This window comes from Triticum urartu, chromosome 5A, assembly GCF_056163025.1.
Source record: "Triticum urartu cultivar PI428250 chromosome 5A, HENAU_Tu73, whole genome shotgun sequence".
Taxonomy (NCBI): Eukaryota; Viridiplantae; Streptophyta; class Magnoliopsida; order Poales; family Poaceae; genus Triticum; species Triticum urartu.
In genome coordinates, this window is record NC_141877.1 from 592,691,350 (window position 1) to 592,763,186 (window position 71,837).

General features: G+C 45.6%; 3 protein-coding genes and 1 pseudogene across 5 annotated transcripts; 3 read left to right on the forward strand and 1 right to left on the reverse strand.

Moving 5' to 3' along the window:
- The first annotated feature begins 15,675 nt into the window (after positions 1–15,675).
- On the forward strand, positions 15,676–16,943 carry LOC125506091 (strigolactones hydrolase CXE15 pseudogene; annotated as a pseudogene).
- Positions 16,944–25,370: 8,427 nt separating this feature from the next.
- Positions 25,371–36,615, forward strand: LOC125510894 (putative glutamate carboxypeptidase PLA3). Of its 3 annotated transcripts, none has more exons than XM_048676181.2 (11): positions 25,371–26,474; positions 27,500–27,742; positions 28,787–28,939; positions 29,193–29,261; positions 30,268–30,355; positions 30,835–30,918; positions 31,231–31,319; positions 31,621–31,734; positions 34,491–34,625; positions 34,739–34,907; positions 36,252–36,615. In XM_048676181.2, exons 1-11 carry the CDS (start codon positions 25,536–25,538, stop codon positions 36,431–36,433), a joined length of 2,265 nt encoding a protein of 754 aa, XP_048532138.1. In that variant the 5' UTR covers positions 25,371–25,535; the 3' UTR covers positions 36,434–36,615. The 3 variants fall into 3 exon arrangements, with proteins under 3 accessions (XP_048532138.1, XP_048532140.1, XP_048532139.1); XM_048676183.2 differs by lacking the exon at positions 36,252–36,615 and adding an exon at positions 35,005–35,164 and having other exon boundaries at positions 25,382–26,474; XM_048676182.2 differs by lacking the exon at positions 36,252–36,615 and having other exon boundaries at positions 25,384–26,474; positions 34,739–35,164.
- On the forward strand, positions 31,741–34,484 carry LOC147973150 (uncharacterized). Its single transcript, XM_087521933.1, has one exon. It carries the CDS (start codon positions 32,037–32,039, stop codon positions 32,745–32,747), a length of 711 nt encoding a protein of 236 aa, XP_087378059.1. The 5' UTR covers positions 31,741–32,036; the 3' UTR covers positions 32,748–34,484.
- A 352-nt stretch (positions 36,616–36,967) lies between the features above and the next one.
- LOC125510893 (indole-3-acetaldehyde oxidase) lies at positions 36,968–43,953 on the reverse strand. The gene is made up of 7 exons (XM_048676180.2): positions 43,555–43,953; positions 40,140–41,780; positions 39,457–39,719; positions 39,133–39,342; positions 38,829–39,047; positions 37,578–38,738; positions 36,968–37,487 (listed from the first exon to the last, which is right to left on the reverse strand). Exons 1-7 carry the CDS (start codon positions 43,718–43,720, stop codon positions 37,074–37,076), a joined length of 4,074 nt encoding a protein of 1,357 aa, XP_048532137.1. The 5' UTR covers positions 43,721–43,953; the 3' UTR covers positions 36,968–37,073.
- Between the last annotated feature and the right edge of the window lie 27,884 nt (positions 43,954–71,837).

A 71,837-nucleotide genomic window follows, 5' to 3' on the forward strand; every position in this document is an offset into this window, starting at 1 on the left:
TTATGTGATTTGGGTGCTAGTGTTTCCACGATTCCAAAAACTTTGTGTGATGTGTTAGGTTTCCGTGAATTTGATGATTGTTCTTTAAATTTGCATCTTGCGGATTCCACTATTAAGAAACCTATGGGAAGGATTAATGATGTTCTTATTGTTGCAAATAGGAATTATGTGCCCGTAGATTTCATTGTTCTCGATATAGATTGCAATCCTATATGTCCTATTATTCTTGGTAGACCTTTCCTTAGAACGATTGGTGCAATTATTGATATGAAAGAAGGAAATATTAGATTCCAATTTCCGTTATGGAAAGGCATGGAACACTTTCCTAGGAAGAAAATTAAATTAACTTATGAATCTATTACGAGAGCCACTTATGGATTGCATACCAAAGATGACAATACCTAGATCTATTCTTGTTTCTATGCCTAGCTAGGGGCGTTAAACGATAGCGCTTGTTTGGAGGCAACCCAATTTTATTTTTGTTTCTTGTTTTTTGTACCTGTTTAGTAATAAATAAATCATATAGCTTCTGTTTAGATGTGGTCTTATGTTTTTAATTAGTGTTTGTGCCAAGTAGAACCTTTGGGAAGACTTGGGGGAAGTCTTTGCGATCTTGCTGTAAAAAACAGAAACTTTAGCGCTCACGAGATTTGCTGAAATTATTTACTCGAGAGTGTGATTAGGTTGATTATTTTTGCAGATTATTAATAGACAAATTCCTCACGTCCACCAATTTATTTCATAATTTTTGGGGTTACATAATTATTCTAAACCTACAGATTACTACAGACTGTTCAGTTTTTGACAGATTCTGTTTTTCGTGTGTTGTTTGCTTATTTTGATGAATCTATGGCTAGTATCGGGGGGTATGAACCATAGAGAAGTTGGAATACAGTAGGTTTAACACCAATATAAATAAATAATGGGTCAATTACAGTACCTTGAAGTGTGGTTTGTTTTCTTATACTAACGGAGCTCATGAGATTTTCTGTTGAGTTTTGTGTTGAGAAGTTTTCAAGTTTTGGGTAAAGATTTGATGGATTTTGGAATAAGGAGTGGCAAGAGCCTAAGATTGGGGATTCCGTGGCACCCCAAGGTAAAATTCGAGGACAACCAAAAGCCTAAGCTTGGGTATGCCTCGAAAGGCATCCCCTCTTTCGTCTTCGTCCATCGGTAACTTTACTTGAGGCTATATTTTTATTCACCACATGATATGTGTTTTGCTTGGAGCGTCTTGTATGATTTGAGTCTTTGCTTTTTAGTTTACCACAATCATCCTTGATTTACACACCTTTTGGAGAGACACACATAAATCGGAATTTAATAGAATACTCTATGTGCTTCACTTATATCTTTTGAGCTAGATAATTTTGCTCTAGTGCTTCACTTATACCTTTTTAAGAGCACAGTGGTGGTTTTATTTTATATAAATTACTGATCTCTCATGTTTCACTTATATTATTTTGAGAGTCTTTTAGAACAGCATGGTAATTTGCTTTGGCTATAAAATTAGTCCTAATATGATAGGCATCCAAGATGGGTATAATAAAAACTTTCATAAAAAGTGCATTGAATACTATGAGAAGTTTGATACTTGATGATTGTTTTGAGATGTGAATATGGTGATATTAGAGTCATGCTAGTTGAGTAGTTGTGAATTTGAGAAATACTTGTTCTAAAGTTTGTGATTCCCGTAGCATGCACGTATGGTGAACCGTTATGTGATGAAGTCGGAGCATGATTTATTTGTTGATTGTCTTCCTTATGAGTGGCGGTCAGGGACGAGTGATGGTCTTTTACTACCAATCTATCCCCCTAGGAGCATGCGCGTAGTACTTTGTTTCTATAACTAATAGATTTTTGCAATAAGTATGTGAGTTCTTTATGACTAATGATGAGTCCATGGATTATACGCACTCTCACCCTTCCACCATTGCTAGCCTCTCTAGTACCGCGCAACTTTCGCCGGTGCCATACACCACCATATACATTCCTCAAAACAGACACCATACCTACCTATTATGGCATTTCCATAGACATTCCGAGATATATTGACATGCAACTTACCACCGTTTCGTTTGTTATGACACGTTACATCATTGTCATATTGCTTTGCATGATCATGTAGTTGACATCGTATTTGTGGCAAAGCCACCTTTATAATTCTTTCATACATGTCACTCTTGATTCATTGCACATCCCGGTACACCACCGGAGGCATTCACATAGAGTCATATTTTGTTCTAGTATCGAGTTGTAATTTTTGAGTTGTAAGTAAATAAAAGTGTGATGATCATCATTATTAGAGCATTGTCCCAAGTGAGGAAAGGATGATGGAGACTGTGATTCCCCCACAAGTCGGGATGAGACTCCGGATGAGAAAAAAAGAGGCCATAAAAAGAGAGAAAAGGGCCCAAATAAAAAAAGAGAGAAAAAGAGAGAAGAGACAATGTTACTATCCTTTTACCACACTTGTGCTTCAAAGTAGCACCATGATCTTCATGATAGAGAGTCTCCTATGTTGTCACTTTCATATACTAGTGGGAATCTTTCATTATAGAACTTGGCTTGTATATTCCAATGATGGGCTTCCTCGAAATGCCCTAGGTCTTGAGCAAGCGAGTTGGATGCACACCCACTTAGTTTCTTTTGTTGAGCTTTCATACACTTATAGCTCTACTGCATCTGTTGCATGGAAATCCCTACTCACTCACATTGATATCTATTGATGGGCATCTCTATAGCCCGTTGATACGCCTAGTTGATGTGAGACTATCTTCTCCTTTTGTCTTCTCCACAACCACCATTCTATTCCACATATAGTGCTATATCCATGGCTCACGCTCATGTATTGCGTGAAGATTGAAAAGGTTTGAGAACGTCAAAAGTATGAAACAATTGCTTGGATTGTCATCGGGGTTGTGCATGATTAAATACTTTGTGTGATGAAGATAGAGCATAGCCAGACTATATGATTTTGTAGGGATAACTTTCTTTGGCAATGTTATTTTGAGAAGACATGATTGCTTTGTTAGTATGCTTGAAGTATTATTATTTTTATGTCAATATTAAACTTTTGTCTTGAATCTTTCGGATCTGAACATTCATGCCACACTAAAGGAAATTACATTGAATTATGCTAGTTAGCATTCCACATCAAAAATTCTGTTTTTATCATTTACCTACTCGAGGACGAGCAGGAATTAAGCTTGGGGATGCTTGATACGTCTCCAACGTATCAATAATTTTTTATTGTTACATGTTATTACATTATTTGTTTTGGATGTTTAATGGGACTAACCTATTAACCAAAGGCCCAGTGCAAATTGTTGTTTTTTTGCGTATTTCAGTGTTTTGCAGAAAAGGAATATCAAACGGAATCCAAACGGAATGAAACCTTCGGGAGAGTTATTTTTGTAACAAACATGATCCAGGAGACTTGGAGTGGACGTCAAGAAAGAAGCGAGGAGGCCACGAGGAAGGAGGGCGCGCCCCCCACCCTCGTGAGCCCCTCGCAGCTCCACCGACCTACTTCTTCCTCCTATATATACCCATATACCTTGAAAATATCCAGGAGCACCACGAAACCCTATTTCCACCGCCGCAACCTTCTGTACCCGTGAGATCCCATCTTGGGGCCTTCTTCGGCGGAGGGGAATTGATCATGAAGGGCTTCTACATCAACACCATAGCCTCTCCGATGATGTGTGAGTAGTTTACCACAGACCTTCGGGTCCATAGTTATTAGCTAGATGGATTCTTCTCTCTCTTTGGATCTCAATACAAAGTTCTCCTCGATTCTCTTGGAGATCTATTCGATGTAATTCTTTTTGCGGTGTGTTTGTCGAGATCCGATGAATTGTGGGTTTATGATCAAGATTATCTATGAACAATATTTGATTCTTCTCTGAATTATTTTATGTGTGATTTAATATCTTTGCAAGTCTCTTCAAATTATTAGTTTGGTTTGGCCTACTAGATTGATCTTTATTTCAATGGGAGAAGTGCTTAGCTTTGGGTCCAATCTTGCGGTGTCCTTTCCTAGTGATAGCAGGGGCAGCAAGGCACGTATTGTATTGTTGCCATCGAGGATAAGAAGATGGGGTTTATATCATATTGCTTGAGTTTATCCCTCTACATCATGTCATCTTGCCTAATGCATTACTCTGTTCTTATGAACTTAATACTCTAGATGCATGCTGGATAGCGGTCGATGTGTGGACTAATAGTAGTAGATGCAGAATCATTTCGGTCTACTTGTCGCGGATGTGATGCCTATATACATGATCATGCCTAGATATTCTCATAACTATGCGTGTTTCTATCAATTGCTCGACAATAATTTGTTCACCCACCGTAGAATTTGCTATCTTGAGAGAAGCCACTACTGAAACCTATGGCCCCCGGGTCTATTTTCCATCATATTATTTTCCTATCTACTTGCTATTTCTATCATTGTTTATTTTTCAATCTTTATTTTCCAATTTATACAATAAAAATACCAAAAATATTTATCTTATTATCTCTATCATATCTCACTTCCATAAGTGATCGTGAAGGGATTGACAACCCCTTTATCGCGTTGGTTGTGAGGTTCTTGTTTGTTTGTGCAGGTACTAGGGACTTGCATGTTACCTCCTACTGGATTGATACCTTGGTTCTCAAAAACTGAGGGAAATACTTATGTTACTTTGCTGCATCACCCTTTCCTCTTCAAGGGAAAACCAACGCATTCTCAAGAGGTAGCATCAGCATACGAAATAACTATACGGGTAATGGTCAAAGGTGTACTCAGCCCTATGCAATCCCACTCGTCAGAGTTAACGGTCAAAGGCATTGACCCGACGGCAACGTCCGTTGTAACCTGTTCTGAGGGTTTCGGGCAAGGGAGTGGGGAAAAGTGAGCAAAATTTAACAGAGTGGGGATGAATGAGTAGAGCTAAGGAACTAGGGGCACAAAAATAAAAAAACCTTTATTATTTGACAACATAAAGTAAATTCATTTTTTCATTTCGGGACTGGGCATCCCTAATACCTTTGCCTTATTCTCGTGCAATGACAAGTGAATAAACACTCGTCGTGAGAATAACACATCTAGCATGGAAAATATTAGCCACCCCTCACCGCTCCGCGAGCGGAGCGAACACACAAAAGAGAAGTTTATTTTGAAAATTAGAGATGGCGCATACAAATTTTCTTAGAACGACAAAAGAATACTGCATATAGGTAGATATAGTGGACTCATGTGGCAAAACTGGTTTAAAGGTTTTTGGATGCACAAGTAGAGATCATACTTAGTGCAAAATGGAGGCTAGCAAAAGATTTTGAAGCGACCAACCAAGAAACGGATAATCTCATAAGCGAGCATTAAGCATAATTAACACCGAATAATACACCACAAGTAGGATATAATTTCATTACATAATAATTGACTTTCGTGCTTGCATAGGGAATCACAAACCTTAACACGAATATTCTTACTAAAGCATAATTACTCATTAACATAACTCACATATCACATCATTGTATCTCAAAACTATTACTAAGAATCAAGTTTATTTTGTCCAATGATCTTCATGAAAGTTTTTATTATATCCTTCTTGGATATCTATCACTTTGGCACTAATTTTCATATGTTGCTTTTGATAAGCTCAAACAAATATAAGTAAAGATCATGAGCATAATTTTTCTTTCTCTCAAAATAATTTAAGTGAAGTAAGAGAGAATTTCTTGAAAATTTTATTGACTCTCAAATAAATCTAGGTGAATCAAGAGAGCATTTCTTCAAAAATACTAAAGCAAACCGTGCTCAAAAAGACATAAGTGAAGCACTAGCGCAAGTCTGTAGCTCATAAAAAAATTTAAGTGAAGCATAGAGAGCAATTATAACAAGTCATGACATAATTTTGGCTCTCTCAAATAGGTGTGTCTAGCAAGGAAACAATACTTAAAACACAAAATAAAACAAGCAAAGACTCATATCATACAAGACGCTCCAAGCAAAACACATAGTATGTGACGAATAAAAATAAAGCTTCGAGTAAAATACCGATGGTTGTTAGAAGAAAGAGGGGATGCCACTTGGGGGCATCCCCAAGCTTAGTTGCTTTCTCTCTTTTGGATAATAGCGGGGGATGCCGGGGCATCCCCAAGCTTAGGCTTTTCTTACTCCTTATTCCTTCATCCATCGTAAGATAACCCAAAACTTGAAAACTTCAATCACACAAAACTCAACAAAACCTTCGTGAGATCCGTTAGTATAAGAAAAATAAATCACTACTATAAGTATTGTATAAAACCAATTCATATTTTTTTTTGCATTATATCTACTATATTCCAAGTTTTCTGTGGCAAAAACTCATCAAATAAAACCATAGAGCCTTCAAAACAAGCACACAACGCAAAGAAAACAGAATCTGTCAAAACAGAACAGTATGTAGCAATCTGACTATTTCGAATACTTCTGCAACTCCAAAAATTCTGAAAAATTAGGACGACCTGAAAAATTTGTATATTGATCTACTGCAAAAGGAATGGGTATTTTATCGATCTCTGGTTAAAAATGAAAATTATTTCCGCGAGCACAAAAGTTTCTGTTTTTTTAGCAAGATCAAACAACTATCACCCAAGAAGACCCTAAAGGCTTTACTTGGAAGGAACACTAATTAAAACATAAAAAACACAATCATAACAGTAGCATAATTGTGCTAACACTCAAAAACAGGAAGCAAAAAGCAAACATAAATTTTATTCATTGGGTTGCCTCCCAACAAGCGCTATAGTTTTACGCCCTTAGCTAGGCATAAAGCAAGGATCTAAGTTTTGTCATCCTTGTCCTTTTGAAAGCAAAGGGAAAATTTCCTATCAATGGCATTTAATTTTCTATTTTGTGAAAGCACATGGCCATTGGTAGCAGAAGAAAGATTAAGCACGTTAATTTTGTATCTAAACCGGCCTTCATCTCTTTAATTGTTTCATTTTGATAAAAGCACATAAGGGTAGTTGATTCAACATTTTATCCCTTGGGGTGCCCAAATATGGCTTTCATCTTTTCATAAGTATCAACGGCATCCCCTTCAAGAAAACCATTTTCAAATATAGAATCCAAAACTTGCTTGAAGGAAGAAGGTAGACCAACATAAAAACATTTCAAGTATATCTCTATATGATATTGAGGCACATAGCTAGCTAGAGTTCTCAACAGTCTATCCCAAGCATCTTTCAAAGATTCATCAAGCACATAACGAAAAATCCCAGGATCATCTTCATAAAATTGTTAGAGTTTTCCTTAGCAACCTCGATAAGTCTTTCCATAGCATCATTATTTATGAGCTTAGAGAGGACGGAGGGGTTATCCAAAGCATTGAAACTCGGGAGGAAACCCTTAGTTTCTCTATGGTCAGTCATGGCGACAGAGAAGAAAGTTTAAGAGATCAGAAGAAAAATAGCGAACGAAAAAGAGGGTGAATAAAACAACAAATTTGTGTGAAGTGGGGGAGAGGAAAACAAGAGGCAAATGACAAATAATGTAAATTGCGAGGAGATGAGATTTGTGATTAGGAACCTGGTATATGTTGAAGATCCTCCCCGGCAACGGCGCCAGAAATTCCTTTTGATGCCGGCTAGGACTACGTCGTTATTTCCACAAAGAGGAAGTGATGATGCAGCACAGCGACGGTAGGTATTTCCCTCAGTGAAGAAACCAAGGTTATCGAACCAGTAGGAGAACCAAGCAACACAACGTAAACAGCCCCTGCACACAAATAACAACCACTCGCACCCCGACGTGTTAAAGGGTTGTCAATCCCTTTCGGGTAACGGCGCCAGAAATTGGTGCGCGGATGGGATAAAGTTGTAATAGGTTGAATAAATAGATCGCAAATAGAATAAAGTGCAGCAAAGTATTTTTGTGTTTTTGGATTCTAAAAATAAATGCAAATAAAAGTAGATCGCAAAGGCAAATATATGATAAAGAGGCCCGGGGGCCGTAGGTTTCACTAGTGGCTTCTCTTGAGAAAAATAGCAAATGGTGGGTAAATGAATTACTATTGGGCAATTGATAGAACTTCAAATAATCATGACGATATCCATAAAATGATCATTACATAGGCATCACGTATAGTAGACCGACTCCTGCCTACATCTACTACTATTACTCCACACGTCGACCGCTATCCAGCATGCATCTAGTGTATTAAAGTTCATGGAGAAATGAAGTAATGCAATAATAATGATGAAATGATGTAGACAAGATCTATCTATGTAGAGATAGACCCCATTGTTTTATCCTTAGTAGCAACGATACGTACGTGTCGGTTCCCCTTTTTTCACTGGGATCAAGCACCGTAAGATCGAACCCACTACGAAGCACCTCTTCCCATTGCAAGATAAATAGATCAAGTTGGCCAAACAAAACCCAAATATCGGAGAAGAAATACAAGGCTATAAGAGATCATGCATAAAAGAGATCAAAGAAACTCAAATACTTTCATGGATATAAAAAAAGATAGATCTGATCATAAACTCGAAGTTCATCCGATCCCAAGAAACACACCGCAAAAAGAGTTACATCATATGGATCTCCAAGAGACTATTGTATTGAGAATCAAGAGAGAGAGAGAGAGAGGAAGCCATCTAGCTACTAACGACGGACCCGAAGGTCTACAAAGAACTACTCACACATTATCGGAGAGGCGCCAATGGAGGTGGTGAACCCCATCCGAGATGGTGTCTAGATTGGATCTGGTGGTTCTGGACTCTGCGGCGGCTGGATCAATATTTCGTCGACTCCCCTAGGGTTTTGGGAATATTGGGGTATTTATAGAGCAAAGAGGTGGTCCGAAGGGCACCCGAGGTGGGCACAACCCACCAGGGCGCACCTGGGCCTCCTGGCACGCCCTGGTGGGTTGTGCTCTCTTCGGAGCACCCCAAGGCACAACCAGGGCCCATTAGGTGTCTTATGGTCCATAAAAAATCTTCGTAAAGTTTCATGGCATTTGGACTCCGTTTGGTATTGATTTTCTATGATGTAAAAAACATGGAAAAACAGCAACTGGCACTTGGCACTATGTCAATAGGTTAGTACCAAAAAATGATATAAAATGATTATAAAACATCCCAGATTGATAATATAACAACATGGAACAATAAAAAATTATAGATACCTTGGAGACGTATCAATAGCTGCTTCGAAAGTAGCAAATGAAGGAGTCTGGATGAAGGAGTTCATATCTGACCTAGGTGTAATACCTAGTGCATCGGGTCCAATGAAAATCTTTTGTGACAATACTAGAGCAATAGCCTTGCCGAAGGAATCCAGATTTCACAAGAGAACCAAACACATCAAGAGATGCTTCAATTCTATCTGCGATCAAGTCAAGGAAGGAGACACAGAGATTTGCAAGATACATACGGATCTGAATGTTGCAGAACCGTTGACTAAGCCTCTTCCACGAGCAAAACATGATCAGCACCAAGACTCCATGGGTGTTAGAATCATTACTATGTAATCCAGATTATTGACTCTAGTGCAAGTGGGAGACTGAAGGAAATATGCCCTAGAGGCAATAATAAAGTTGTTATTTATATTTCTTTATATCATGATAAATGTTTATTATTCATGCTAGAATTGTATTAACCGGAAACTTAGTACATGTGTGAATACATAGACAAAACTGAGTGTCCCTAGTATGCCTCTACTTGACTAGCTCGTTAATCAAAGATGGTTAAGTTTCCTAACCATAGACATGTGTTGTCATTTGATGAACAGGATCACATCATTAGAGAATGATGTGATGGACAAGACCCATCTGTTAGCTTAGCATTATGATCGTTTAGTTTTATTGCTATTGCTTTCTTCATGACTTATACATATTCCTCTGACTATGAGATTATGCAACTCCCGAATACCGGAGGAACACTTTGTGTGCTATCAAACGTCACAACGTAACTGGTTGATTATAAAGATGCTCTACAGGTGTCTATGAAGGTGTTTGTTGAGTTGGCATAGATCAAGATTAGGATTTGTCACTCTGTGTATCGGAGAGGTATCTCTGGGCCCTCTCGGTAATGCACATCACTATAAGCCTTGCAGGCAATGTGAATAATGAGTTAGTTGCGGGAGGATGCATTACGGAACAAGTAAAGAGACTTGCCGGTAACGAGATTGAACTAGGTATGATGATACCGATGATCGAATCTCAGGCAAGTAACATACCGATGACAAAGGGAATGACGTCTGCTGTTATGCGGTTTGACCGATAAAGATCTTCGTAGAATATGTAGGAGCCAATATGAGCATCCAGGTTCCGCTATTGGTTATTGACCGGAGATGTGTCTCGGTCATGTCTACATAGTTCTCAAACCTGTAGGGTCCGCACGCTTAACATTCGATGATGATTTGTATTATGAGTTATGTGTTTTGGTGACCGAAGTTTGTTCGGAGTCCCAGATGAGATCACGGACACAACGAGGAGTCTCGAAATGGTCGAGAGGTAAAGATTTATGTATTGGAAGGTATTATTCGGACATCGGAATGGTTCTGAGTGATTCGGGTATTTTTTCGGAGTACCGAGGGGTTACCGGAACCCCTCGAGGAAGTATTAGGCCAACATGGGCCTAAGGGAGATAGAGGGAAGCCCGCAGGGGATGGCCACGCGCCCCCCTCCTTGGGAGTCCGAATAGGACAAGGAGGAGGGGGCGGCGCCCCCTTCCCTTTCCCTCTCCTTCTCCATCCTATTCCCTCCGGTGGAAGAAAGGAAAAAGGGGGGCCGAATCCTACTTGGACTACTAGGAGTCCAAGTAGGACTCCGCCCATGGAGCGCCCCTCCTGGCCGCCGGCCTCTCTCGCCCCCTCCTTTATATACGTGGCCAGGGGGCACCCCAAAGACACAACAGTTGTTTCTTAGCCGTGTGCGGTGCCCCCCTCCACAGTTTACTCCTCCAGTCATAGCATCGTAGTGCTTAGGCGAAGCCCTGCGCAGATCACATCACCAACACCGTTGCCACGCCGTCATGCTGACGAAACTCTCCCATGTCCCTCTACTGGATCAAGAGCTCGAGGGACGCCATCGAGTTGAATGTGTGCTGAACACGAAGGTGCCGTACATTCGGTACTTGGATCGATTGGATCGTGAAGACATTCGACTACATCAACCGCGTTAACACAACGCTTCCGCTTTCGGTCTACGAGGGTACGTGTACACACTCTCCCCCTCTCGTTGATATGCATCTCCTAGATAGATGTTGTGTGATCGTAGGATTTTTTTTTGAAATTGCATGCTACGGTCCCCAACAGCGACCGCCGACGACCATCATGGGAGAAGGAGGAGGAGGAGGAGCAGGGGCATCAATGTGTTGTCGGCATTTCCCATGCAGGAGGCGAGTGCCGGGAGAGCGGGCGAAAGCAGGACTCTTGGTGGAGCGGGAGCAGACGCTTGCCGGTTGCTACGGGTAAGTTATATATGGGAACTTTAGTCCCACATCACAGATTTAGTCGGATTTCCACTGAGTTATAATTGTTTCCTTAAGCAAGGGTATCCCCAAGCAACCATAAAAAGGAGATAGTAACATATACGGTCTAGTATAGGGTACCGTACGGTAGTTGGTATAGTAAGATACAGTCTTAAGGTTGTTGGCAGGGGCTCAGGTATAGGGGAGCTATGAACTATAGCTTTATTTGCCAATATATTAGAGTGGCCTATTTATAAAGGAAAATGGTGATATTATATCCCTAGTATATCTTTACTAGACGTATAGGAACGTGGCCACTCTCTAGTTATGTTATATATCCCTGGCATATCTTTGCTACATTCTGAAACCAAAGCTTTACAGCAGGTACAATAGCCAGCCCTATAGTGTTGTTCTTGTAGTTCCAGTTTCAATTTTGCAAAGAAGAAATTTAAGTAGATGACAATTAATCTTTGTGACGCTTATTTGATGAAGCTACCAAGATAAATTTACTAAACTATGTGTGTTATTATTTATGTTTGGCTGCATCCGTCATGAGGACTAGCTGATCGAATATTTTGTTTCTAGAGTTTAGAGAATAATTATTTCTGTTAGTGGGCCTCCAATATGTTCCCTGTGTGAAGCTTAAAATGATGGAATAGGGAATCTGTGTTGTTGGTATGAACTCTAAACATGAAAGTGTCTTATGTATTGTTAACTTCGATGGTCCATAGAGAAATGCTATCTACTTGGGCTACTTGGTTGATTGGCTTGCCAAAAAATTGATGCATTGGTTGAGTAGGCAAGCTTACAATATGTTTCTTGTTAGGTGCTTGAGATTTGCAAGGACAAAAACCTATTCACATTTTTCCTTGCTGAAGTAATTTTCTTGAAATGTAGCTTTGCATCGTTCTATCATACATGTATTCTAGAAAAATACAAGACATCTGAGTGGCCCAATGGTTGTTAACCCTTATTAGGCTCCTACATGGACGAATCTAATCATGCAATTCATTAGATAGGTTCATAAAATTTTGTAGCTGCGCATCCAATGAAGCACTATGTTGGGTGTTGCTTTCTAGATTTTCTTACCTTCCAGAATTAACAGTCCCACATGTCCATTTTAATTTTACCCTCCTACCGATTTGCATTGTTCATAACATGGATCATATTATTTTGATATATTGTGTTGTTGTTTCCATGTGAAAACATTAATGTTTTTCATAAATGATGAAGCTTCTACAGTTCATTTTTTGTATTATTAAATGTTGAAGTTGTGTTTCCTGTTAAGTCGCCAATCCTATTGTTGCGTCAACAAAAACATAGGATAAGGTAAGTCATGGACTCTGATCCTTAGAATTCAGACACTTGAGGACTGTTGCTCCAAAATGCACACCCCACGGGGTCACATACATTGTCTGTGCTTGAAGAATGTGTAGAACAGGATCCCCGACACCATGAAGAGGCTCAAGGATGCAAGTCAGATTTGCCAAACTACGATGTGGAATGCATATACCAAAAATACTGGTAAATACTTATGTGCAACATACAAGAACGCCATTAGAGTAACATGTATGTATGTACCTCTCCAGTCGGCATGGACGTACACGTTAGTGGTGGCGAGGTTTTCTGTTTGGAGGATGTACATAAAGAGAGTGATATTTTTGGCGTCTCTACGTCTCAAGGTAAGTTGGCATGCTCAAAAGCATCCTTTTTTCCTCTGCATCCTCTTTCTGGCACATTTGTTCACAATGCTTGCACGCACATAACAAATGAAAAGACAAATGTCCTAAAAATACATCACAAATTTTCTTCATAAGTGTTTTGCAAGTTCCAACGTGCTTCCTTGGAGAAGATGAAGAACATCAATTTTTCTAAACACATGACATGCCTGCATAGGATGATCAATGACGCAATGTAAGTCTAGCCCAAAAACCATAAGGAAATAAATGAAGGACAATTCTCGGTTTTTAGTTTTTAGTCCTTAGTACCCCTAAGAATGATTTTGAGTTATTCTAAAGATCAGTGCACAACTATCAGTTGTTAGTCTCCATTCATTTGAGTAGTTTCTTGTTTTAGTATACTTGTCATTCTTGAGATATCATTCATACTAGTTTGCATGTACCAAGATATCATTCATACTAGTTTTTGTTTCAGTGCACAACTATCAGTTGTTAGTCTCCATTCATTTTGAGTAGTTCTTGTTTTCATATACTTGTCATTCTTGAGATATCATTCATACTAGTTTGCATGTACCAAGACAGTGTGCGAGATATGCATGTCGAACCACACTAACAAGAACTCATTGGGTTTACCATTTGGGCCCTATAGGGTGGGCTGAGGGTTGGAAAGCCCGGCAGGGTAATGGGTGGTGTGGAGCTGAACATTGAGACCAAGTGGGATCCGACATGAAAGCCAAGTGAAATCAGATGAATTTTCTTACAAACGGAGGAATGAACTCAACTCAAAGCAACAGATACACGTGTAAATTTGCCATTGGTCAAAAGATGACCTGGAGCAAAATGAAAAACACATGTCTGATGGTTATATTACACACACCCATCCTAATATTCCAATTGTCCACATATGTCTTGTTCTTCACCCACCTCTAAGAGCGTCTCCAGCAGCATGTGTATATTTTGTTTTGCATATATCCATATAAGCAATGGTCAAAAAAGATTTCCTTTTTCTCTCCTTTATTTCAACACATCTTGTAACTATCAATTCAACAATTATGATTCAAATGGTTTGTAGTTGCAAAGGTTATAATGCTAACAACTACTTTTCAAACAACTATATTTTTAGTGGCTAGTTTTTCGACGGCTATCTTCCAACGGCAAGTTTTCAACGGCCATATTACATGCCTATACATACCACCCCTCCCACCTATCTCTCAGCACTCCTGAATCCACCTGTCTTGTCTCCCACAACACAATGAGTGGATGTGGATTCGTTTTGGATATGCTCATGGGTTCATCGACGTCTTCATCCAACGATGACAAACTCATCCTTGCAGCATTCGCAAAGGAGGGGGGATGCTCAACGCCAAAGCGGTTCCGAGCCGAGATATCAAACTCTAGATTGCGGAAGATATGCCAGATTTCTCACAGTGCGAGGACTACCTCAAACAAAACCCTCGATATCCCATAAATTATTTTCGACGAAGGATGGTTATCACTTTGTTCTTTATTTTCCTATTTTTACCCCCTTCCCGGTTAAGTTTTAACAAGTCAGCCGGACCAAGCCTTTGAATCAAAACAAGAGGTTTGTTCACATGAAGAGATATTTTTTAAGTCGGAACTTGAACCAATTCAAAGCTTGCTTTGAATCGCTTTTCTGCAACACTACTACTACACATGTAATAATTTTAGTACCGCTATTGGTTAGGTGCCTGATTTTCTTTGGCGTCAATCGAATTTTGGAACCTGCCGACATTATATCATTCTTTTTCTTCCTCCCTGCTTCACCGACAACGTCAGCCTAATCGCCAGCTCCCGCCTCCCACGACCTATGACGCTCGCGCTTGCCACCTCTCCCCGCCCTTCCCTTAACCGCTGTTCACTACCATGTTGTCGCTGCTCCAGCCATCCTTCTAACACCCCCGCCCTCGGTTTCTCGAGCTCGACGATAACCCTTCACTCCCGACCCAAACAGTCAACCCTCGGAGACACTCCCACCATCGACGCCACGGCGAGCACTGGCCCTCGCTCACTCGCGGCTCACACTCATTGTGGAGTCCATGACCGGCCCTCCTCATGTGCGGGGCAAAGCCAAAATCGACAGAATTCTCAGCCGCATGATGATTAGCAGAAGATTAATATTTTTTCGCACAAAATAATTGTGACGAACCAAATCAGCCTTTATTATAACTTTAACAATTGAAAGTATGCGCTCTCCCTTTTTCAGGAAAAGAACAGCATGTGCTTACTCATGCTCTTTTCACCTCACTCGGTTGAATCAAAACATCAGTTCTTAGACACGAAATCGCCGTTTTCTAAAAGGCACGTGAGTAATTTCGGCAGCGGAAACAGAGACGAAATCAGCAGGAAGCCAACAGAGACCGGCTCCAGTCAACTTCGCCGTGCTCGTCAAGTTTCTAGAAAAATATGTCGTGCTCAATTAGCTCACTCCGTTGGTATATAAAAATGGCGACGCAGCAAAGATGTCTCCCATTCCAAGCTGCCTACCGCACACACTAGCCGCGAGCAGTACCATCACTACTGGCCAAAACGTGACCCCCTCCAGTCAACTTCCTCGTCGCCACCACACGACCGCACCTCTCCCATGGCGTCCTCCTCGCCGCCGCACGTCGTGGAGGACGTGCCCCCGTTCCTGCAGCTCCTCAGCGACGGCACGGTGATCCGCTTCACTGACGCCTACCCGCTCCCCGTCCCGTCGCCGCCGCCCGGCCAGCCCGTCGTCGACTGGAAGGACGTTCTGTACGACGCCAGCCACGGCCTCAAGCTCCGCATCTACAGGCCGGCGGCGGCCTCCTCCTCCGGGAACAAGCTCCCGGTGATCGTCTACTTCCACGGCGGCGGGTACAGCATCGGTAGCTTCGACATGCCCAACTTCCATGCGTGCTGCGTCCGCCTCACCGGCGAGCTCCCGGCTTTGGTGCTCTCTGCAGACTACCGCCTCGCCCCCGAGCACCGCTTCCCCGCGGGTCTCGACGACGCGGCGAACGTCGTGTCCTGGGTGCGCGCCCAGGCAGCGGCTGTTGGGGACAACGCCGACCCATGGCTCTCGGAGACGGCGAACTTCGGCCGGGTGTTCGTCGCCGGGGACTCGGCCGGCGGGGGCGTCGTCCACCACACGGCCGTCCGCCTCGCGTCGGGCCGGCTAGGCCCCCTCGACCCCGTTCGCGTCGCCGGGTGCGCGATGCTCTGCCCGATGTTCGGCGGGGAGGAGAGGACGGCGTCGGAGGCGGAGTTCCCGCCGGGCCCGTTCCTGTCGCTGCCGGCGGTCGACCAGGCGTGGCGCCTGGTGCTGCCGCCTGGGTCCACGAGGGACCACCCGCTGGCCAACCCGTTCGGCCCGGACAGCCCGGCCCTTGACGGCGTCGCGCTGCCTCCGATGCTCGTTGTGGCCGCCGCGCGCGACCTGCTGCGCGACCGCGCCGCGGACTATGCCGCGAGGCTCAAGGCCATGGGGAAGCCGGTGGAGCTCGTGGAGTTCGAGGGGCAGCACCACGGGTTCTTCGCGGTCGAGCCGTACGGCGACGCCGGCAGCGAGGTGGTCCGGCTCGTCAAACGGTTTGTCTACGGCAACGGCGGCGCCTCCGACTAAATTGGAGATCGAGCAAAGCTGTTGAGGGCTCCTTTGATTCAAAGGATATCTTATCTTTAGAATTTTTGGAGGATTGAAATCCTTAGGAATTTTTTTTATAACGGCCCTTTAATTCATAGAATTGGATCTTATAAAAATTTATCCTATGAAATCTTTTGTACTACATTTCATAGAAAATCTAACATCCACTCCAACCTCTTTTTACATTTTCTTTGTTTTTTATGTGGCATCAAACACTCTTTGTTAATCCTATAGGATTCAAATTGACATGCCACTGCAATCCTATACTTTTCATATTCCTACATTTTCAAAATCCTGTGAATCAAAGAGGTGTACGCTGCCTTGTGGAGTTCGAGTGGAGTCACATTTTGTTTTGGACACTCGTATGTCATACACCTCAAAATACAAAGATGCCATAAGCTTAGACATATTTTTTTTCTCTGCATTTGATTTGAATGTATTGCCAATTTATTAAGGATTTAGTTACAAATCAAATGTCAAATTTTTTTAGCATGAATAATCATACGTCCAAGATGACAAATTATGTTGCCGCGAGCAGTTTTCTTTAACAAACATGGCAAATATGTTTTTTTTTGTTGCCAGGATTTGTCATGCTTATCTATACTATCAATAAACAAGCAAACATATTCATTGCTAAGTGCACACGGCCTTATGTACACACAACAACACGAATCAATTATAGCCTCACGATCAGCGACACTTAATTTAATCTAACCGTTAAAATTATATTAACCCACGTCAAAAGTGTGTTTAGCCATTTATCTAGGCAGACGAAAACTCTGCCGAGAAAGTTCCCCGCCCCGCATCCGTTCGTGTATCTATATCTATACTATTATTAAACAAGCAAACATATTCATCGCTAAGTGCACACAGCCTTACGTACACACAACAATACGAATCAATTACAGCCTCACGATCAGCGACACTTAATTTAATCTAACCGTTAAAATTATATTAACCCACGTCAAAAGTGTGTTTAACCATTTGTCTAGGTGGACGAAAACTCTGCCAAAAAAGTTCCCCGCCCCACATCCCGCTCATGTATCCTATAAACTAGGAAACAAACACCATGAGAATAAATAAGACGTTTGAAAAAGAGAAAGAAAATAACTACCATGCATGCGGAGGAGCAATCAGTGGAAACTTACAACGCGGGAGAACAGGGTCGCATGCACCAGGTAATTATTGTGCTCCCACTAATCAAGGTAGAAAACAAAGAATCTATATCTATACTACTATTAAACAAGCAAACATATTCATCGCTAAGTGCATACAGCCTTACGTACACACAACAACACGAATCAATTACAGCCTCACGATCAGCAACACTTAATTTAATCTAACCATTAAAATTATATTAACCCACGTCAAAAGTGCGTTTAACCATTTGTCTAGGCGACGAAAACTCTGCCGAGAAAGTTCCCCGCCCCACATCCCGTTCATGTATCCTATAAACTAGGAAACAAACACCGCGAGAATAAATAAGACGTTTGAAAAAGAGAAAGAAAATAACTATCATGCATGCGGAGGAGCAATCAGTGGAAACTTACCACGCGGGAGAACAGGGTCGCATGCACCAGGTATGTATTGTGCTCCCGCTAATCAAGGTAGAAAACAAAGAAAATTAAAGCAAAACCATCTTGGATATTCGTCCTGCAAATACGACGCCTTAATACGAACAAAGGCGTGGCCCAGCGGCTCTTCACGTCGCTCACCGGCGCAGCGAACATGTTTGCTGCCGACGTCCGCGCTGCCATGGGCAGGAGCCCGGACCGTTTGCGCTACTGGCACGCCTTCTCGACATGGTATTCCACGGCCGACGCGGTAAAAAATGATCTCTTCATTCAATTGGGCAAGAACCTTTCCGCCGCCGTTGAGGAAGTCTTCAAGCTTCTCGGTCATGCGTGTGATGCCTTCTCCTCCGGCCCCTATGACGCCGCAGCCGTCTCCCATCATGCAGGATTAGTTCCGATCGTGCCACTCGGTGATGCCGCTCGCGCCCGAGGCGCCGTCGTCTGTCCGGCGAAAAGAAGAGTAGGTCTCGGCCAGCGTGCATGCAGAGAAACCTGGATGGTCAGACGAACTCAGACCGCCGCCGTAATCACTATAGACGTACGTCAGTACGTGTACGGCTCCTTCCATGGCACACGGAATCTTTCCTCGAGGGCAGGAGGCTCGCCAGGTCGGCCATGCGGCATGCGCGCATCGTCGATGTCGTCAGGACGGATACAACACCTTCAAGCTATACTCCCCCTCTTCGTCTTCTCCATCTTCATTACAGTGGAATCTACTCCCTCTGTACCGAAATAGTTGTCGCTGGAGTAGCTGAAGTTCAGCTACTCCAGCGACAACTATTTCGGTACAGAGGGAGTAGCTAGCTGCACTAACGTGTCCCCAGCAGCCCCGCCTCCATGTCTGGTGAGAAGAAACCCTACAATATGCATGCATCTTGTCAACCCCCTCTTATATTCTCAGCCATATAGCAACGTTTGAGGCAGGAACTACAATTACTTTAGCTAGTGGGATCTATTATGCGAGTGAACGGACATGCCATAGGGCACACGTGAGTCCCCTGGGTGCTCTTTGTATTACTATTCTTATTTTTCTGTTGGTTCTAATCTTCTTGATCCTTTTCGCAGGATAGTACTGTACATGTTTGTGATACTTCTATCTACTAATCTTCTTGATCCATTTCTTGTTGTGGGCAAAATGAGTTGAATTTCTTTAGTTCAAGGTTTGTTTATTGCTACCTCCTAATAGCTGTCCAATTCCTGGTAGAGGTAACTCTTTTTGTTGTATCCAGGCACGCCTTGCGAAGACTAGCACATTGTGAAATACTACCTTCGTCAAGAGATACATCCGTTTCGGTGACAACTAATATGGGACAGAGGGAGCATAACCCATCTGTGTGTGTAACCTTTTGAGAAAGGGAGATAGAAGTTTATAGTGACACAATTGAAAACTACAAGAACGTATTGCCAAGAAGAGCATGTTGTGCAATATAACAAAGAGTACACAGTTATGTGTTTGGAGTTCTTAGGGGTGGGGGGGGGGGGTGGCAAGCAAGGGGGGATATTGAGCTGGATGGACATTTGTCAGCAGTGACAAACTTAGATTGGGGATGTGACGAGGTGCATATGCAGGATACATTGCAATGCATGGGCAGCTAACTTGATCTGCTATAAGTGTGAGTAATCTCATTTGAATACATTACCATCCATTCAATAGATTTGTACTCACTTTATTGTTCGGCATAGTTGAATTGTCTGTGTCAAAAATGCATATGATTTTATTTTGTATGCTCACCCTAGATGCCACCACACAATTACAACTTATAATAACCGGTTCTTTTAGAATTAAATGGAAGTACATACTGATTTCAGCTTCTATGTAAATGTTTGATAGATTCCCCTTCAATCTGAATCACAAGAAATGGAGAGTTCACCTAGAGTCCGTGGAAGAAATCTACATGCCATCATGAGGAAAGAGGGAACAACCTGGTATGCGATACCGAAGAGTGTAGATTGTATTCTATTATCTTTTTTAAACAGGTCTTTTTTTGGGACCAATTTATGTTGCATACTGAAACTGTGTTCTATAGTATAATCATGTTGTTCTAAGAAGTATCAAACTGGAATTAAGTTGTCGACTGACTTGATATGTGTAACAGTGGGGGTTTGGAGGATTAATTAGTATATTTAAGCCCAATGATTCAATGTGTTCAACAATGGGGTTTTGGAGGATTAATTAGTAGATTTAATGTTCATCGTTTACTACCTATAGATACTGAATGGATGAAACAATATATTATTATTTTATGAGGCAATGTGACCACCATGGTGTGCAATTTACCTAAGAATACATCCTAAGTGATATTTTTCTCGGACGTGCGGTGCACGTGCCAGCTTACTAGTTAAACAAATTTACTATCCTCACGGCAACATAATTCGACATAAAAACATTAAATTTGGTGAAATGCAGCTGGTGGTTCCTGATCCGTCACTATTCTAGATCAAACATTTTTCTTAGTGTTTTGGTGAGTTGTTCTCCATAGATCCAACAATATGTGTTTATTTCTTAATTGACTTATTTCTCAGACCACAATAACAAGCCTCTCAATTCGAGCTCGCTTTTTGGATTGTCTCTGGATCAAGCCTTGTATCTAACTGTAAGTTCTCTTCTGCTCACAAGCTCAATAGTAAAATCTGAAAAGTTTGAAAATGATTCAAGAAAAATTCTGAATTCTTTTTGGAAAACTTTGATAAACGTTTAGTGCTTGCAAAGTCTCATCATAGAATGACAAATCATGGACGTCAGTGACAAAAATATCAGCACTGAAAAATGCTTTTGAAAATTGCATTTTTGGAGCATCAATTTTTTTTCACGACTTCTACAAATGTCATTCCATGATGAGACTTTGCAAGCACTCGAAACATTTCCAATGCTTACCATAAAGTTTTTTTTTTAATTTGTTTTCAGAATTTTCAGATCTTATTGTCGGCCTGAGCTCATTTGAGCTGGAGCTAAGAAACATCATGTCCCAAAGAGCATACTCTTCCTATCCAACGTCAAAACTAACTCCGGCAATGCCTCCTTCATTGTCGCCGTTCACGGTGCAATAGTCACGTCGACGGTAACTCTACTTTATTACCCAAACTCTCGCACGAGATTTCTTTCTTGTACCCGTTGTCGACAACTTTGCCTCATCATCCACCCCACCTATTGTACATAGTAAAATACTACATCAAACTGCAAAAACGTGATGCCATGAACACAAATACTAGGATGGAAGCATCCCCGCTAAAAAAATACCCAATTGATAAGTGTCACACGTGTAGCACTTAGCAACTTGGGCCGAACGCATCTATCACCGTCCATCGCGAGTCACGATTTTTAAAGCAGTGAGACAGTGCCAGGTCACTTTTGCTAGTGTTAGGGCCGAATGGTCTCGCGACCGAACCAGTTATTTGGTCCCACATCTCGATGCCTCCTCTCCTCCCCCACTTACAGGAAGTCAGCAACCACCGTCCTCAAATCCAGCCGACCAGAATCACCGACGAGGGGTGTGTGTGGCGGCCTGCCTGTGGACCTCGGCGGCACGGCGTTAGCTCAAGATAGTGGCGGCGCTCGAGGATGTGGGGCTAGGAAGGGGAAGGAGCGGAGGCGTCGCCGACAAGGCATTGGCGAGGAGGCGGGGCATGGAGGTGGAGAGCAGCAGTAGTCGCCAACGAGGGTCTTGAGGCGGCCTACGCACGGATCTCGGCGTCCCGTCTGTGTCGACGCCGAGCCGGTGGCGGTAGGGAGGATCTCCACCGGACCCAACATCGGGTGTTGCACGGATCCCCGGTGATTTTCTGACGGGGGCCAATGGATCCTCAGTGATTCCCTCAAACCCATGAGATGTGTGATGAATATTGGCGTCCTAAATTAAACCTTAGTGTAGCTACACCGAGCAAAAGGGCACACATTATCCACCTCATGTGCAGGATCCATACAACACGACACATAGTGGCGATTCTATCATACAGATTGTGGACATTTTTTTAATACGTCGGTGAGGAGGGGGAATCCCCACTTGTATATTGATCTCCATTCAAAAGGAAATTGAACCAATTTATGTGGGAAACTGAGTCGAAAACCATTGTTTAGTTTACGTGGAAACCGCATCAAAAACCTTAACCGCCCAAAAGACAACACATCGTACCAAGGCAAGATACATGAAAAACAGTTTCTCAAAAAATAAAAGATACATGAAAAACACAAAAAACACCAATACCCAGTTATAACGTAGTGCAATGACATGTAGGAGTACATAGTAAGAGCATCTATAGCTGGACCTCTCATACCCGTCTCAAACGCCTGGACAATCTATCTGTTCACTGACCGATAAAAAAAATCAATCCAACCGGACCTCTCAAACCACGGGCAAACGCCCGAGCTTACTGATATCCCTCATATCGAGCCCAAATATAGTGCCGATATGGGGCGGCTGATACATCTCCGTCGTATCTACTTTTACAAACACTTTTGCTCTTATTTTAGACTCTAAATTTGAATGGAACTATCCAAACTGACGATGTTTTCAGTAGAACTATCATGGTGTTGTTTTTGTGTAGAAAAAATATTCTCGGAATTGGACGAAATCTTATGGAGATTTTTTATGAAACATAAAAAAAACATTGGAGTGAAGATCCACTGGAGGGGGGCCACCAGTTGCCCACAAGGCAACAGGACGTGCCCCCCGGGCACGCCCTGTTACCTTGTGGGCCCCACGTGGCTCCGCTGACTCTAATCGCAAGCCTATAAATTTCATTTCCCCGAGAAAAAAATAAAAGAAGAAGTTTCATCACATTTTACGATACGGAGCCGCCGTCACCTCATGTTTTTCATCGGGAGGGCTGATTTGGAATCCGCTCGGGGCTCCGGAGAGGGGGATTCGTTGCCATCATCATCACCAATTTCATTCGCCGCCGGATGGAAGCGCATCTCGATGAGGAGGCGCGCCTCCTCACATGGGTCTACCGCCGGTCCCCCATGATGGCGGAGACAGACGCTCGCCGCCTCCGAAGAAGAACACCAAGACGCTCCGACTTGATATTGAGCCATCGGAGCACGAGGCGAAGGAGGCAGTGGTGGAGGCGGCTCGGGTCGCCAAATTGAAGTGGGAGCAGGACAGGGCACGCCGTCAGATGAAGGGGCTCATCGTCCTCTCCGACTCCAACGACGGCGACAACTGCATCTCCTCCTCGGACAACCAAGACCCTCCACCTACCGCGGACGCCTATAGTTGCGCCGACGACCGGAAGTTCAAAGGCCCGACGAGGGAGTGGTGATTCGCCCTCCCCCTCCTCTATGTTTATATCGTTTTTTAAAACCCCATCATGTATTATTTACCTTAAAATGTTCGTACAACCATTCATACCAAACTTTGCCACGCATGGCGGAACGGAATGTTTATATTGTTTTTAGTTATAAAAGTTTAAGAACTTGTACTATGATGGACTAAGATGATTTTTTGGATGTGGCAAAGTTTGTTAGGTTCGTTTGCAGTCGATCTTGTGCTCGCTTGCAGCCGATTTTTGTTGTCCGTCGTTTGATCACATAGAGTAGATTAATGTTGCATGTGCAGTATGAATATAAGACGCCGAATATAAGATAGGCGGATACACAGTGGCAAATATAAAAGCGTGTCTGGTCCATGCTCTAACACAAGCAAAGATAAGAGGGGTGAATCCAGATGGCAACGGGGACGAAACCCATCGGGTTTTGCCTTCTCAAACCCATCCCCACGAGAAAATTGCAAACCCGTCCCCATCCCATCACCGTGTGCGGGGCTAGTTTTCCGCCCGTCCACTAAACCCATCGGGTTTCGGGGAACCCACGGAGAACCCATGAGAAAATAAAAATATTTAAACAAACATAGTGGCGATAAAGAGTAACATTTGAATAGCAAAACAAGCACATTTCAGCAGCATAACTAGAGCAAATTTCAACAAAAAGTAATAGTAGATGGTTCAATAGCTATATAGAGTGTATTTTAGCAGATTTAAACAACATACATAGTATATTTCGGAGGCAACAAACATAAGATAAATAGTAGCAACAATGATATCATTTCAGCAGCAACATAGTATATTTCAGTAGCAAAACAACTGCAAATTTCAGCACAATACTCAGGAATAACATCAGCTAAAAAAAGCCTATTTCAGCACAACGATAGCCCATTTCAACAACGAAGATAAGCATATTTCAGCAACAAACAGGAGCATATTTCAGTAAAAAAATATATTTTGCCGGGTTTGTCGGGTTTCGGGTTCGGAGACTACCGAAACAGGTGCAAACCCATGAAACGTGTCGGGTTGTATAATGTGCACAACAACAGCCCCACGAGATGAGAAGACGCTTATCCCCGTTTCTTAATAGGATAAAGACCCGCGGGGACGCGGGGTTCGGAGCCCCGGTGCCATCTTGAGGGGTGAACGACATGGGACACCGGACTGCGGATTGAACAGAACAGTAAACCACAACTATTCACTTCACAGACTCTGCTAGCCAGAGTCTCATCCGAAGTGACATAAAGCACATGCCCATGGATAACGACGAGCTCGCACACACAGACACACCTTTGTTCACCACGAGACGACAAACCAGCACGTCCCATTCTTCTTCCACGTACCCCTATCGGTCTACAGGGCAGGCACCGAGAGGCGAGAGCGAGAGAGCACCCGAAAGCCCAGAACGCGCTGACCTGTCTGCCACAGCCCACAGGTGCGCCGGTCGCTGTCCTCTGTTTGTGCCCGTTTCCCTCTCGGCGGTCGGCACGTCGCAAAGGGAGCTCGCTCGCGGGCGGCGCGGCGACAGCGTCGCCGGGGGCCCGGCACGCCCCCGCCCCGACACACAGCGCTAGTGGGCCGTGGTGCGCCGCGCACCGCCCCCGGCGCCCAATCTGCGCAACGCAGCCGGCCCCGCCGCCGGCACTTGCTCCGAGTGGAAGCTCCCCGGGACCCCGCTCGTCGTAAAGCCTAGTACTCGTACGTTACGCACGTACTTATCGGAAGAAACGGCAATGGCGAGAGCATGCATCTTCCCATCCACAACGTGCTACGTATAGGACCACCAGTATACTGTAGTAGTAGTGTACAGTATACTACGATGGCGAGCAGCACTAAAGTTGGTAACGGCCGCCTTTCCATGGCCGTAAAAGCCGCGCACGGGTGGTGGGCGCGCTCCCGAGGCCCGCTGGTGTTCCGAGCCCCCACACGCTCGGCCGCCGCGAAATGCCGCACCCCTCCTCGCCGACTTCCCCGCCGCGGCCGCTCCGCCTCGCGCGCCTCCTCCTGCCCTTCGGCCTGCTGCTCCTCGTCTCGCTGCTCGTGCTCCACGGCCGCCCGCCGGGGACCCGCCCCGGCCAATCCGGCACTGACCCCGCCAAGCTGTTCCTTTCCCTCTCCCCGGGGGCCAACGCCAGCATCGCCGCCGACCTGCGCGCGCTCACGTCGGGGCCGCACCTCGCGGGGACGGCCGGGGCGGCGGGCGTGTCCGCGCACGTGCTCTCGCGGTTCCGCGCCGCGGGGCTCCGGACGCTGACACGAGAGTACGCGCCGCTGCTCTCGTACCGGGCGCACGCCTCCCTCGCGCTGCTGGCCGCCGACTGGTCCCTCCTTGCGCACCTGTCGACGGACGAGCCGGCAGACCCGGGCCGCCGCGTCGTGCGGCCCTACCATGCGTACGCTCCCTCCGGTGCGGCCGTGGCGGAGGCAGTGTTCGTCAACCTGGGCCGCGAGGAGGACCTGGTCGCGCTCGACCGGCTCGGGGTGTCCCTCCGTGGCCGCGTCGCCGTGGCGGTCCGCGGGGGCGGATACCGCGGCGGGGTGGTGGCGCGCGCCGCGGGGAGGGGCGCCGTCGCAGTGCTCATAGCCGGCCGCGCGGACGGCGGGGTCGAGAGGGGCACGGCCCTCCTCGGGGGGCCCGGCGACCCGCTGACGCCCGGCTGGGCGGCGACGGACGGGGCAGAGCGGCTAGGGTTCGACCACGAGGCGGTCCGGCGGCGGTTCCCGACGATCCCGTCCATGCCGGTGTCGGCCGACACGGCCTCTGTCATCGTACGGAGCCTGGGCGGGCCGGCCTTGCCGCCGGAGTGGCGCGCGGAGCTAGGGCTCGAGGGCCATGCCGGCGGCATCGGACCAGGCCCCACGCTGGTCAACTTCACCTACCAGGTATTCAGGTGTACATATGCATTGGTTTGGTAGTATTTTGCTGTCGCCATGTACAGGCAGAGGCGGACAAGAAGGACGCGAAAGCTGGAAATTCCACCTGAATTTTGGGGTTTCCATAGACAGGCTGCTAATTTGACCCATGTAGTAGCCAAATTTAGGTTGACGCTTGGTTAATCCGGTAGAGTGTGGTCTCTGGCCTGCATCTGTATTGTACTACTGCAACTACCAAAGTTAAGCAGGGAATTACAGTGACTCATGTCGTTGTCGACCTCACTATTTGGGATATGGTTCCAGCGGTCCTTGCATCTTTTTGATCTTTTTCCATGGTAAAGCAAAGACTGTGTCAAATAGCGGCTCTGTTTGGTGTTTAGTGCGCCCCCAGGTAGTTTTTGCTGCTTGCACATGTTGGTTGGCTTTCTGAAGATTATTGTTGCGGATACGGATACACGGTGAAGGGAGCTTTGGATGCCTCCTTCTTTTGCTGTATACTTCCTCACTTTATTCATGAAAGGCAGATAATCGTTTCCTTGTCTGCCCACATTTATCGCATCTTTGCTCTCCTCCATTTGTAAGTCACTGACTGTTTCCATTGTATATATGTAGGGATAGTATGGCAATTCTTGCTCCCCTTTCTCATGTTTCATAACCTTCTTAATCCAATTGCACTCTCAAAATATGGATGATAATTTGTGAAGGCAGAATTTTTTGGTGATATAGCGAAGTAATTTGAGTACGAAATAACAGAACATTTGGGTGCTGTAAATTTTGCAAGTGCTAAATGCACCTTTGGGTGACTTTGTTCTATTGATGATGTAATGCCATTTTGTCATTTTTGGGTGGGCCAGGTAGTGCTGGACAAACAAAAGGCCATATAATTGCCATACATTCATAAGTATTTTCTTTTCTTTAGAGTTTTGTGTTGTTGCATCTCCTTTCAAATACTACTTGTGTACCTCATCGACAATATTCAAGCTCATGGTGGCTTTAAGTTCTGAAAAAACGGTCTTCTCATCTCTGTTTTTAAGGAGGACAGGAAGATGGCTACGATAAAGGATATTTTTGCTGTCATAAAAGGGCGCGAAGAACCTGATCGTTACGTGATCCTTGGGAACCACCGAGATGCATGGACGTATGGAGCAGTTGATCCTAATAGTGGGACAGCTGCGCTTCTTAATGTTGCTCGCCGTCTTGGAATAATGCTGCAGTCAGGTTGGACACCACGGAGGACTATCATTCTTTGTAGCTGGGATGCTGAAGAGTTTGGAATGGTAAGTCTGTATCAACAGAAGATGAGAAGATGCTCGGTATGAATAACATGATCTATGTAACCATAGGATATGTGTATACTAATGTGTGGGGACATATGCCCCCCTCCCCCCGGCCCTCCCCAAATTTGAAACTGTACATGCACTTTAGAGTTAAGGCATGCTGGTCATTTGTAGCAAAGTTCATAAGGGCATCTACAACGTGGGCGCTTAGCCCAGGCGCCAGGTTCTGTTTCCCGGCCGATTGGCTCGATTCCTGGTCGATCCCAGGAATTCGCTTGGCGTCGATGCCGCTCCTGTCATCGGGCGCTTGAGCCTTTTTTTCCTGCATGCATCTGTTTTGACGAGAGTCAGGTCCTAGAACGTGTGCTAAAAATATTATCTAAGCGCTCAACCTGGCGCTCCTGCGTTGGAAAGGGAGACTCCTCCACCGATGCTTCTTGATTAATCTTTTTCTTAAATGATGCAAGCGCCCAAATAAGCGTCTATGCATTGAAAATGCCCTAAGGTGGTAGCTGCATCGACCTTAAGTGTCAATATATGTGTGTCTATGTTGCAAGAATAATCATGTAATCATGTGGCGGTCCGTGCTGGCATGTTTGTGGTAGTGACAATTCAAATTATCAGAATAAGGTGGCAAGCAGTTGAGGTTGACTAATTTTTGACCTACATAATCAGCAAGTGTTTTTTTTTGGTTGCAAAATAAATAAATAATAGTGTGATTGTGTGGCCGTTGATAGCGCATGATTTGCAATACTCACAATTCAAAAGATGAGAACAAATCAGATGTTGGTTATAGAGAAAAAGAACAAGGCAGATGTTAAGTTTTAAAGATTTCTGATATTGGATCATTTGCAAATCATTTTCTTGATTTTATTAATAGCAAAATCATGACCACATGAAGTTTTTATGTGCTATCTACTGTTCAAAATTCTGAGTAAAAGATTATTTTACTTGATTTACTTTGTTAATTTATTACAATTCCCAAGACTCATTTACTTTTTGCTACACTTGCTTTTTCTATATTTTGAAGGTTCTTTTTTCCAGATTGGGTCAACTGAATGGGTCGAAGAGAACCTTGGAGATCTGCAATCCAAAGCTGTAGCTTACTTGAATGTTGATTGTGCTGTGCAAGGCATGGGGCTTTTCGCTGGTTCTACTCCCCAGTTGGACAAGCTCTTGATCGATGTTACAAGACAGGTAAAAGGAAATTATTTTACTCTTGCATTCTTCTCTGGCACAAGTTCACTTTTAGCTAGCAGTAGCCATTTCTTACACATGGTTCTGTTATAAAACCTTTGTTAGTACCTGCATGTCTCCTGCGTATGGTTGAAACTAGTTAGCTTAACCATCGCTATGTAGCAAATATCATTACGACATCAGCGTCACTGTGGTATGGAAGAATTGGAATGAGTAGATGAGATTTATTCTATTTCAAACCTGTTATTTCCAGGTAAAGGATCCAGATGTTGAAGGAAAGACAGTTCATGATACATGGAGTACAATGAATGGCGGCATCAATGTAAGAATTATGATTGTTTAATTTTTCCCCTGCACATAGTATTGTGGTTGGACTACAATTCGATGTTGTCTCTTGTCTCTAGTTGCTCTAAAATGGTTAAAAGTCAAATGAGAGTTTTACAACAGCGCCACATAGAGGTCACGGTTTGTCCTCTGCATGCAAGTTAACTGTGACCATGTTGACATCACTCTCATTTTTGGTCTCATAAGTTTCTTACTGATCTGGTTGACTATTGTGCATTATGATGCTAGTAGGGAGTAGGGACAGACATAGTGTGCTACCATTGGGAGCAGTTGTCCCCAATGCGTATGAGGTCTTTATAGATCATAGTGGGTGAACACGCGCCTCTCCCTAAATTTGGCTACTACAATATACATTGTCGAGGTCGACTTTTTATTCAAATCGGCAGTCACGATGACAGCCAGACCAAAGGAACATGAATGCAGCCACTTCCCATTTTAAATTATGTGTATTTCTAATTTGAGCAATTCTTTGTTCTTTACTAAAATAGGTGGTATAAAAAAACGCAATATAGTTATCTAATACATTGTTTAACTGAAACACGGTAGCAATTCAAAGACCAAACCAAGAAAATAGTACGTTCATAGTTTGTAGTCCACAGATTATCTCGACAGCAGTGTACTACATAGTCTATAGCTTGGAGCCAAGATTAGCCTCTAAGTATTTGCAATTAGTACGCAGAAACCAGGTTTAGATATGAACAAATGGCTGCTAGTTGGAATTTTGGCTGATTTATCTTTTGAAACTGGTCTAATCTCCGTTGACTGTGGTACATATGATCAATTAATAAACCATTTTGGTCTTACCGATCATGCTTGCGTAATTCAGAAAGGTTTCCTCCTCATTTTACCTCAAGAGCGCCTCTTTGCCAATGTAATCACGGACCATACCCATACAGAATAATTGTATCGAGATGATTCCAGTTAGTACCTTGCTTGTATTCTAGGTGTTTGGATTTATTTCTGAAGATGATCTCAATATGCAGATAGAGAGACTTGCCAGAACTGATTCTGATTTCGCCCCATTTCTCCATCATGCTGGAATTCCTTGTGTGGACTTGTACTATGGAAAAGGTATTTGAGTACATTTAATTCAATGGTTGCTCCAAGATTCTTGTTGATATTTGATACGAAATCATACCTTGTGATCTTCCACTGTCTTACTCTTATACTTCAGCATATATGTAGTTTGAGGGGGAGAAACTGTCCTTTTTCCAAATAGAAAGTACCATATTTTCATCTCGTTCAGAAGTCAGATCTTGTATAATTTTGAGTTGCAGATAGCCCAATATGGATTCCTTTCGAATAAATGCCAATTTTAGTATAGTTACTGTTTACTCAATTTTTTTTATGTATTTTGTTTCTGTTATAAAATCCAATTTTCTAAAGTTACGTATGCGAATAATTTCTTTTGTTTCCATATTTTTCCTGGTCGTCCTTAATAAGCAGATACAATTTACTTCCTCGCTCTATCTTTTCATACCACGTGTCTTATTGATTCTGTTAATATATTATGTAAATCATCATCACTAACCAGGGTAATGCTGATACAGAATTTCCTGGCTATCATACCGCACTTGACTCTTATATCTGGATGGAAAATCATGGTGATCCATTGTTTCTTCGTCATTTGGCTAGTAAGTAGCAGCATGATCTATCAAAATGATATGAGTGCCTTACAATTACAATTTTGTTGGTCAAGAGTAAGAGTGCACATGGACTGTGGCCTACAGAACTGCACATATGGTTGTGGTAGATTTTGACTGGTGCTTGAAAAATGATTTGTGCAAGCATGTACTCCCTCCGTTCGGAAATACTTATCCTAGAAATGGTTGTATCTAGACTTGTTTTAGTTCTAGATACAACCATTTCTAAGACAAGTATTTCCGAACGGAGGGAGTATTAAAGTAGTCATCAGACCCACTTATTTGACTTTTCCACTTCATCAGTTACCGAAATTTGGGGACTACTAGCGCTTCGCTTGGCAAATGATCTTGTGTTGCCTTTTGATTACCACACATATGCCTCACAGTTGCAGGTACAGTAATTATTTTTCAGAATTATGGTAAGCATATTCATTATTGTTGGGCATTACTTTCTCTGTCTTCATAAGGAGCTCCACACATTAGTGCTTCTTCCTTGGGAGGATTGACCTCCAGATCAGGGATTAACTCTCGTCTAACACATCATATCTACAAATTATAAATAGGGCTATGCCCAATTTGGCAAATCTGATCTGTCAAACACACAAAAAGCCATTCGTGTATTACTACTATGGCAACAGTGTCCTGATGTAGCGCATTTGTTTTAATGTAAACTTGGAATTCGTAACATCACAGGAGCATACAAATGTGCTTGCTGACAGGATGAACAATAGCCAATCAGTCAGTGTCATACATGGATTCATCAATGATCTTTCTAGTGCAGCCACAGAAGTTCAGAAGGAGGCAAAGGTGTGTTCAGGCTATACATTATTGTATTTTCCCTTTGTATTGCTCCGTTGTAATTATATGTTCGTGTACTTGTGTTTCCTATTTTCGTTTGGACATTGTAGGGCTCCAAGAATATGCATTTCTGTCCTCAAATGCTTAGGGCATCTCCAGCCGTTCGGCCCCCCAGGGCGCCTAAATAGAGCGGCCTGCGGGCGTGCCGGCGCTAGCTCGGCCCTTGGAGGCGACCTAGCTCCCAGTCATGCCCCCAAGCGCCGGCCCCAGGATGCGGAAAATTTAAACTTGGTCGTTCCCGTTCTCAAAAGATGCCACAAATCCGGCGGTCGGACGTAGTCTGGCGTTACAAAAAACAGAGCGCCGCACGCCGCAAGTTCGCGTGCGCAATGATTCACTCGGCGGGGTCGGCTCCAGGCGTTGGCGGAGTCGGCGTGCGTGGGCTCGGCGGTGTCGGAGCTGCTTCGGTGCTGGGCTGTGTCGGCGCGGCTTCGGCACTGCTGGGCGGCGATGTAGAGGCGTCGTTCGGGCTTGGCATCCGTGTGGTCGTGGGCGTGGGAGCTTGCGTCGTCGGCGTCGTCGGCGTTGCCGTCTGCATCTGGTTCAGGATGAGGCCGCGCTCCGCCATGTATTACGCCCTGAGCTGCTCGTTGTTGCTCTGGAGCATGTTCGCCCCGCCCATCAGAAAAGCCATGTCGGTGTTCCTCTTCTTTGCGGCGACGTTCGTCCGGAGCAGGTCGAGCTTGATGGCGCTGTTCTTCATCAGCGACGACCATCGTGCCTCGGTCTTCTCTTCACGTAGGACGGCCCGGGCCTGGGCGTCGGCGAGGCAATGCTCGATGGACTCCTGCACTCGCGTGGTTGCCGCGTCGGCGTTTTTCCCCTTCTTTGCCAATTTGTTGCCGTCCGGCCGCCCCTCTGACGCGCCCGGAGTCGTCGCGTCCGGCCTGTATGTCTCCTTGGCCTTGTCGAGGGTACGCTGGACTTCCGCCCACTTCTCGCACTTGTCAATGCGCTTGTAGACGTGGAGGTGCTTGAAGTCAGACGCTGCGCCGATACATGGTGAACATACGCAGCAGCTACGCGGAGGAACAAACAGTTGGCGGGCGGCGGGTGTTGACGACGAAGAGATGCGGGCGAACGGCGTGCGTACCTGATCCTCAACGCTGGCGCTGCTCTCTGGGCGAGCCGCGACCTCCTCGACGATTCTATGCTATTTGTTGCACGCCAACTGGGTACGCCCCCAATGGTTCGCCATCGCCTTAGAGCCGCGCTGCATTTAGACGCCTTTGAAGTACGGGTCGACGAGCTTCCGCTCGTCGAACTCGGCTTTGATGCGGTCCCAGTACGTCTCCAAGCTCTGGTTCGCGCCGGTGGTCGGGTCGAGGCAGACGACTTTCCATGCTTCGGCGAGGCATTCCTCCTCCTTGGACGTCCACTTGATGCGCGGTTCACCTGACCTAGCCGCCCGCTTCTTCTTCTTCTGGCGCCCCTTCGTCGGAACAGGAGCCGGCTCCTCCTCCTCGTCCTCCTCGTCCTTGGGTTCCTGCGCTTCGTGCGCGTCCTCGCCGTAGACGTAGCCGAGCTCGGCCTCCATGTCGCCGCTGAGATCCACTACCTCGTCCTGGGTGGCGAACCCGGGAGACGCGGCGGCCGCGGTCGATCCTGTCGCGATGATGTCGTCCATGTCGGCTCCTGTGTCGTCCGTGTCGCCGAGGGGCGAGAAGGGCAGCGGTCCAAGGCGGAGATGGGGCGTCGGTGTGGACGCGTAGGCGGCGGGCGGCGAGTAGTTGTATGGAGGGTACTGCACGCCGACGAAGGCGGGCGAGGGTGTGCGCGTCGCGGGGTGGTCATGGGGGAAGGTCACGTTTGGGTTGAACCCCCCGTGCGCGTCGCCGTCGGCGTAGCCAGGCGACGACGATCCCCATGGAGATCCGACCCCTTGCTGTCCCCAGGGCGCGTACTGGGCGTGGCTGACGACGGGTGGATTCATCATCCCCGCGTGGCCGACCGATGAGGAAGACGCCGCCGCACGCGTCGCGTTGTCGCGGGCCTTCTTGGCAATGGCCCTGTTCCGCCGGTCGGTGGTGACTGCGTCGCGTCGCTGAACTTCCACCCTCCACTCGGCGTTCGACATGCCCGGTGGCTTCGATGGCGGCGTCCTCGGCTTCCTCTGTTTCGGCTGGGCCACGGTGCCAGTCGTGGTTGCCGCCGCGCGCGGCATGGCGTACTTCTTCGGCGGCATGGCGGCGACTGGAAGGCGAGCTGGAGGGGGTTTGGCAGGAGAAAGGGAGGGAATGGCGGGAGGAAGGCGAGCGAGCGGAAGAGATGCGAGGGAAAAACGTCAAGAAGCGGCGGAAAAAGGCCCTCGGGTCGCCGCCAGGGCGGGCCCACGCCCCTTTTTCGCTTGTGTCGGCTCCCCAAGCGCCCCCCAGGGCGCCGGGTTCGGCCTGGGTCCGCCGGCACCAGTTTTGGCCCGAGCCGGCGAAAAACGGGCTTTTGGGGACGCGACTGGACTGTTTTTTTGGCGCCGGTGCGGCAAAATTATCTGGGGAGGGCCTGTTGGGGGCGCGGCTGAAGATGTCCTTAAGCAAATTCGCGTGTTTGTCTCAGTTATGGTCAATGACCACTGAGTTACTGTTGATGCTTTGCCAGAGTAGTCCAGCATAATATTTCCTTTTTAATACTATCAGGCCATGGTCAATGAAATGGTTTGGGTGTGAAATTTTGTGGTTCACGCTGTTGAGTTTTGGTGTCAAATCCAGGAATTAAAGCTGCTGGATATACACGATGGACACGGTCTTATAAGGAGGCGGCTGCTGAACGACCGCCTTCTACTAGCCGAAAGAAGCTTCCTGCATGCGGAAGGACTCCAAGGAAGAACATGGTACAAGCATCTGGTGAGCAAACCCTGCGCCAACTGATGCAACAATGGTGCCATGAAAAACTTGATCATATTTCTAGCGACAATGAGCACGCCTTTCCAACAACAGTTTTATGTGTTCATTCGTAGATGTACTCGCCACCGGAGGACTACGAGAGCGAGCTCGAGTTCTTCCCCGGTATCGTGGACGCCATCTCTCGGCGGGGGAACCAGAGCACGAGACAACGGCAGGCGGCGGTGCGGCAGGAGCTGTGGAGGGTCGCCATGGCTATCCAGAGGGCCGCAAATGTGCTCAGAGGTGAATTTGGCGCACACAACAAACCAATAAATTTCAGTGTCTCCATGGCTCCGTGAAATCAGAGTATAAATAAATAAAATCGTTCTGTTTCTCGTAGAAATGAGAGCATGCCCATGAGAAAGGGGCTTTGACCAGTTGGCTGGGCAGCTGGGGTAGCTGCCAGCCCACCTGAGTTCGAGCCTCGGCTTTGATGCGGGTGTTCACCGAGTTTCTTTTATAAATAAAGTCAATGAAAGTTAGCCCTTGGGTTGGTCTCATTTTTTTTAATTTTTTGAAAAATGGGTGCATATGCATGATTCAGCGTAGTTTCCCCCTGTCATGGCCATGGTATTCAACACGAGCCATCCGGCAGTCAGGCATTCCAACGCCCGTACGCCCGTCCATCAAAACGCCGTTAAACTTTCAAACAGAGTGGTCCGGACATTTCGTGTCATTCAACACCGTGCATCAAATGTCTGTGTAGGTTTGCTGTATTCCTGTAAACCGCAAGCAAACTGGGGGGGCGGGGGGGGGGGGGGGGGGGGGGTCGGTATCCGACGCCCCTTCGCCATGTAGACATCCGATGCCCTGGACCCAACAAAAAACACCACAAAGTCCTATTTTTGTCCCTCCGCCCTTGCTCTGTATCTGCATAGTCTGAGACCGACACCATCGTTGTACCACCCACTCCGCTGCACAGGCCTTGCCAGACCTCCATCGCTCCATCTGGGAGACTGTCCCTTGGCTCGTGGGTCTGACACAAGGTTAGAATCCGAGCTCTTCCAGAGTGGCTCATTGATGCCCAACCCCCCTCGAAAGGGGGACAAGCTTCGACTTGCCTACGCGTCCCTTCCAACCTTGGTCCTGCCGCAACACGGGTACCCTCCGGCCCTGGACATTGTGGTCCATAACAGACACCATGTTTGGCAAGTGTCAGTCAAATGTCATACGAGTAGCTATTGATTTTATTGTTGTTTACTTTGAAGCAAACACGATAAATTTGGCTATGTAGTACTTCGATGTGCGTTCATGGATCCGGCCTCCTTAGATGAGGATGAAATGGTGATGATACATGTGATTATTGAAGACGCCCAACGTGCATAGGAGCATGTTCTCAATTTTAAGGGATCAATCAAGGGGCATCGAGTGATGAATCGACAAAGGGCATGGGGCATATGATGCTGATGGACGACTATTTTGTCCCTATCGTGTTATTTGATTCCTTTTTCTGACGTCGATTCCGGATGAGCCAAAGTGTATTTGATCGCCTCTTTAATGGTTTCCGGGCCTATGAGTACTACTTCATCTTAAAGAAGAGTAGTCGGACGATGCTTCGATGACGAGCTGACGTCCCCGCCCGCGCAGACGCACTTCAACACCGCCATGGCAGAAGAGCAGCCGAACGCGAACATGGGACACTTTCGGCGACGGCCACGCGACAGACTCCGGTGATGAAGAGTACCATGTCTGGTGTCGCATGTGGGCCGTATTCCACATTCTATTCTTCCTCTCCCGCCGCTGCACTTCCTGGGGCTCATAGTTGTTGAGCTTGTCGGATATGGGGAAGACTGGGCGTGAAACACAGATGCCTCCACAGCTGATGAAGATTTAGACAATTAAAAAAATGTCGCTTGTTTTTGTTTAGTTGAAAGATATATGTCAAAAATGTAATGAATTTGGTCCGATTTAAATGAAAATCATCCGGTTTGTTCAAATTTGATATGCAATGTATACGAATGTTTGAGGTACACAATATGACCGGCTTTCATATCACTTTTGGTGGACGGATACAGTGTTCATTTTAGGAGTCCGTGTTGGAGATGCCCGGGTCATTATTGTTCAAATTTTAACCAGGAGGGAGGGGATATTAGCATAATAGCACAGCCGGATGTACGTCCGTAGGATGGGTCTGTAGGTCTAACATTTTCCATAGTATGTGGTTAGATCTGAGTCGACTGAGACTTAACCAAGTCTCAGTCAAGTGACATAGAATTAAGAAGTGACATAGAATTAAGAAGAAAAAAGGATAAAACTGAAAAGAAAAAAATATACGGATCTTCATGCAAGATCAAAGGAATATATGATCTGAGACATAACGAAATCTTAATCGACTGAAACTTAGCAAAACTGTTTTGCATAACACACGCCAAATTACATGCCAACTTTTTACACACAACGTACTCAGCGTCATGCCACGGGAGTCGGGACCTCGGCGGCTGAGGAGAGGCTCTGGAGGTGCCTCTCCACGACGTCAAGGCCGCAGAGCTCCTTGACGTCGGCCATGGTGGCCGGCACGTCCATCTGGAACGTCAGCGGTGAGTTGACCGAGAAGTCCGTTCTGGCCGCCCTGATGGCCTCCCGCATGGCACAGTGCACCGACGCTGCCAGGAGCAGCGGCGGCTCGCCGGACGCCTTGGAGGAGAGCACCCGCTTGTTTTCGCGCGCGCTGCTTATGAGCTCCACGTTGAACTGCTTGGGGATGGTATCCACCGTCGGGATCTTATATGTCCAGGTGCCATCGTGCACCACCAGCCCATCGGCGTTCGTCGCGTAGTCCTCGTTCGTGAAGAACCCCACCCCTTGCACGAATGCGCCCTCCACCTGATCCATGAACAAAAATGGAGTCAGATTACAACGATCTGCAGAAGCAGCTAGCGATCAGGTGGCTGCGCGGGTCGGCGGTGAGCTTACCTGGCCGAGGTCGACCGCCGGGTTCAGGCTCTGCCCGCAGTCGTACACCAGATCGCTCCTCATGATCGTCGTCGCTCCGGTCAGCACGTCGATTTCCACCTCGCTGACGGCGGCTCCGTAGTTGATGTATTTTACGAAGGCTGGGTCGGGCTTCCAGTAGGCGTGGGCCGACAGGTTCACGCTCGCCATCTTCGCCTGGGCAATCAAGGCGCTCCATGGCGCCGCAGCGCCTGACTTTGCCTCGAGGCCCTCTTTGATGGGCTGGAGCCGCTCCACGAGCACGGCGCACGACTGACGGACCGCCTCGCAGCTGCTCTCGGACGTGGTGCTCCCACCGGTGAAGCTGCCCTGGATCAAGCTCAGCGTGTCGGCCTGAATGACGCGCACCTTGTCGAGCAGCCCGTCGGCGTCGGGACAGAGCTCCCGCAGCCCGAACGCCGTCATCTGCTTCACCTTGGTATACAGCCCTTGCCCGAGCTCCACGCCGCCGACCTCCACAGCGATCGAGCCGTCGTTCAGGATGGACACGTTGCCCGGCGTCGGCCGGAGGGCCACCTCGTAGGTGATCGGCACGCACGAAATGCCGCGCTTCTTCCACCTGCTCCCGCCATTGAACCGCTCAACTGCCTTCGCCCTGCTCTGGTACTCCGGCGACGAGGCCAGCTTGTCGAAGATGTCGATGAGGCTGTATGTCGGGGCGTCCCCCGCGGCGTCGCCGTAGAACTTCGTGAGGCTCTCGACGCTGTGGAGGTTCTTTCTCCGGACGGCGTTGGTGTCGGCCCCGAGCGCGGACGCGACGTGCTCGATGATGGCCTCGGCGATGAAGGAGCCCTGCACGTCGCCGGGCGCCCGCACGGCCGACTTGGACGATACGTTCGTCTTGCACAACTTGATGTCGAAGGCGAGGGCGCCCCAGTTGTACTTCTTCAGAGAAGCGATGGTGGCAGCCGGGATCATCGGGCTCAAGTCCGGCGATATCCCGGCGTTGATCCCAAGATCGACGTGCAGAGCCGTGAGCGTGCCGTCCGACTTGAACCCGACGGAGTACTTCGCCTTCATCGGGTGCCGCCCTCCGGCCATGATCATGTCCGTCTTCCGGTCGAGGTACATCCGAACAGGACGCCGCAGCTTGAACGCTGCAACTGCACACGCACATGCTACCTGAAAACCCAAACAATTGTAACATGATCAGAAGATTGTACCAACTGAAAAACAGAACATATTGTTGGTGTGTAGTCTGAATGAACTTACATGGGTTGATTTCATTCCCTTTCCACCAAAGCCGCCTCCGACTCTCCTTGTGATGACGCGAACATTGTGGTAGGGAATGCCGAGGCAGTCCGCGACGACATTCTGAATGATCTCGGGTAGCTGCGTAGAGGAGTAGACGATGATGCAGTTATCCTCGTCGGGGATGGCCAATGCGGTCTGAGTCTCCATGTAGAAGTAGTACTGTGATTCAAGTTTCACCTGTCGGAAGTTAACAAAAGACGCTATTCAGTTATCTTTGTCATCTGAAACTAACAATGCAGCATCCTAGATATCAAATGTGCACCTCTCCTGATAGGATCTTGTGATCAGCTTGAGACATCCCTTGCTCGAAGTCCCCAACTGGCCGAGGAGCAAAATATGGGGAAGTTTGGAAGTAGCTGTTATGCCGGATGGCATCTTCTATTGTCAGAATCGGCGGCTGAAGATTCTCGGTGCTATACTCGATGACCGCTTGCTTCGCCGCCATATAGGCGTACTTCTGTGTTTCAGCGATCTGAGTGATGGCAAAGGATACGGTAAGTTCAGCGATCTCTTAAAATTCAGTATAAGAATAAACTAGTACTGGTTTATGTCCTGAAATTGAGTTCAGGTGGCCAGAAGTAGGTACCACAATGCCAATATTTTGACCAGCAAATTCAGAAACCGGATCGCCGAAAAGAGCTTCGGTTCCTAGCATATTGATGCCAGCTCCAACATTTTTGCCACCGGCTGGAATATCCTTTGCGGTGATAACCCCGATGACCTTTTCTGAAGCCAAAGATGGCCTGAAGTTGACACCTTTGATATGGGCATGAGGGTGTGTGCTGTAGATAAAAGCTCCATAGAGGCAATCCTGGGGAGCAGGGATGTCATCAACATACACAGCCTCCCCTGGAAAACAAGCAAGAATATTGTCAAGTCCATGTTTCTCGATAGAAGTTAGATGTGCCAACAAATTTTTATTTTTGAAGAAATATATTCAGGGATGCAGCATATCATATGGTTCGGCACTGATAGAACCATTGTGCTAAAGATGAATAAAAAAAAATCCCAAATGATCTTGAAGTATGTAGAAGAAAATATTACTTCCTCCAATCCAAATTAAGTGATGCAACTTTAGTACAACTTTACTATAAACAATGCTGAGAAGTTCAAGCTACAGAAATCTAAGAAGTGCAGTGCCAGGGCATAAGTTATAAGGTAGACCAGCATTGTCAAGTAGTACTATCACTTGTAATTGAAGAGTACATACTAATTGAAGTAAACACTTGTAATCTAAATAAAACATTGAATAAGAATGTAGGAGTATACCAGAAGCTTGCAGCTCGGCCCCGGATTTCGTGATCGGCTTGCCGACAGGTTTGTATTCGTCATTGAAAACCAGTTCTTGCCTTGAGCGAATCTGCAAGTCTTCGCTCGCAACCTGACCATTCATGCTTCCATTTGCACATGACCCATTGGGAGCAATAGCCTTTGCTGGTTCAGTCAGGTTGTTTCCAAGTGAAGAAAGGAAACTGAACAAGAAACTGACAGCCAAGCTGACTCTGTATTCAGGATGTGTGGTGCCTTCTGACGGCATGATAATATCCTTCAGCAATCGAACAGCTTCAAGTATCACAGGCGCACTCACGGATTTCCCCTTCAAGAACTCTTCAACCTTCCGAGCCTGGGTGGTATGATCGACACCGTATGCGCCGAATGCAAGGCAGATATCCTCAATTATGAGCTTCCCTGATGCTCCATCGCCTGAAGTCCTTGCCAGGAATGCAGAATTGACATAGGAGACGGCATTGCCAAATGGTCTGGGAGCTACACGAGAGGTCTCGAAGATGACATTGTCTGAACCCCAATCCGGGACAAATATGCTGAGCAGTATGGTCTTGGCATCACAGGGAGGCTGCTCCAAGAACTCATCGAGCGTCAGGCACAGCATCTTGGAAGCCGTCTGGATGGTGACGGTGGAGCCGGCGGCGAGAAGAACGGTGGCTATGTCCGACGGGAACTGCAGTCGTTGTGCCATGATCACGTTCCCGCCGACGGTCGCTGTGTTTCGGACGAACGGCGAGGCCACCTTGCTCAGGTGACTGGCGATCTTTCTGAATACCGGAGTGCCATCGGAGAAGACCTCGATGGCTTTGGAGATGGACACGGCTGCCCCGATCTCCAACCCCTTGCTGTTCCTGTCGATGACAGAAAGCTCTGCGATGCCTTTGATGTCGATGTACTTATCGTACAGGTCTTGATCCTTGTACACTCCGGCGCCGGTGTTTGACGCCACGATCTTGACTGAATTTTCGTCGAACCAGCTGGAATCGAAGAGGCTATGGAGCTCCTGGATGCTCCTGGGATGGTACCAGCCGTCTTCGCCGGCGATCGCCGCTGGGACTGAGTTTTCGTTCATTTGGCCCTTGATCTCGGACTTGAGGAACTCAGGGAAGGTGCAGACAGAGCCGCTGGAGTATTCCGGCAGCTTGCTGATGTCGGCGCTGTCGGTGCCTTTCTTCCAGAACGAGTTGAGGCCGAGGTCCTCGAGGTCGACGTCGGCGGCGAAGCTCTTGCAGGCGTCGAGGATAGGCCGGTAGCCGGTGCAGCGGCACAGATTGCCGGAAACGGCGTGCTCGGCCTTAGAGCAGGTAAGCTTGGAGAACCCCGGCGGCGGGGCGTGATCACCGGCGGTGGTGGTGCCGGGCTTGTCGGCTTTGACGAGCGAGGAGAAGATGGACATGCACATGCCGGGGGTGCAGAAGCCGCACTGGGAGGCATGGAAGCCAGCGAGGCGCTGCTGGACGGGGTGGTAGCCATCGCGGGTGTTGCCAATGCCCTCGCTGGTGGTGACCGAGCAGTGGTTAAGGCTGCCGACGAGCGTCAGGCAGGAGCTCGCCGAGAACTCGGTCACCTCGTCGGTGGCCGGGTCGTACTTGGAGATGAGCACCACGCATGCGCCGCATCCACCTGCATGCATGCACGCAGCAACGTTAACACACGTTAGATTTGCAAACCAACATGTGGTTGAGATGGTTAGGTGGATAGTGGTATCCCCAATCCACCAGGGTTCAAATCCTGGTGCTCGCATTATTCCTGAATTTATTTTAGGATTTCCGGCGATGCGCTTTCAGTGCGCGTGTATATGAGCGCTTGTGTCTGTACTGATGCTCAAAAAAAAAATACACACGTTAGATTTTTTTTTGCTGTTAGTTAATTTCACTTTTTTTGCGGGGATATATATGTTAATTTCAGCTAGAATCGGCCAAAAACGAAGATAAAAAGTCTCACATAGTTCACGCTAAAAGGCAACGGCTATTGCGAAGCACATGGTCCCACACTCCCACTAATTACCTCCTTTGCCGGGCTAGTTCTGTAAAGTGTAAAGTCATGCGAATCTATATAAATATCAATATAAAGCATGTGCCAAGTTGATATGGGCAAAAATCTGGTGGTACTGATTACAGAATTTCGCTACTGTATGTGGCAAAGTGGAACACGCGCCAAAGTTTCTAATATCGGCAGTTGAACATGGATGGGAGCTGGCCACCAAACAGGAAACAGCAAGGCAGCCTTTTGTCACCATCATGCCTGAGCTGAGCGACCGTAAAGAACTACGTAGTAATCCTCTAGTTTACTGTTTTCTTAGCTACTATTACTCCTCGTAGCAAAATAAGACATTTTAGTAGACTAGTTTAGTCTATAAAAACGTTTTATATTTTGGTTCCAAGGTAGCACTATTTTTTAGATAAAAGTCAAGAAAACATATTCTATTATATCTCGGTCACATCGCTAGGCCGAGTGTAGTGACAATGGCGTGTCGGGCAAGGTTATTTCCGCTAACTGTTGTACTACAAAGTCGTCGGTTGTCGACTGGTCGTTTGATAGTAGGTAAAGTAAAAGTAAAAATCGTTCTTGAAAAAAGAAATTCGAAGTAAACTTACAGCGAAAAGAATACTGCCACTAAACTGCAAAGTTGAATTATATGCTCCTACATGAAGTTATACGCGTGCACTTGCCTGAATGAAAGTAAAAAAGCAGCGGTCGTCTGTGCTGTCGGGGTGCTGAGAGCAGGTTGGAAAGTCGGATTATCTTCATGTATCATGTAAAATATAAGAAGACAAAAGAGACTTGGCTTCAAGATGGAGATTGACCATGTGCACCTCCTTATCATTCAATTATTCTATTTCGAGAAATCCGGATTACGATCTCCAGAGGGTCCCTTTGGTAAACTACCTGCCTACCCTCTTATGGAGAGCTAGATTCCGTGGTGGAGTTGACTTATAGCTAAATTAACAACGTGGCGTGTGCATGGGATCAAGCAGAATCAGAATCCAAGGAGATCGCGGCATGCAAGAGGATTGATTTTCCCAGGAGAAAACAAACAGTAAAACTATATTTGCGGTCCGCGTTTGATGAACGAGCCATCGATCCAACAATTGCGATGGAGGCTGGAATCTGTATGTGCCCGTCACGATTTATGAACGATAGCGCTAGCTAGCTAACCCAAGCAAAAAAGAAGAAGATTATAGAAGAACCAGAGACGAGGAACATGAAGAATCGGTGTGCATTGTGGTGTGATGTCCTACGTGCACATGTACACAAATAAAGAACTGGTACCGGTTTGATCGAAATCTGGAGCAACTCACATGGACAGATGGGCTCGATCCATCCGCTTGTGCGAACGAGCGAAAGAAGAATTAAACAAGGCGATATGAAATGAATCGAGCGGTGCTGCCCTCACCTTCGCCGCAGCCGAGCTTGGGCCCCCTGACGGGCGTGCGCGTGCGGAGGAACTCCAGCAGCGTCGTCGACGGGTCCACTCCGGCCGCCTCGTGCCGCGCGCCGTTCACCGCCAGCACCACCCGCTCCCCCGCCGCAGCCGCCGCGTCCTTCCCCAGAGACCCCATCGCTCTCCACAACCCACCCTTATCCTCCTGCTGCACTAGTACTACTCACCAAGTGCGCGCAGGGAAGACAAGGATCGAAATTGTACAGCGCGATTTCGATCGCTACCTAGAGGTCAAGGGGCGCGAGATTGGTGTTCGGTGGTCGCGCGTGTACACTCCCCCGGTCCAGACAGACGCCCGGCGGAACAGACGGAGGCGGTACGCTAGCTTCTCATGGACTTTTCTGCTGTCATAGGAGCATCAGCCAATCGGTAGTACTGCGTACTATACGACAGATCAAAAGAACGGGAAAGGTCGTAACTGATCTGAAGATGACACACTGCCAGCCCAGGTTTGTTTGCTTTTGTTCTTGTTTACCGTATCTTGACAAATAGGCAACTTTACTACTAGCTTTAAATGAAACGTAGGGAGGATTCAAATACAACGAGCACATTTTTAACCTTTGCATAGTTATTAGGATACATAGAGCCAAAATCAACGCGTGCACACAAAGACACACCGACAACTAGCAAAGGCAAATAAGACCCCGGAGTCCCAAGCTATGTTTTGGTGGAGTATAAAAAGAAAAAGGAAAAGAAAAACTTTGAAGGGGTCAACAGAATGATCACTAAGAGCAACTCCAACCGGACGATCCATTTGGCACGTTCACGTTTGTTTGGGTTGCTGCAGACAAAAACGCCGGTCCAACGCGCCAACCCAAATCCAAATTGCGTCCGCTTCGTGTCCACGCCAATACATTTCAGACACGAAGTGGATGCGCCGCGCGTTTCCTCAGTGTTCGTCACGGCCCCACAAGTCAGCCGGCCAATCACCACATGCGGTCGTATTAAACACAGCCACCTACCTCGGGCCTGCCTGGTAGTGTGTGGAAGGATCGCGTGCCCGTCCTTTCTAATGGACGCGTGCGGTGGGGTCGGCTCATCCACTTCTCGTCCACATCTGTCCACCTTTACTCCCTCGCCGGTGACCACAAAACCTTAGCCAGCTAGCCAGCCCGAAACTCTAGCAAAGCCATGGGCATCTTCATCGGGAAGGGAGGGAGGAAGGGGAGGTTCAATGACGGCGGCTAGACGCGGCAAGCCACCGCGGAGCAACAACGGTTGTACATCCCAGTCCACCAGGCACAGTGGCACTGGGAGTACCACCAACCCCTGCAGTAGACGGACGTGAACTTGCTGCACGGCTGGCATCTAGACCCGCAACGCATCCCCATCCCGGAGGCGCTGCGGTCCGCGCGGGCGCACGTGGAGGAGGTTTGCCGACGTCGCGAGCTGCTTATGCGGAAGCCGCGCCATGCGTGCTTGCGCACCAGACTCCCCAACTGGGAGCGTTGGTTTTGAAGGAAATATGCCCTAGAGGCAATAATAAAGTTATTATTTATTTCCTTATATCATGATAAATGTTTATTATTCATGCTAGAATTGTACTAACAGGAAACATAATACATGTGTGAATACATAGACAAACATAGTGTCACTAGTATGCCTCTACTTTACTAACTCGTTGATCAAAGATGGTTAAGTTTCCTAACCATTGACATGGGTTGTCATTTGATTAACGGGATCACACCATTAGGATAATGATGTGATTGACTTGACCCATTCCGTTAGCTTAGCACCCGATCGTTTAGTATGTTGCTATTGCTTTCTTCATGACTTATACATGTTCCTATGACTATGATATTATGCAACTCCCGTTTACCGGAGGAACACTTTGTGTGCTACCAAACGTCACAACGTAACTGGGTGATTATAAAGGTGCTCTACAGGTGTCTCCGAAGGTACTTGTTCGGTTGGCGTATTTCGAGATTAGGATTTGTCACTCCGATTGTCGGAGAGGTATCTCTGGGCCCTCTCGATAATGCACATCACCTAAGCCTTGCAAGCATTGCAACTAATGAGTTAGTTGCGGGATGATGTATTACAGAACGAGTAAAGAGACTTGCCGGTAACGAGATTGAACTACGTATTGAGATACCGACGATCGAATCTCGGGCAAGTAACATACCGATGACAAAGGGAACAACGTATGTTATTATGCGGTCTGACCGATAAAGATCTTCGTAGAATATGTGGGAGCCAATATGAACATCCAGGTTCCGCTATTGGTTATTGACTGGAGACATGTCTCGGTCATGTCTACATAGTTCTCGAACCCGTAGGGTTCGCACGCTTAACGTTTCGACGACAGTTATATTATGAGTTTATATGTTTTGATGTACCGAAGGTTGTTCGGAGTCCCGGATGTGATCACGGACATAACGAGGAGTCTCGAAATGGTCGAGACATGAAGATTGATATATTGGAAGCCTATGTTTGGATATCGGAAGTGTTCCGGGTGAAATTGGAATTTTACCGGAGTACCGGGAGGTTACCGGAACCCCCCGGGGACTTAATGGGCCTTAGTGGGTGTAGGATCGAAAGTATGTCTAGAGGGGGGGGGGTGATTAGACTACTTGACCAAATAAAAATCTAGCCTTTTCCCAATTTTAGTTCTTGGCAGATTTTAGCTATCTTAGCACAAGTCAAGCAATCTCCACACAATTCAAGCAAGCATGCAAAAGAGTATATGAGCAGCGGAAAGTAAAGCATGCAACTTGCAAGAATGTAAAGGGAAGGGTTTGGAGGATTCAAACGCAATTGGAGACACGGATGTTTTTGTCGTGGTTCCGATAGGTGGTGCTATCGTACATCCACGTTGATGGAGACTTCAACCCACGTAGGGTAATGGTTGCGCGAGTCCACGGAGGGCTCCACCCACGAAGGGTCCATGAAGAAGCAACCTTGTCTATTCCATCACGGCCGTCGCCCACGAAGGACTTGCCTCACTAGCGGTAGATCTTCACGAAGTAGGCGATCTCCTTGCCCTTACAAACTCCTTGGTTCAACTCCACAATCTTGTCGGAGACTCCCAAGTGACACCTAGCCAATCTAGGAGACACCACTCTCCAAGAAGTAACAAATGGTGTGTTGATGATGAACTCCTTGCTCTTGTGTTTCAAATGATAGTCTCCCCAACACTCAACTCTCTCTCACAGGATTTGGATTTGGTGTAAAGAAGATTTGAGTGGAAAGCAACTTGGGGAAGGCTAGAGATCAAGATTCATATGGTTGGAATGGAATATCTTGACCTCAACACAAGTGTAGGTGGTTCTCTATCAGAAAATGTGTATTGGAAGTGTAGGTATGTTCTGATGGCTCTATCCACAAATGAAGAGTGGGTGGAAGGATATATATAGCCTCCACACAAAATCTAACTGTTACACATAATTTGCCAAACTCGGTGCGACCGAATGGTTAAACTCGGTCGGACCGATTCAACAAACTTAGTGACCGTTAGGACTTTCGGTGGGACTGAGATGCAACTCGTTAGGACCGATATGGTTAGGGTTAGGGCATAACGTAATCTCGGTGTGACTGATTACACAAACTCGATGGGACCGATTTTGATAATAAGCTAACCAGAGAGTTGGTCATGTAAACTCGGTGGGACCGATTCGCTCATCTCGATGAGACCGAAGTGTTACAAAAGGGAAAGAGAGAGTTTACATTGCAATCTCGGCGGGACCGATCGCTCATCTCGGTAAGACTGAAACGTTACGAAGGGAAACAGAGAGATTACAATCCCATCTCGGTGAGACCGAGATCCCTATCGGTGAGACCGATTTGCCTAGGGTTTGTGGCAGTGGCTATGACATTTGAAACTCGGTGGCACCGGATAGAAAGAATCGGTGGGGCCGAGTTTGACTTTTGGTTTAGGTCATATGTGGATGTGGGAAGGTAGTTGAGGATTTTGGAGCATATCACTAAGCATTTTGAGCAAGCAAGCCATTAAGCAACACCTCATCCCTCCTTGATAGTATTGGATTTTTCTATAGACTCAGTGTGATCTTGGATCACTAAAATATAAAATGTAGAGTCTTAAGCTTCAAGCTTGAGCCAAACTTTTTGTCCTTAGAATTTTGAGGGATCCACTTTCCTCATCCATGCCATGCCATTCATTGAGCTTTTCCTGAAATATTAATCTTGGAATAATGTTAGCTCAATGAGCTATATGTTGTTAGGAATTACCAAAACCACCCAGGGATAGTTGCACTTTTAATCTTCCCCTTTTTGGTAATTGATGACAACATAGAGATCAAAGCTTCGACAAATGATAATAAGAGTGAAAGATATTGTCGCTTTGAGAAGTATGTGAAAAGCAAGAGCTCCCCCTAAATTTGTGCATATCTTAAGATTTGCTTTGGACTGCAAATGCACAATGAGTTAGAATCATGGGTTACTCTTCCATGTCACATACATCTTGGTGGAGCGCTCAAAATAATAAAGATTGAATACATGCACTCATCACCAAGCAAAGTGAATGATCATATAAGGATAAGTAAGATAATATCATCTAACAAGCATAAGTGTAGCTTATGATCAACCACATGATCATCAATGTCTCACAGATAATAGCATAGTATCTCAAGCAATCAAAAGACAAACAAAGTTCAACCACCAAAGCAAGAGAGAATAAAAAGCAACGCTCTCTCTCGAAGCCTATGATCTATACATGTTTCTCCCCCTTTGGCAACAAGTTACCAAAAAGTTCATAGAAAATGTATAGCACTAAAACGTCTCTCAAGCTTGGTCTTCAGGTGGTGGTGTCCGGATAACTCCAAGAACGAAGGCTTCAGTCGAAGTAGCTGGAGCTGATGGAGTAGGTGCTGGAGCTGGTGGCACTGAAGCTGTAGCTGGTGCAGATGACGTGGCTCTGGTGTCTGGAACAGGCACTGCAGCAGACCTCTGAGCTCTAGGCACTCTGGCAAATGCATCAGTGGTTGTCTTTCCCTTCCTCTCCTGCATATCATCTTGAAGTTGCTCCACAACAGACTGAATTTCAGTTACCTTCACATCCAAGTCATAGAATTTTTGCTCCACGATTCTTTCCAAGCTCTCCTGGTTTTGAGTCAGGGTGGCCAGTCCCTTCTCAATCCTCAGAGTGGATGCAATCAGGTAGCCAAGCTGATCTTGCTTGCTTTTCAGGAGATACTGAGATGCTTCTTCAGTAGTTGGCATCCTTGCAGCCTTTTCAGCTTTTACCTTCTCCTTCTTGGCTTGTGCTTGTACTGAGGATGGTTCATCTTCATCCATAACCACTTGGTTGTCCTCAAAGTCAGGATAGAGAACAAAGTGTTCCTTATCCAACAGATATTTTCCTGTGCCCATCTTTGAGTTAATCAACTCCTGAATTTGTGGGGCATATCCACAACTTCTCTTTTGGTCTGTTGCTGTCCTCTTGATAGTCTCAACCATGAGACTCATGACCTTGAATTTCTATGGCACATCAAATATGTGTAGCAAATTAATTGCATGCCCTCTGATCATGTTGTGGTCACCTGACTTGGGCAAAAGAGTGTGCCTTAGGATCCAGTTGATCGTTGGCAGTCCTGACAGAAGAAAATGGACTGACCCAAACTTGAAAGTCTCAAGAGCTTTGTCTGGGATCTCCTTGTGCATCTGTGACATAGAATTGTGATCCATCTTTTTCTTGGCATAAACATCCAAGTCATCTTCACTTTCCTTTGGGGCATTGATCAGATTGGCCCATTCCTCAATAGTTGATTGGTATCTCGTTCCTTCAAACATCCAAACTATTCTGCCATCTAGATAGAAATGTGCTGTGGAGTAAAATTGCATAATGAGCTCATCGTTCCAGTTTGTGAGCATCTGCCCAACAAAGTCTGCAACTCCACACGCACTGAAGCTGTCATACACTCCAGGATAGTGTTCTTCATTCTCCTTCATGTAGGCCCAGTCGACCCACCTCATATCACACATTATAGGCTTCTTGTGTAACAAGATTGTCTCATAGAAATCCTGCTGTTCCTTTGTGTGGAACCTGTAATCAACAGCAGTCCTTCTCCTGGTGGCATATGGATCTGACTCTCTCCATAGCCTCAACCCTGAGTCTCTCCTGATCTTCATGTTCTCAGCCACAGGATGAGCATCATTGTAGTCTGGAATCTTGGGTTTGAGCTTCCTCAGGACTTGTCCTTCATCATCTTCATCAGCAGCAACTTCAGGCACTGGGGCCTTGTTCTTCTCAGCAGCTAGTATACTCCTGGTATTCCTCTTAGGTGCACTCTTGGGCTTGGAGGCTGCTTTGGGTGCTTCTTTGGGCTTTGATGTTGCAGCCCCTGACTTTATAGCATCACCCATCAGCTTTTGTGCCTTGGGTGCTGGTGCAGCAACCTATTCTTCTTCTTCTTCCATCATGGAAGCCTTTCCAATCACTCTGCCCATGGTCTTCTTGACCCTTTCCTTCCTTTTCTTTCCTTCTGCAGCAGGCTCTTTGGGTTTGGATTCCAAAGATGCTTGAGTGGTGGCTCTGGCTTTTGACATGGGTTGTCTTCCTGCTGGCCTTTTGATCTTCATCCCTGGCTTAACTGCAGCTGAGCTGTACTCCTTCTTGAGCACTTTCTTCTTTGAAATGGCCTCATCATCTACTGCCACATAATCTTCATCCTCAGACTCTGAAGTTTTCTTCTTCCTTGTTCTGGTGGCAGCTTTGGGTAAGTTGCTTGGGGTGCTCCTGCTACCATCATCTGAACTGCTAGAGGGACTAGTGCCCTCACTCAGGTGAACCTGCTCCTCTGACCTGTTTTGGCTGTCACTCTGATCAGACATATTGCAAACACTGACAGCAGACCCTGTGAATAGATATAGATGAGATAAAGTGGATGAGCATCACAAAATGCAGAGGTTTTTGCAAAAGAATGAGTCAAAAACTTAGTTTTAGTTTTCCACAGAAAGCATTTCGGATCAACCGATTTGTAAACTCGGTGATACCGAAGCAGCTGTTGGAACCTAAACTAGTGAACTCGGTCAGACTGAGTCACAATTCGGTGGCATCGAGACTGCTAGGGTTTCACAAATTCCTGAACTCGGTCACACCGATTTGCAATTCTCGGTCAGACCGAAAATTACATGTTCAATGGCCTGAGCCGAATCGGTGGTACCGAGTTCCACAACTCGGTGGGTCCGAGATGGATTCGGCGGAAACCTAACCCTAAATTTTCAATTCACGTCTAAACTATGGAGTGTTTTGACTGGATAAGAATGATCTCAATCGTGGCAAGATACATGGCGAACACAATGTGCTAGGAATCAGATAGGGATAGCACAGTGATCGAGTTCATACCCTAGTTCGGCGATGAACTCGCTACGGCGGCAACGGCGGGGATGATTCCCGTTGACGGCGGCGGAGACCAGCGGCAGGAGGCGGCTGGCGACGAGGAAGACGATCCGGAGACCCTGGAGGCAGAGCGGTCTAAGCTGTTGGGGAACGTAGTAATTTCAAAATTTTTCCTACGCACACGCAAGATCATGGTGATGCATAGCAACGAGATGGGAGAGTGTTGTCTACGTACCCTCGTAGACCGAAGCGGAAGCATTGACACAATGTAGAGGAAGTAGTCGTACGTCTTCCTGATCCGACCGATCCAAGCACCGAACGGACGGCACCTCCGAGTTCTGCACACGTTCAGCTCGATGACGCTCCCTGGGCTCCGTTCCAGCAAAGCTTCGGGGAGGAGTTCCGTCAGCACGACGGCGTGGTGACGATCTTGATGTTCTACTGTCGCAGGGCTTCACCTAAGCACCGCTACAATATGACCGAGGTGTAATATCATGGAGGGGGGCACCGCACACGGCTAAGGAACGATCACGAAGATCAACTTGTGTGTCTATGGGGTGCCCTCTGCCCCCGTATATAAAGGAGTGGAGGAGGGGAGGGCCGGCCCTCTCTATGGCGCGCCCTAGGGGAGTCCTACTCCCACCGGGAGTAGGATTCCCCCTTTCCTAGTCCAACTAGGAGTCCTTCCATGTAGTAGGAGTAGGAGACAAGGAAGGGGAAGGGAGAAGGGAAGGAAGGAGGGGGCGCAACCCCTCCCCCTAGTCCAATTCGGACTAGGCCTTGGGGGGGGGGCGGCCTGCCCTAGGCAGCCCCTCTCTCTTTCCCGTATGGCCCAATAAGGCCCAATACTTCTCCCCCCGTATTCCCGTAACTCTCCGGTACTCCGAAAAATACCCGAATCACTCGGAACCTTTCCGAAGTCCGAATATAGTCGTCCAATATATCGATCTTTACGTCTCAACCATTTCGAGACTCCTCGTCATGTCCCCGATCTCATCCGGGACTCCGAACTCCTTCGGTACATCAAAACTCATAAACTCATAATATAACTGTCATCGAAACCTTAAGCGTGCGGACCCTACGGGTTCGAGAACAATGTAGACATGACCGAGACACGTCTCCGGTCAATAACCAATAGCGGAACCTGGATGCTCATATTGGCTCCTACATATTCTACGAAGATCTTTATCGGTCAGACCGCATAACAACATACGTTGTTCCCTTTGTCATCGGTATGTTACTTGCCAGAGATTCGATCGTCGGTATCCAATACCTAGTTCAATCTCGTCACCAGCAAGTCTCTTTACTCGTTCCGTAATACATCATCCCGCAACTAACTCATTAGTTGCAATGCTTGCAAGGCTTAAGTGATGTGCATTACTGAGAGGGCCCAGAGATACCTCTCCGACAATCGGAGTGACAAATCCTAATCTCGAAATACGCCAACCCAACATGTACCTTTGGAGACACCTGTAGAGCTCCTTTATAATCACCCAGTTATGTTGTGGCGTTTGGAAGCACACAAAGTGTTCCTCCGGCAAACGGGAGTTGCATAATCTCATAGTCGTAGGAACATGTATAAGTCATGAAGAAAGCAATAGCAACATACTAAACGATCGGGTGCTAAGCTAATGGAATGGGTCATGTCAATCAGATCATTCAACTAATGATGTGATCCCGTTAATCAAATGACAACTCTTTGTCCATGGTTAGGAAACATAACCATCTTTGATTAACGAGCTAGTCAAGTAGAGGCATACTAGTGACACTCTGTTTGTCTATGTATTCACACATGTATTATGTTTCCGGTTAATACAATTCTAGCATGAATAATAAACTTTTATCATGATATAATGAAATAAATAATAACTTTATTATTGCCTCTAGGGCATATTTCCTTCAGTCTCCCACTTGCACTAGAGTCAATAATCTAGTTCACATCGCTATGTGATTAACACCAATAGTTCACATCTTTATGTGATTGGTTCACATCTCCATGTGACTAACACCCAAAGGGTTTACTAGATTCAATAATCTAGTTCACATCGCTATGTGATTAACACCCAAAGAGTGATCATGTTTTGCTTGTGAGAGAAATTTAGTCAACGGGCCTGCCATATTCAGATCCGTATGTATTTTGCAAAATTCTATGTCTACAATGCTCTGCACGGAGCTACTCTAGCTAATTGCTCCCACTTTCAATATGTATCCAGATTGAGACTTAGAATCATCTGGATCAGTGTCAAAAACTTGCATCGACGTAACCCTTTACGACGAACCTTTTTGTCACGTCCATAATCGGGAAACATATCCTTATTTCACTAAGGATAATTCTGACCGCTGTCCAGTGATCTACTCCTAGATCACTATTGTACTCCCTTGCCAAATCAGTGCAGGGTATACAATAGATCTGGTACACAACATGACATACTTTATAGAACCTATGGCCAAGGCATAGGGAATGACTTTCATTCTCTTTCTATCTTCTTCCGTGGTCGGGCTTTGAGTCTTACTCAACTTCACACCTTGTAATACAGGCAAGAACTCTTTCTTTGACTGCTCCATTTTGAACTACTTCAAAATCTTGTCAAGGTATGTACTCATTGAAAAAACTTATCAAGCGTCTTGATCTATCTCTATAGATCTTGAAGCTCAATATGTAAGCAGCTTCACCGAAGTCTTTCTTTGAAAAACTCCTTTCAAACACTCCTTTATGCTTTACAGAATAATTCTATATTATTTCCGATCAACAATATGTCATTCACATATACTTATCAGAAATGCTGTACTGCTCCCACTCACTTTCTTTTAAATACAGGCTTCACCGCAAGTCTGTATAAAACTATATGCTTTGATCAACTCATCAAAGCGTATATTCCAACTCCGAGATGCTTGCACCAGTCCACAGATGGATCGCTAGAGCTTGCACATTTTGTTAGCACCTTTCGGATTGACAAAACCTTCTGGTTGCATCATATACAACTCTTCTTTAATAAATCCATTAAGGAATGCAGTTTTGTTTATCCATTTGCCAGATTTCATAAAATGCGGCAATTACTAACATGATTCGGACAGACTCTAGCATAGATACGAGTGAGAAACTCTCATCGTAGTCAACACCTTGAACTTGTCGAAAACCTTTTGCTACAATTCTAGCTTTGTAGATAGTAACACTACTATCAGCGTCCGTCTTCCTCTTGAAGATCCATTTATTCTCAATTGCTTGCTGATCATCGGGCAAGTCAACCAAAGTCCAAACTTTGTTCTCATACATGGATCATATCTCAGATTTCATGGCCTCAAACCATTTCGCGGAATCTGGGCTCATCATCGCTTCCTCATAGTTCGCAAGTTCGTCATGGTCTAGTAACATGACTTCCAGAACAGGATTACCGTACCACTCTGGTGCGGATCTCACTCTGGTTTACCTATGAGATTCGGTAGTAACTTGATCTGAAGTTACATGATCATCATCATTAGCTTCCTCACTAATTGGTGTAGTAGTCACAAGAACAGATTTTTGTGATGAACTACTTTCCAATAAGGGAGAAGGTACAATTACCTTATCAAGTTTTCTACTTTCCTCCCACTCACTTATTTCGAGAGAAACTCCTTCTCTGGAAAGGATCCATTCTTAGCAACGAATGTCTTGCCTTCGGATCTGTGATAGAAGGTGTACCCAACAGTTTCCTTTGGGTATCCTATGAAGACGCACTTCTCCGATTTGGGTTTGAGCTTATCAGGTTGAAACTTTTTCACATAAGCATTGCAACCTCAAACTTTTAAGAAACGACAACTTAGGTTTCTTGTCAAACCATAGTTCACACGGTGTCGTCTCAATGGATTTAGATGGTGCCCTATTTAACGTGAATGCAGCTATCTCTAATGCATAACCCCAAAACGATAGTGGTAGATCGGTAAGAGACATCATAGATCGCACTATATCTAATAAAGTACGGTTATGACGTTCGGACACACCATTACACTATGGTGTTCCAGGTGGCGTGAGTAGTGAGACTATTTCACATTGTTTTAATTGAAGGCCAAACTCGTAACTCAAATATTTTACCTCTGCGATCATATTGTAGAAACTTTTATTTTCTTGTCACGATGATTTTCCACTTCACTCTGAAATTCTTTGAACTGTTCAAATTTTTCAGACTTATGTTTCATCAAGTAGATATCCCCATATTTTCTCAAATCATCTGTGAAGGTCAGAAAATAATGATACCTGCTGCAAGCCTTAATATTCATCGGACCACATACATCAGTATGTATGATTTCCAACAAATCTGTTGCTTGCTTCATTGTTCCTGAGAACGGCGTTTTAGTCATCTTTCCCATAAGGCATGGTTCGCAAGCATCAAGTGATTCATAATCAAGTGATTCCAAAAGCCCATCAGCATGGAGTTTCTTCATGCGCTTTACACCAATATGACTTAAACGGCAGTGCCACAAATAAGTTGCACTATCATTATTAACTTTGCAGCTTTTGGTTTCAATATTATGAATATGTGTATCACTACGATCGAGATCCAACGAACTTGTTTCATTGGGTGTATGACCATCGAAGGTTTTATTCATGTAAACAGAACAACAATTATTCTCTGACTTTAATGAATAACCGTATTGCAATAAACATGATCAAATCATATTCATGCTCAACGCAAAAACCAAATAACACCTATTTAGGTTCAACACTAATCCCGAAAGTATAGGGGAGTGTGCGATGATGATCATATCAATCTTGGAACTACTTCCAACACACATCGTCGCTTCACCCTTAACTAGTCTCTGTTTATTCTGCAACTCCTGTTTCGAGTTACTACTCTTAGCAACTGATCCAGTATCAAATACTGAGGGGTTGCTATAAACACTAGTAAAGTACACATCAATAACATGTATATCAAATATACTTTTGTTCACTTTGCCATCCTTCTTATCCGCCAATCACTTGGGGTAGTTCCGCTTCCAGTGACCAGTCCCTTTGCAGTAGAAGCACTTTAGTCTCAGGCTTAGGACCAGACTTGGACTTCTTCACATGAGCAGCAACTTGCTTGCTGTTTTTCTTGAAGTTCCCCTTTTTCCCTTTGCCCTTTTCTTGAAACTAGTGATCTTGTCAACCATCAACACTTGATGTTCTTTCTTGATTTCTACCTTCATCGATTTCATCATCATGAAAAGCTCGGGATTCGTTTTCGTCATCCCTTGCATACTATATTTCATCACAAAGTTCTACTAACTTGGTGATGGTGACTAGAGAATTCTGTCAATCACTATCTTATCTGGAAGATTAACTCCCACTTGATTCAAGCGATTGTAGTACCCAGACAATCTGAGCACATGCTCACTAGTTGAGCGATTCTCCTCCATCTTTTAGCTATAGAACTTGTTGGAGACTTCATATCTCTCAACTCGGGTATTTGCTTGAAATATTAACTTCAACTCCTGGAACATCTCATATGGTCCATGACGTTCAAAACGTCTTTGAAGTCCCGATTCTAAGCCGTTAAGCATGGTGCACTAAACTATCAAGTAGTCATCATATTTAGCTAGCCAAACGTTCATAACGTCAGCATCTGCTCCTGCAATAGGTCTGTCACCTAGCGGTGCATCAAGGACATAATTCCTCTGTGCAGCAATGAGGATAAACCTTAGATCACGGATCCAATCCGCATCATTGCTACTAACATATTTCAACACAATTTTCTCTAGGAACATATCAAAATAAACATAGGGAAGCAACAACGCGAGCTATTGATCTACAACATAATTTGCAAAATACTACCAGGACTAAGTTCATGATAAATTTAAGTTCAATTAATCATATTACTTAAGAACTCCCACTTAGATAGACATCCCTCTAATCCTCTAAGTGATCACGTGATCCAAATCAACTAAACCATAACCGATCATCACGTGAAATGGAGTAGCTTTCAATGGTGAACATCACTATGTTGATCATATCTACTATATGATTCACGCTCGACCTTTCGGTCTCAGTGTTTCGAGGCCATATCTGCATATGCTAGGCTCGTCAAGTTTAACCTGAGTATTCTGCGTGTGCAAAACTGGCTTGCACCCGTTGTAGATGGACGTAGAGCTTATCACACCCGATCATCACGTGGTGTCTGGGCACGACAAACTTTGGCAACGGTGCATACTTAGGGAGAACACTTTTATCTTGAAATTTAGTGAGGAATCATCTTATAATGCTACCGTCAATTAAAGCAAGATAAGATGCATAAAAGATAAACATCACATGCAATCAAAATATGTGACATGATATGGCCATCATCATCTTGTGCCTTTGATCTCCATCTCCAAAGCATCGTCATGATTTCCATCTTCACCGGCATGACACCATGATCTCCATCATCTTGATCTATATCAATATGTCGTCACATGGTCGTCTCGCCAACTATTGCTCTTGAAACTATTGCTATCGCATAGCGATAAAGTAAAGCAATTATTTGGCGCTTGCATCTTATGCAATAAAGAGACAACCATAAGGCTTTTGCCAGTTGCCGATAACTTCAACAAAACATGATCATCTCATACAACAACTTATATCTCATCACGTTTTGACCATATCACATCACAACATGCCCTGCAAAAACAAGTTAGACGTCCTCTACTTTGTTGTTGCAAGTTTTACGTGGCTGCTACGGGCTTAAGCAAGAACCAATCTTACCTACGCATCAAAACCACAACGATAGTTTGTCAAGTTGGTGCTGTTTTAACCTTCGCAAGGACCGGGCGTAGCCACACTCGGTTCAACTAAAGTTGGAGAAACTGACACCCGCCAGCCACCTGTGTGCAAAGCACGACGGTAGAACCAGTCTCGCGTAAGCGTACGCGTAATGTCGGTCCGGGCCGCTTCATCCAACAATACCGCCGAACCAAAGTATGACATGCTGGTAAGCAGTATGACTTATATCGCCCACAACTCACTTGTGTTCTACTCATGCATATAACATCAAGCCATAAAAACCTGGCTCTGATACCACTGTTGGGGAACGTAGTAATTTCAAAATTTTTCCTATGCACACGCAAGATCATGGTGATGCATAGCAACGAGATGGGAGAGTGTTGTCTACGTACCCTCGTAGATCGAAGCGCAAGCGTTGACACAATGTAGAGGAAGTAGTCGTACGTCTTCCTGATCCGACTGATCCAAGCACCGAACGGACGGCACTTCCGAGTTCTGCACACGTTCAGCTCGATGACGCTCCCCGGGCTCCGATCCAGCAAAGTTTCGGGGAGGAGTTCCGTCAGCACGATGGCGTGGTGACGATCTTGATGTTCTACTGTCGCAGGGCTTCACCTAAGCACCGCTACAATATGACCGAGGTGTAATATCATGGAGGGGGGCACCGCACACGGCTAAGGAACGATCACGAAGATCAACTTGTGTGTCTATGGGGTGCCCTCTGCCCCCGTATATAAAGGAGTGGAGGAGGGGAGGGCCGGCCCTCTCCATGGCGCGCCCTAGGGGAGTCCTACTCCCACCGGGAGTAGGATTCCCCCTTTCCTAGTCCAACTAGGAGTCCTTCCATGTAGTAGGAGTAGGAGACAAGGAAGGGGAAGGGAGAAGGGAAGGAAGGAGGGGGCGCGGCCCCTCCCCCTAGTCCAATTCGGACTAGGCCTTGGGGGGGGGGGGCGCGGCCTGCCCTAGGCAGCCCCTCTCTCTTTCCCGTATGGCCCAATAAGGCCCAATTCTTCCCCCCCGTATTCCCGTAACTCTCCGGTACTCCGAAAAATACCCGAATCACTCGGAACCTTTCCGAAGTCCGAATATAGTCGTCCAATATATCGATCTTTACGTCTCGACCATTTCGAGACTCCTCGTCATGTCCCTGATCTCATCCGGGACTCTGAACTCCTTCGGTACATCAAAACTCATAAACTCATAATATAACTGTCATCAAAACCTTAAGCGTGTGGACCCTACGGGTTCGAGAACAATGTAGACATGACCAAGACACGTCTCCGGTCAATAACCAATAGCGGAACCTGGATGCTCATATTGGCTCCCACATATTCTACGAAGATCTTTATCAGTCAGACCGCATAACAACATACGTTGTTCCCTTTGTCATCGGTATGTTACTTTCCCGAGATTCGATCGTCGGTATCCAATACCTAGTTCAATCTCGTCACCGACAAGTCTCTTTACTCGTTCTGTAATACATCATCCCGCAACTAACTCATTAGTTGCAATGCTTGCAAGGCTTAAGTGATGTGCATTACCGAGAGGGCCCAGAGATACCTCTCCGATGATCGGATTGACAAATCCTAATCTCGAAATATGCCAACCCAACATGTACCTTTGGAGACACCTGTAGAGCTCCTTTATAATCACCCAGTTACGTTGTGACGTTTGGTAGCACACAAAGTGTTCCTCTGGCAAACGGGAGTTGCATAATCTCATAGTCATAGGAACATGTATAAGTCATGAAGAAAGCAATAGCAACATACTAAATGATCGGGTGCTAAGCTAATGGAATGGGTCATGTCAATCAAATCATTCAACTAATGATGTGATCCCGTTAATCAAATGACAACTCTTTGTCCATGGTTAGGAAACATAACCATCTTTGATTAACGAGCTAGTCAAGTAGAGGCATACTAGTGACACTCTGTTTGTCTATGTATTCACACATGTATTATGTTTCCGGTTAATACAATCCTAGCATGAATAATAAACTTTTATCATGATATAAGGAAATAAATAATAACTTTATTATTGCCTCTAGGGCATATTTCCTTCATAAGCGCGGGTCGAGGAGGTTCGGAAAGTTTTCCAAAATTTGACCCGTGGGTATATATAGCCCGACCCTATCGGTGTGACCGAGTGGAACAACTTCGTGGCACCGAGATTCATAACTGCAATCAGTTACTGAAACTCGGTGTGACCGAAAGGTTCAAATTGGTTGCACCGAGATTGAAAACCTAGATCGACTTAGTGATCTCAGTATGACCGAAATGGATGAATCGGTCAGACCGAAACGCACAAAGAAGTTTTGGAAGTTTAAGTCTATGATGAATCGGGGATTCCGAGTGATCCTCACACAGAGTGGTTCGAATCTGACTTGATCAAATTTTGTGATGTAGCATGAATAGAGTTTGAGACGAGAAAAGCATAGATAGCTAGAGAGGGTTCTTAGGCATTCTTGTCCATCCACTTGGCAAAAGAAAAGAAAACCAATCAATCAAAACAACAAGTGGATGTCCTCGAATGAGTAAAATATGCAATCAACATGCTCACACAATAAAATGGCAATTGAAATATGTGGCAAGGCATGCACAACCAATTCTAGCATCTATCAAACAATTTGCGATGACTAGGTCATCTATATATGAGTATATTGACTTAGGAGTCAAATGAGAACATTTGATCATAGGTCATACTCATCGTTTAAGAACAAGTGGGGTTACCACTTTTACATAAAGCATTGTTGTGTTCACACCATTAGAGTTGCTTTAGCTCAATTCTTAGAGTAAAGCTCCCCCTAGATGTGAGATCCCCCCTAAGAGGGATGAACTAACCTTGGGTTTTGTCGATGATGACTTCATGTAGATGTTGAAGATGTGGATGCTCAATGTTGATGTAGATCATTTGAAGCTATCCATTGGAGTGAGTTGCACTTTCAATACCTACACGGGTTAGTCCCACAAGGAACAAACAAGGATATCCATAGACATAAAGTGATGCACACACAAGATGATGTCTATGAAAGCTTTTAGGTTACCTTGTCCCTTGTCTTACCAACAAGAGGGTTTGTGACTCCTTGAACTAGTGCAAGATGTGGAAGTTGATTGCACTTGTTCTTGCCAAGATGATAAGAGTGAAGTATGTTGGCGGAGTCACCTCAAGAACTCTCTAGTTCTTCTTCTTCGGGATCCACACCATCTTGATGGGAATCCTCGGTGTTGTAGTTGTACTTGATGAAGTGGAACTTGAAGTAGTCTTGGGAACCCACTTGACCAAGGCCTTAGGAGCTTCTTCAAATGCATCAATTTCCTCTTGAAGCTTGTCCTTGCCTTTTTTCTTGTGGTCTTGTGGTGGAAGATCATCTTGAGCTTGTGTCCCTTTGAAAGAAGTAGGATCATACTTCTCTTGTTCAGGAACAAACTTCGTCTTGGGGTATTGATCTTCTTTCCACTCAACTCCATTGGCATTGAACTTTCTTTCAAAACCAACACCTTGATTCTTCCGGTGCCTTCCTTGCTTGCGCACAGTTTCCTCGAATTTCTTACTTCCGGCAAGGCTCTTGTAAACACCTTTCTCTATAATTCCCTTCAATAAGCTATTTTCTTGCTCAAGTGTAACTTGGCTAAGAGAATCATTAGTGGAATCAAGAGAACTACTAGAAGCAAAAATATTGGATTTAGCATGATTATTGTTACTACTAGAGGAAGAATCTTTATTGTTCTTGTTACTAGACTTGACTTGAGGCATGTAAGTGGATAAGAGTAAACGCTTGGCAATGTAAGAACAACTTTTCTTACGAAGATCATCATTGATTGCTTTTAAGAACTCATGCTCTTGCTCAAGGTTGAGCTTTTCAAAGCGTAATTTCTCATGAGTCCTTAAAAGTTCTCGATGATCTCCTAAGATAGTTTCATGAGCTAACTTAAGAGTGTTTAGTTCTTTAGTTAGAGACTCAATATTCTCCTTATCATTGTCATTCGTTTTATCTTGATTAGCATGATTAATTGACGTTTCATCACAGTATTCATCACTAGAGTTGTCAACAAGTAAATCATCATCACCTAACAAGTCATCTTCATCACTATTGAAATCAACATACTCGGGGTGTGATACCTTTGGGCCTTTAGCCATGAAGCATGTTCCAACTCCTTCATTTGGTGAGTCAAATATGTCGTAGGAGTTGGTTGTCACAAGTGCTAGACCGGCAACACCTTCATCTTGAGTATATTCGGAGTCGGAGTGATAGCTTCTCTCGGAGTGGTTGTCGGAGTCGGAGCCGGATACCCATTCACCAACATGAGCTTGATGTCTTCATTTTGTGTAGCTCCTTGACGACTTGTCCTTTCTTTCCGAATCCTTGCTTCTCCGTGAGGGTCTTCGTTCATAATGATCATCTCTACTCCTTCTTTCTCTAGATAGTGATTCTTCTCTTCTACTTCTTCTCTTGGGAGAATCTTCTCTTCTCTTGTAGGGGGCCGTACACTCATTGGAATAGTGTCCGGGCCTCCCACAATTGTAGCAGTTTCGCTCTCGACTAGAAGATCTTTTGTCATTGTAGGACCTTGACTTGGAGCTTCTCTCTTTGCTTCTACTCTTGTAGAACTTGTTGAAGTTCTTCACCATTAAGTTCAATTCTTCATTGAAGGTTTGTTTCTCACTCGATGATGTGGGGGCTTCACATGAGGCTTTGTAAGCACCACTTGATTTGTTGTGAAGTTCCTCTTTATCCTTGAGTGACATCTCATGAGCAACAATTCTTCCGATGACTTCCGTTGGCTTGAGATCTTTGTAATTTGGCATCATTTGGATCAATGTGCACACGCTATCATATTTTCCATCCAAGGCTCTTAGGATCTTCTTGATGATGAATCTATCGGTCATCTCTTCACTCCCTAAGCCAGCAATCTCATTTGTGATAAGAGCAAGCCTAGAGTACATTTCAGCAACACCTTCACCATCCTTCATTTTGAACTTGTCAAGTTGACTTTGAAGCACATCCAATTTGGATTCCTTGACGAAGTCGGTACCTTCGTGCATATCAATCAAAGTATCCCAAATTTCCTTTGCATTCTCAAGACGGCTGATTTTGTTGAATTCTTCGGGGCACAATCCGTTGAAGAGGATATCACAAGCTTGAGCGTTGTATTGCAGCATTTTCAACTCTTCCGCGGTGGCTTCACGGTTCGGTTCTTTCCCATCAAAGAATTCACCTTGCAAGCCAATAAACACAATAGCCCAAACGGCGGGGTTATGTCCAAGAATATGCATTTTCATCTTATGCTTCCAACTAGCAAAATTAGTGCCATCAAAGTAAGGACCTCTACGGTGATAATTTCCCTCGCTAGACGCCATACTCTCCTAGGTTGTGAAACCAAGGCTATGACCGCCAAAAGCTATGGAAATCAAAGCAAATGGAGACCAAAGCTCTGATACCACTTGTAGGATCGAAAGCATGTCTAGAGGGGGGGGGGTGATTAGACTACTTGACCAAATAAAAATCTAGCCTTTTCCCAATTTTAGTTCTTGGCAGATTTTAGCTATCTTAGCACAAGTCAAGCAATCTCCACACAATTCAAGCAAGCATGCAAAAGACTATATGAGCAGCGGAAAGTAAAGCATGCAACTTGCAAGAATGTAAAGGGAAGGGTTTGGAGGATTCAAACGCAATTGGAGACACGGATGTTTTTGTCGTGGTTCCTATAGGTGGTGCTATCGTACATCCACGTTGATGGAGACTTCAACCCACGGAGGGTAACGGTTGCGCGTGTCCACGGAGGGCTCCACCCACGAAGGGTCCATGAAGAAGCAACCTTGTCTATTCCATCAAGGCCGTCTCCCACGAAGGACTTGCCTCACTAGCGGTAGATCTTCATGAAGTAGGCGATCTCCTTGCCCTTACAAACTCCTTGGTTCAACTCCACAATCTTGTCGGAGGCTCCCAAGTGACACCTAGCCAATCTAGGAGACACCACTCTCCAAGAAGTAACAAATGGTGTGTTGATGATGAACTCCTTGCTCTTGTGCTTCAAATGATAGTCTCCCCAACACTCAACTCTCTCTCACAGGATTTGGATTTGGTGGAAAGAAGATTTGAGTGGAAAGCAACTTGGGAAGGCTAGATATCAAGATTCATATGGTTGGAATGGAATATCTTGACCTCAACACAAGTGTAGGTGGTTCTCTCTCAGAAAATGTGTATTGGAAGTGTAGGTATGTTCTGATGGCTCTCTCCACAAATGAAGAGTGGGTGGAGGGATATATATAGCCTCCACACAAAATCTAACCGTTACACACAATTTGCCAAACTCGGTGGGACCGAATGGTTAAACTCAGTCGGACCGATTCAACAAACTTAGTGACCATTAGGATTTTCGGTGGGACTGAGATGCAACTCGGTAGGACCGATATGGTTAGGGTTAGGGCATAACGTAATCTCGGTGTGACCGATTACACAAACTCGGTGGGACCGATTTTGGTAATAAGCTGACCAGAGAGTTGGTCAGGTAAACTCGGTGGGATCGATTCGCTCATCTCGGTGAGACCGAAGTGTTACAAAAGGGAAACAGAGAGTTTACATTGCAATCTCGGCGGGACCGATCGCTCATCTCGGTAAGACTGAAATGTTACGAAGGGAAACAGAGAGATTACAATCCCATCTCGGTGAGACCGAGATCCCTATCGGTGAGACCGATTTGCCTAGGGTTTGTGGCAGTGGCTATGACATTTGAAACTCGGTGGCGCCGGATAGAAAGAACCGGTGGGGCCGAGTTTGACTTTTGGTTTAGGTCATATGTGGATGTGGGAAGGTAGTTGAGGATTTTGGAGCATATCACTAAGCATTTTGAGCAAGCAAGCCATTAAGCAACACCTCATCCCTCCTTGATAGTATTGGCTTTTCCTATGGACTCAATGTGATCTTGGATCACTAAAATATAAAATGTAGAGTCTTGAGCTTCAAGCTTGAGCCAAACTTTTTGTCCTTAGAATTTTGAGGGATCCACTTTCCTCATCCATGCCATGCCATTCATTGAGCTTTTCCTGAAATATTAATCTTGGAATAATGTTAGCTCAATGAGCTATATGTTGTTAGTAATTACCAAAACCACCCAGGGATAGTTGCACTTTCAGTGGGCCTTGGTGGAAAGAGAGGAGAGGCGGTCAGGGCATGGGCCGCGCCCCTCCCCCTAGTCCGAATAGGACAAGGAGAAGGGGGCGGCGCCCCCTTCCTTCTTTTCCTCCACCTCTTTCCCCTCTCTCTCCTAGTCCAACAAGGAAAAGGGGGGGGGGAGTAGGACTCCTCCTGGCACACCCCTCTCTAGGCCGGCCGCACCCCCCTTGCTCCTTTATATACAGGGGTAGGGGGCACCCCATAGACACAACAATTGATCGTTTGATCTTTTAGCTGTGTGCGGTGCCCCCCTCCATCATAGTCCACCTCGATAATACTGTAGCGGTGCTTAGGCGAAGCCCTGCGTCGGTAGAACATCATCATCGTCACCATGCCGTCGTGCTGACGAAACTCTCCCTCAACACTCGGCTGGATCGGAGTTCGAGGGACGTCATCAGGCTGAACGTGTGCTGAACTCGGAGGTGACGTACGTTCGGTACTTGATCGGTTGGATCGTGAAGATGTACGACTACATCAACCGCGTTGTGCTAAGGCTTCCGCTTTCGGTCTACAAGGGTACGTGGACAACACTCTCCCCTCTCGTTGCTATGCATCACCATGATCTTGCGTGTGCGTAGGAAAATTTTGAAATTACTACGTTCCCCAACAGTGGCATCCGAGCCAGGTTTTATGCGTAGATGTCATATGCACGAGTAGAACACAAGTGAGTTGTGGGTGATATAAGTCATACTGCTTACCAACATGTCATACTTTGGTTCGGCGGTATTGTTGGATGAAGCGACCTGGACCGACATTACACGTACGCTTACGCGAGACTGGTTCTACCGACGTGCTTTGCACACAGGTGGCTGGCGGGTGTCAGTTTCTCCAACTTTAGTTGAACCGAGTGTGGCTACGCCCGGTCCTTGAGAAAGTTAAAACAACACCAACTTGACAAACTATCGTTGTGGTTTTGATGCGTAGGTGAGAACGGTTCTTGCTAAGCCCATAGCAGCCACGTAAAATTTGCAACAAAAAAGTAGAGGACGTCTAACTTGTTTTTGCATGGCATGTTGTGATGTGATATGGTCAATACATGATGATAAATTTTATTGTATGAGATGATCATGTTTTGTAACCAAGTTATCGGCAACTGGCAGGAGCCATATGGTTGTCGCTTTATTGTATGCAATGCAATCGCCCTGTAATGCTTTACTTTGTCACTAAGCGGCAGCGATAGTCGTGGAAGAATAAGATTGGCGAGACGACAACGATGCTACGATGGAGATCAAAGGTGTCATGCCGGTGACGATGGTGATCATGACGGTGCTTCGGAGATGGAGATCACAAGCACAAGATGATGATGGCCATATCATATCACTTATATTGATTGCATGTGATGTTTATCTTTTATGCATCTTATCTTGCTTTGATTGGCGGTAGCATTATAAGATGATCCCGCACTAAATTATCAAAGTATAAGTGTTCTCCCTGAGTATGCACCATTGCGAAAGTTCTTTGTGCTGAGACACCACGTGATGATTGGGTGTGATAGGCTCTAAGTTCAAATACAACGGGTGCAAAACAGTTGCACACGCGGAATACTCAGGTTAAACTTGATGAGCCTAGCATATAACAGATATGGCCTCGGAACATGGAGACCGAAAGGTCGAGCGTGAATCATATAGTAAATATGATAAACATAGTGATGTTCACCATTGAAACTACTCCATCTCACATGATGATCGGACATGGTTTAGTTGATATGGATCACGTGATCACTTAGAGGATTAGAGGGATGTCTATCTAAGTGGGAGTTCTTAAATAATATGATTAATTGAACTTAAATTTATCATGAACTTAGTACCTGATAGTATCTTGCTTGTCTATGTTGATTGTAGATAGATGGCCCGTGCTATTGTTCCGTTGAATTTTAATGCGTTCCTTGAGAAAGCAAAGTTGAAAGATGATGGTAGCAATTACACAGAATGGGTCCGTAACTTGAGGATTATCCTCATTGCTGCTCAGAAGAATTACGTCCTGGAAGCACAGCTAGGTGTACCACCTGCACCAGCAACTGCAGACATTGTGAATGCCTGGCAGACACGTGTTGATGACTACTCGATAGTTCAGTGTGCCATGCTTTACGGCTTAGAACTAGGACTTCAACGACGTTTTGAACGTCATGGAGCATATGAGATGTTCCAGGAGTTGAATTTAATATTTCAAGAAAATGCCCGTATTGAGAGATATGAAGTCTCCAATAAGTTCTACAGCTGCAAGATGGAGGAGAATAGTTCTGTCAGTGAACATATACTCAGAATGTCTGGGTACCATAATCACTTGACTTAGGTGGGAGTTAATCTTCCGGTTGATAGTGTCATTGACAGAGTTCTTCAATCACTGCCACAAAGCTACAAGAGCTTTGTGATGAACTATAATATGCAAGGGATGGATAAGTCAATTCCCGAGCTCTTCGCAATGCTAAAGGCAGCGGAGGTAGAAATCAAGAAGGAGCATCAAGTGTTGATGGTCAATAAGACCACCAGTTTCAAGAAAAAGGGCAAAGGGAACAAGAAGGGGAACTTCAAGAAGAACAGCAAGCAAGTTGCCGCTCAGGAGAAGAAACCCAAGTCTAGACCTAAGCCTGAGACTGAGTGCTTCTACTGCAAGCAGACTGGACACTGGAACGGAACTGCCCCAAGTATTCGGCGGATAAGAAGGATGGCAAGGTGAACAAAGGTATATGTGATATACATGTTATTGATGTGTACCTTACTAATGCTCGCAGTAGCAGCTGGGTATTTGATACTCGTTCTGTTGCTAATATTTGCAACTCGAAACAGGGGCTACGGATTAAGCGAAGATTGGCTAAGGACGAGGTGACGATGCGCGTGGGAAATGGTTCCAAAGTCGATGTGATCGCGGTCGGCACGATACCTCTACATCTACCTTCAGGATTAGTATTAGACCTAAATAATTGTTATTTGGTGCCAGCGTTGAGCATGAACATTATATCTGGATCTTGTTTGATGCGAGACGGTTATTCATTTAAATCAGAGAATAATGGTTGTTCTATTTATATGAGTAATATCTTTTATGGTCATGCACCCTTGAAGAGTGGTCTATTTTTGCTAAATCTCGATAATGGTGATACACATATTCATAATATTGAAGCCAAAAGATGCAGAGTTGATAATGATAGTGCAAATTATTTGTGGCACTGCCGTTTAGGTCATATCGGAGTAAAGCGCATGAAGAAACTCTATACTGATGGACTTTTGGAACCACTTGATTATGAATCACTTGGTACTTGCGAACCGTGCCTCATGGGCAAGATGACTAAAACACCGTTCTCCGAAACTATGGAGAGAGCAACAAATTTGTTGGAGATCATACATACAGATGTATGTGGTCCGATGAATGTTGAGGCTCGTGGCGGATATTGTTATTTTCTCACCTTCACAGATGATTTAAGCAGATATGGGTATACTTAATGAAACATAAGTCTGAAACATTTCAAAAGTTCAAAGAATTTCAGAGTGAAGTTGAAAATCATCATAACAAGAAAATAAAGTTTCTACGATCTGATCGTGGAGGAGAATATTTGAGTTATGAGTTTGGTCTTCATTTGAAACAATGCGGAATAGTTTTGCAACTCACGCCAACCGGAACACCACAGCGTAATGGTGTGTCCGAACGTCGTAATCGTACTTTACTAGATATGGTGCAATCTATGATGTCTCTTACTGATTTACCGCTATCGTTTTGGGGTTATGCTTTAGAGACGGCTGCATTCACCTTAAATAGGGCACCATCGAAATCCGTTGAGACGACACCTTATGAACTGTGGTTTGGTAAGAAACCAAAGTTGTCGTTTCTGAAAGTTTGGGGCTGCGATGCTTATGTGAAAAAGCTTCAACTTGATAAGCTCGAACCCAAATCAGAGAAATGTGTCTTCATAGGATACCCAAAGGAGACTGTTGGGTACACCTTCTATCACTGATCCGAAGGCAAGAATTTTGTTGCTAAATTTGGAGTTTTTCTAGAGAAGGGGTTTCTCTCAAAAGAAGTGAGTGGGAGCAAAGTAGAACTTGATGAGGTAACTATACCTGCTCCCTTATTGGAAAATAGTTCATCACAGAAATCGGTTTCTGCGACACCTACACCAATTAGTGAGGAAGTTAATGATGATGATCATGAAACTTTAGATCAAGTTGTTACTGAACCTCGTAGGTCAACCAGAGTAAGATCCGCACCAGAGTGGTACGGTAATACTGTTCTGGAAGTTATGTTACTAGACCATGACGAACCTACGAACTATGAAGAAGCGATGGTGAACCCAGATTTCGCAAAATGGCTTGAAGCCATGAAATCTGAGATGGGATCCATGTATGAGAACAAAGTGTGGACTTTGGTTGACTTGCCCATTGATCGGCAAGCAATTGAGAATAAATGGATCTTCAAGAAGAAGACTGACGCTGACGGTAATGTTACTGTCTATAAAGATCGACTTGTTGCAAAAGGTTTTCGACAAGTTCAAGGGATTGACTACGATGAGACCTTCTCACCCGTAGCGATGCTTAAGTCTGTCCGAATCATGTTAGCAATTGCCGCATTTTACGATTATGAAATTTGGCAAATGGATGTCAAAACTGCATTCCTGAATGGATTTCTGGAAGAAGAGTTGTATATGATGCAACCAGAAGGTTTTGTCGATCCAAAGGGAGCTAACAAAGTGTGCAAGCTCCAGCGATCCATTTATGGACTGGTGCAAGCCTCTCGGAGTTGGAATAAACGCTTTGATAGTGTGATCAAAGCATTTGGTTTTATACAGACTTTTGGAGAAGCCTGTATTTACAAGAAAGTGAGTGGGAGCTCTGTAGCATTTCTACTATTATATGTGGATGACATATTATTGATTGGAAATGATATAGAATTTCTAGATAGCATAAAAGGATACTTGAATAAGAGTTTTTCAATGAAAGACCTCGGTGAAGCTGCTTACATATTGGGCATCAAGATATACAGAGATAGATCAAGACGCTTAATTGGACTTTCACAAAGCACATACCTTGACAAAGTTTTGAAAAAGTTCAAAATGGATCAAGCAAAGAAAGGGTTTTTTCTTGTGTTACAAGGTGTGAAGTTGAGTAAGACTCAATGCCCGACCACTGCAGAAGATAGAGAGAAAATGAAAGACGTTCCCTATGCTTCAGCCATAGGCTCTATCATGTATGCAATGCTGTGTACCAGACCTGATGTGTGCCTTGCTATAAGTCTAGCAGGGAGGTTCTGTCGTGGTTCTAACTCTGATAGTGATGTAGGGGGGTGTGTATGGAGAGGCTAGATCTTAGCTATTGGGAAGTTGTAAACACACCAAGATGTACGAGTTCAGGCCCTTTGCAGAGGAAGTAACAGCCCTATGTCTCGGTGCCCGGAGGCGGTCGATTGGATTATAGGCGTGTGAATAACAGAGGTGCGAACCCTTCATACTGAGGAGGGGGGTGGCTTATATAGAGTTCGCCGGTCCTCTCCTGCCCTCAGTAATGCAGGGTTTAAGGTACATTTAAGGTTGGGCGTTTCTGGTAACGCCCCTAATAAAGTGCTATAATGACCATAAAGACTACTTAATAGCCGACCGTTTGCCTGCGGAGTGACTTTGGGTCTCCTGGCAGTCGAGTGGTTGGCTTCATGGTCGAGTGATAGCTTCTTGGTCGAGTGTCTTGAACCTGTCGAGTGGGATACCTTCAAGTCGATTGAAAGGTGACTTCTTCTAGGGATGTCCTTGGGTAGGGCTCTTTAGGACAGGTCCGTGCCCCTACCCTAGGTACATAGCTTCATCATTAGCCCCCGAATGGATCGAGGTTAGAGTGGGGAAAGAGTTGGAGGCCTTTCCGACTGGTTCTTTGGGCTACATGAATGCCTCGTTTCGGGTCAATCGTCACGGATGACGTCATCAACCTCTTTCAGTCGCCTTGATCCATTCCAGGCCTTTCATCGAGTGAATTTCTTTACTTGTGACATACCGAGTGTTGGCGCGAGCGGGGTCTTCTGTTTTGACAAGTTGTTCTGTGGCCCGCGGATGTCGTGGGATTCGGATTTCGAGAAGCGCGCGGGACGGGAGCGGCCATAGTAATCGGAAGCGATAAAGCGGAGGCTCCTCGATTTCCGTGCCACCTTTTTCGCCACGTACTACGCGTGCGTCTGCTGCGGGATTTGACTGGATAGCCTGGGCCTACCAGTCGGCCACTCGGGAGCGGCCTCTTATAAGTCGCCGGCTCGGGGTTTCCAAACAGTGTGCTTTCTTCTTCCTCTCCCCCTTTGCAAGTTCCTCCGCCACCTCCGCTCTCACCCTAGCGCTGCAGGCCCGTGCAAGATTTGCCGGCGACGATGGCGAAGGACAAGACATCCGCTCTGGAGCACGCGAAGAAGGCGGCGACGCAGGGGAAAGGGAAGAGGTCCGCTCGGGGCGGATCCTCCTCAAGGTCTGCTCTGCCCCGAGGCTGGATCCAAGGCGATTGGATGCCGTCAGTGATCCGGCAAGAAGATCTCGACGACATGGTCGAGGGGGGAGTCATTCCCCACGAAGCTGCGCGTCTCCCGGGGAGAGAGATCGAACCTCAACCCCGCGACGGTGAGTGCGTGCTCCTAGCCACCCATATCGACCGCGGGTTTTCTCTGCCGCCCCATCCTTTTTTCCGGAGCTTCCTGAACTTCTTCGGAGCGCAGCTCCACCACTTCACTCCCAACTCCATCGTATACCTTGCTGCTTTCATTTCCATGTGTGAGGGTTTCTTGGGTTGCCGCCCCCATTGGGGCCTCTTCAAGCACATCTTTACCTGCCGTTCTCAATCGGTCAAGAAGGCCAAGTCGAGTGACAAAAGGACGTAGGTGATCCAGCTGTGCGGGGGCCTGGCGATCCAGACGAGGGGAAAGAGTCGTTTTCCATGTATCACTTTCCCGAAGTCGGTCCGTGGTTGGCAGGCGACCTGGTTCTACTGTAAGGACCAGGCGACCCCAGGACAGTCGACTGGTCTTCCCCCTTTCTCTCTCGACTGAGCTGAAAAACCTGCTTCTCTGAAAGTGATGCCGGAAGAAAAGGCCCAGGT

What these genes read in the sequence shown, in the direction of transcription:
- LOC125510893 (XM_048676180.2), bottom strand. Translation starts at nt 43,720, where the DNA reads ATGGGGTCTCTGGGGAAGGACGCGGCGGCTGCGGCGGGGGAGCGGGTG. An exon ending in CAAGCTCGGCTGCGGCGAAG is followed by an intron (nt 41,781 to 43,554) that starts GTGAGGGCAGCA and finishes GCATGCATGCAG; the next exon opens with GTGGATGCGGCGCATGCGTG. An exon ending in GGCCGAGCTGCAAGCTTCTG is followed by an intron (nt 39,720 to 40,139) that starts GTATACTCCTAC and finishes CTTGTTTTCCAG; the next exon opens with GGGAGGCTGTGTATGTTGAT.
- LOC147973150 (XM_087521933.1), top strand. Translation starts at nt 32,037, where the DNA reads ATGCCACAAATCCGGCGGTCGGACGTAGTCTGGCGTTACAAAAAACAG.
- LOC125510894 (XM_048676181.2), top strand. Translation starts at nt 25,536, where the DNA reads ATGCCGCACCCCTCCTCGCCGACTTCCCCGCCGCGGCCGCTCCGCCTC. An exon ending in GTTTCTTCGTCATTTGGCTA is followed by an intron (nt 30,919 to 31,230) that starts GTAAGTAGCAGC and finishes CCACTTCATCAG; the next exon opens with TTACCGAAATTTGGGGACTA. An exon ending in GGCCGCAAATGTGCTCAGAG is followed by an intron (nt 34,908 to 36,251) that starts GTGAATTTGGCG and finishes CCGCCCGCGCAG; the next exon opens with ACGCACTTCAACACCGCCAT.